Below are 72089 nucleotides of genomic sequence, written 5' to 3'. Positions count from 1 at the left end.
CAAGCGTATGCTGGAATTATGAAAATACTATTTTAAGCCACCTAAGAATTGGATTTGGAAATTACACACCATGGAAATGTAAGGATTAAGCTAAATCAAAAATGAAAAACCAGCAGTTACTGTAAAGGTCCAAGCTAATGAGGTAACTTATGGCTGCTAATACTTTTCGGTGTGGAAACTAACGACCCATGTGATCGAAAAATGTATTTACAAGGTCACAAACAGGAAGTCTCATCTCTCTTCTACACGTTACCTTTTCTCCAAACACATATGTGCACATAAAACGGCCCACATTCTTGCTGTTTTTCTCTTTGTGTGAAAACCATAACTCTCTCTCCATCCCATGTACTGTGGAAAGCTGAAACAGAAATTCAATTTAGTAGCCTGATTGGCTAAGTTGCCTTCGGGAAAAAGACAGACAGGGAGGAACAGGAAGAGAACACAAGACAGGGAAGGGGGAGAGGGGGGGAGATAAAAGGATGAGAGAAGGGAGAAAGACAACAAAGTTAGCAAAGCAAAAATAGAGAAGGGGGAATCTAGAGTGGAGGGTGGGGTGGGGGGGTAGAAAACACGAAAGAAAAAGGACTCAACTGATGAAGCAGTGAGGGAAGGGATAGAAGAAATGATGCAGAGAAGGAGTGACAGGCAGAGGGAGCGAGGGATGGCGGGATTAAGGGACTGAGGGAGTGTAAAGAGAGTGAAGGAAGGAGAGAGAGAAAGAAAGAAAGAGAGGCATTGTACTATGTGGCAGCCTCCAGTCGCTGTTTGCTTTGGTTGCTACGGTAACCACAAGAGAGCAGGCTGATAAGTTAACCAGATGGTTAGAGACTGAGAGAAGAAGCGTGTGTGTGTGCGCGCGTGTGTTTGTGTGTGTGAGTCAGTGCAAAGTTACTGCAGTGTCATCTAGGCCTTTTTGGATGTCTGATGACGATGGGTGACAAGTGACAGCTGTTTGAACTTCTTATTAGTCTTTTAATTTTTTCATGTTGTTCCAGAAGGCCAGAGAACATGGGAGGAAGTAGGACACATGTCCTCTTTCTCTATTTCAAGTTCGTCTGCTTATCTGCCTCTCTCACACAAACACACTAATTTCATTCCACCTCAGTATTTGTTTATATTCTGTAACATCTTTTTTTTGTTAATAAGCATATCTTATGTATGACTTTCAGATTACATCCAGCCTTTTTCACACTTTATTACTTCACGTTCCTCCCTCCTACTCCTACGCAGTCCTCTGGGGCCCCAAAGATTGGCATAAATTGCAATATTTCACATGAGAGTTTGAAAAGAAATACCATAAATAAACACAGAATCTCATTTGGGAAAATACATATATTTATGTATATATATATGTATGAATACATATGGAATAGAGAATCAGTGTCTTGATACACTTAGCGCGGTTTTGTTTTGCATCTTTTTCCCTCAGTTTTCACCTTTACTTTCAGCTGCTTCTTTACATTTAGGAGAGCATTGTGGTTGAGGTTAAAATATTCTGAAGGATACCCAGTGTAATTAAATCTAACAACAGGGGGTCCTAAACTAATGTCAGTGTGTAATGAGCCCAGTATCACTGTTGCCATGACACAGTCCATGCGTGCACAGACATACACTCGACAAACACTTTATTAGGTTCACCTTGCTAGTCTTGTGATGGACCCCCGGTACGCCTTCAGAACTACTTTAATCCCTCATGGCACAGCAGAGGTTTTGGTCCATATTGGCACAATAGCCTCACAGAGACTGATCAACTCCATATCCATGACATGAATCTGTTGTTGCACCACATCTATAGGCTGCTTTATTGGATTGGGATCTGGTGACTGTGGAGGCCATTTAAATACACTGAACCCAATGTCATGTTCAAGAAACCAGTTTGAAATTATTTGAATTTTGATATTGTTTGTTGTCCTGTTAGAAGCAGCCATCAGAAGATGGGTACACTGCAGCCACAAATGGATGGACACGGCATGGCAACAATACTTAGGTAGTCTGTGGTGTTTAAACAATGCTCATTTGGTACTGAAGGACTCAAAGTGTGCCAAGAAAATATCCCTCTAACCATTAGACCAGCAGCCAAAACTGTTGACGCATGGCAGGATGGATACATACATTTATGTTGTTTAGACCTAATTCTGACCCCACTGTGTCATTTTTTCATCCAGTTTTGGTGAGCCCATGTGAATTGTAGTGTCAGTTTCCACTTCTTAGCTGACAGCAGCACCCTGTGTGGTATACTGTTGCTGTAGCCTATTTCCTTTAAATTTTAATGTATTGCACAGTCAGACATGCTCTTCTGTATACTTTGTTATTAGTGAATGGTTATTAAAGTTACCGTTGACTTCTTATGAGTTCAAAACAGTCAGGCCATCCTCTGCTGACCTCTGGCATCAGCAAGGCCTTTTCTCCCAGAGAACTGCAGTTCACTGGATGTTCTCTCTTTTTTCTCTAAAACCCCGTGGGTAGATCAGACCATACCGTCTGGCACCAACAGCCACACCTCACCTTTCTTTCCCATTTCAATACTTAGTTTAAACTTCTGCAAGTCTTCTTTACTATATCTGCGTGTGTGTGCACGTGACTGTCTGATTTGACAGTTGCGTTAAAGAGCAATTGAACAGGAGTACCTAATAAATCAGTGAGTGTATATCTGCAGCGATGCCATGATTAAGACACTATCCTCAAAAAAAGTAAGTGTGTGTGTGTGTGTGTGTGTGTGTGTGTGTGTGTGTGTGTTTACTTGTTTAAACAGCTTCGTGAGGACCAGAAATTGCTATCAAAGTATACTTGTAGGAACCAACAGTCACTTGTGGGGACCAAATGCCAGTCCTTACAAATTTGAAGGGATTTTTTTTAAGGGACAAAATCTGGTTTTAGGGTTGGGGTTACAGTTAGGTTATGGTTAGGTTTAGGGTAAGAGTTAGCATTAGCGTTATGCATTCACCATCAGATATGCATATCTGATGGTTAGGGTAAGGGGCCAGCGAAAGCATTATGTCAATTTCATGTCTTCACTAAGTTGTGAAAATGTGTGTGTGTGTGTGTGTGTGTGTGTGTGTGTGCGTGTGTGTGTGCATGCGTGTGTGTTACTGTTACTGTATTGCAATAGTTGCATCTCAGTTTTTGTAGCTGAAATCCTGACAGCACTCCCTCCAGCCAACACTGGAGAAGAGTCCATCTCTCTGTCAATATCGAGGCCTAGTATTTGCATGCAATCCCTGTCTTTTGGGGAAGGCACTCTAACAACACCATTGCTAGGACAAGCTTCTATTTGTTTCCCACATATGTGAACGAAGGCCTCCAAAAATCTGTACCAAGAATTGGTCCAAGCATTGACAAGACCAAACCATATGGTCTGAAGGGGCTGGGATTTTGAACATTCTGAACTGTTTGCTAAACTATATTTCAGTAGAGCAGAACTCGCAAAAGTGTATGTCTAATCCAAAATTAAGGTCAATTAATGAATTCAACCCTGTATTGCCATTAAAGATCTATGCCTAGATCCCATTTCAGGTTTGGTTGGCACTGATCCATCAAACTTTTCTGATGTTTCATAATCATTCACAGATCACAGAAGAGCTCACCTTCCAGTACAGTCTAGTACAGATGTCATCTACTGGCTTTCGGCTGGAGGGACCGGGAATAGCGTGCATCTTTTTTAAATTCCCACCACCATTGCTTATTTATGTGAGATGTGTGGCCAGAGCCAAGGTGTGGGTTTGGGAATGTGTGTGTACTGGAGAGTGCAGGTCGTTGTCAAGGCCAACTAGAAAGAGAATTTTATCAGTTTAATTTAAAACTGAGAGAAAATGTGCATGTGCGTGCAAGTGTGTGTGTGCATGTGTGTGTCTTTGTGAAGGAAGACCAAGAGAGATGAAAGAAGAAACTTTTTTCCTTTTATGAAGATTAATTTTTACAACCTGAAGGCCTGAAGCAGAGAGAGAGAGGAGGGGAGAACAGAGAGAGCTGAGGTGAAGGGGAGGGATGGACGAGGTAAAGAGTAAAAGCTGCAGGAAGAGAAAAGTTTGCGAAACAAGAAGTGAAGAGAGAAAGAAGAATAAAAGACAGACATGGAGGCAGGCTTAAAAAAATATATCAGCTTAAAAATCAACATCAATCTGTGACTATATGGTAAATGGCCTGTATTTGTATAGCGCTTTACTAGTCCCTAAGGACCCCAAAGCGCTTTACACATCCAGTCATCCACGCACACATTCACACACTGGTGATGGCAAGCTACGTTGTAGCCACAGCCACCCTGGGGCGCACTGACAGAGGCGAGGCTGCCGGACACTGGTGCCACCGGGCCCTCTGACCACCACCAGTAGGCAACGGGTGAAGTGTCTTGCCCAAGGACACAACGACCGAGACTGTTCAAGCCAGGGCTCGAACCGGCAATCTTCCGATTGCAAGGCGAGCTCCCAACTCTTGAGCCACGATCGTCCGACATTTGCCAGGATCTTTTCTCAACCTATTGTCCCTACAAATAACCAAATCATGGTGCTCACAGATAACTGCAGTCTTTCACAGGATAAATCCTAAATGGACTGGTTGTTATATAGTGATTTTCAACTGTATTTGAGCACTCAAAGCACTTTATACAACTTGCCTCATTCATCCATTCATACAAGCACTTAAGTGTTTTCTATCTAACATTCATATACGTTCATACTCCGAAGGATGCATCGGAGTGCAACTTGGGGTTAGTATTTTGCTGAAGGACCACCCCCAAGGGCAGGAGCACATATTTCCATCCAGCAGGTAGTTCAGGAAGCTGTGCATCGATCGCAGGATTAAGCAGCCCAGATGTTCTGATGGTTTGGAGGACTTGTAGAACACTAGTCCATTCAACACTGAAATTATTTGCTAGGTCTAGTTCAGTCATGCCTGAAAAATAAGACAGCTGTCATTGGGGACAATATCGATGAGTGAGCATGTGAGCAGGCTCATATCTCCATGTTTTCGCTGTCTACATATTTTTGACACTGCCACTTGGGAGCAGTGCCATTTTCTTTCAATAATCCATTTAGGGTCACGGGGGGCTGGAGTCTATCCCAGGTGATCCAAGGCAACACATATTGCCCTTTTCCACTAGTACCTACTCAGCTTGACCTGATTCGGTTTTTAGGTTTTTCCGTTAGGTGGAAGTTTAGCAACAGGTATAGCATTGCCTCGATGTCCTCCATTGTCGCATATAAATGGTGTCATTGGACTTCCTCCAGCATTGCTATAATGACCTCAAGCACATGAGATGGTTCTCAGTTGTAATGGCAAATGACTGAAACCAAGTAGAGTCAAGTCAAGCCGAGCAAGTACTCATGGAAAAGAGGCTATAAAGACAGACAACCATTCACACTTTTGGTCAGTTTAGATCACTAGTTAGCCTAACCCCATGCAAGTCTTTGGCCTGTGGAAGGAAACTGGAGTAACCAGAGAGAACCCAAACAGGGAGAACGTGCCATGGCAGAGGTAGAGTTGAACCCAGGATCTTTTTGGTGTGAGGCAGCAGTGCTAACCACCATTCCGCCTATAAAGAACATGTCTGCAAAACAAAACAAAATAAAAATATTAAAATGTCAACAGCTTCCACTCACCCAGATTGTGGGGAACTCTGATTACGTCTTTTTCTTTCCTCTTCAAGACAGTTTTTCAACACATCAGCATTTGACCTTCGCATACAAAGCACAAGAAATGCATTATTGGTATGTTGGCTTCCACCAAGGCTACTGTGTAACCAGAGAACTATGAAAACCAGAGCATAATCATAAGACAAGCTTTGGGCAATTGTATGAAACAGAAATACCTGATAAACATCACAGAAAAATAAACAAACTTATGTTATAACACTAGGTAGCACAAAATAATCCCTTAACAGAAAACTTGTTTGGAGAGTGGCAGATATCAAGTCTGCTAAAAAATAAAGCTTAAAATATCCAAAAGAATTTCTAATAATTCTTATATGACCATGAAATCTTTACAAAATACATACCAATTATAGTGTCTATTGTAAATATCAACACTTCACCGAGTTCTTTTGATTCCTCAGAGGCATCCGATGGAAGACAAAACACTGCCCAGTAGACCATTTAACACTTTATTACTTCTAGAAGGGAGATGTGTCCTGCATGACACACTGCCACGGATCTCATATGTAAAAAATGGTAAATAACAGGCACACTATATCATGCTTGATTATATTTTTCTTTTTATTAAATTTCATTGACACTGGCGATGGCATCAGAATCACTCACGGGTGATGTGACAAACACTGATCATGTTGTTACATTAAAAGCAGGGCTTGTGCCCCCAGCCACATCCCACAAACTGCTCAGGAACAGGTTGAGAAACATGACAAAGAGTGCAAGGCACTGAGCTGGCCTTCAAACTGCTCTAGTCACAACAGAATAGAGCATCCTTGGGAGGTGCTGGCAGATGAACCAAAAAATCATCTGCTAATGTCCCACTGCCAGACACCACAGGACACTATTCAGAGGTCCCGTGTTCAGGTCAGAGTGTTTTGGCAGCACAACGGGGACGTGCACAATATTAGACTGGGAGATTTAATGTTATGGGTGATTGGTAATATTCCATAGGAACATGCTTTTAGTAAGAGCATACAGATGGAACCACAGTAACACTTTCCCCAAAAGATGGTTAAGAAATATGAATATGTATTATTAGCTTTAAGAGATGAACAAATAAAGGCAATAAATAGAAAACAGGTCACCAGTGTTTATCCGGAATGCTTGTGTGTGTGTGTGTGTGTGTGTGTGTGTGTGTGTGTGTGCTTCTAATTCAGCCTGTCTCCAGTTTTTGAGGCGTGTCACCCTGATGCCAGTCTGGCTCGCAGTACCATCCATGGAAACAAACATACAAACACACACACATACACACACATTCTCACACACTACCCTAACAAAGTAGTAGCCACCAGTTATCAAATGCAGTAAAAGCACATGAATTTGCAAAACTATTAATATAAATGTACCACATGCACACCGAGAACCATATACACACTGGAGTATGCTGGTCTTTTGCCAGCAGACCTCCAGTGAACGACAACTTTCACTGCAGGAATTGAAATAAGGAGGGAAAAGGGGGGTAAAAGAGAGAGAAATGACAGAAGAAAGAAGAGACAGGGAGCCAGGCAAAACAATAAGGGGGGAGAGAGAAGGGGAAGTAGAAGTGAGGGTGACCTAAGATAAATTGTGAACTACTGTTCTTCAGAAAGCAAGAAACAAAGGAGGAGTGAGGTAAAGCGATGCAGGCTGAGAACCAAGAGGTGTGCAGCCAGCCACAGACAGACAGACAGATACATGGCATATGTGTACAGATAAAGAGGGAGAGAGAAAATCAAATGAGTTGAGAGATGAGGGGGGGAGCGAAAAAGGTGGTGGTGGTGGGGCTGCATTGAAACAGAGAGAGCGTGTTAAAAGTATGGCAGCAGTAGCAGTTACATTCCTGGCTGAACAGATCAGCTGGCCTGAGGAGAAAGACAAACACGGGAGAGGAAACCATGTCTAGACTACTGCGAGACGCACACACACACACAGAAACACACACACACAATCTTGGGCACCCACGTAGACACTGAAAAGAGACGCAGGGAACGCACTCACACACATTCACAGACGCACATCAACCTGCTAGGTAGAAAGAGTGGGCGACTGCCAAGCACTACCAAGAACCTGGTGGGGGAGAAGAAAAGAGGAGGAGGGGTGGAAAATGGGTAGATTAGAGATAGGAGGAAAAGAAGCCGGCAGAACGAGGAATATTGGAGAGGAGGGAGAAATGGGAAGAGGGTGTTACTGTCAATGGGACACCTGATAGCCTCAAGTATCGGGAGGATACTAAATGTGGTATTTCATATGATTTCTCTGTACTTGAAGCCCCATTCTGCTATCGTTCAGCTATAGTGTCAATAATTAGCAATCAAGTCACTTTATCACTGAAAATATCTGTTCTTTTCTTCTTGTTGTGACTTTTCACTGAGAGTCGGCACTGAATGTGCTTTTTCTCACCTTTTAACTCGAGCAAATAATGATTTGCCCGTTATTATAGGCTTCAGTAATCAGTAGAGAATCACTGGTGCATAATAGTTTATATCAACTTCAACACTGTAGCACAAGATTAGACTGCAGTCGAAGTGTGCTGGAAAAAGAGGGTTACTTAATGACACAGACCAAAACAAAACAAGAGAAGCGAATAAAGCTACATAAAGGATCAGAGGTACAACTGAAAGGTCTGAAAGCTAGAAAGGAGACCTTTTAGCTTAGATTCTCTTTACATGATGTTTTATTCCCAGAGGTCAAGAATAAACACCCGTGCTTAAAGGCAAACAGAGTAATGTTCTGTTTCTTACCATAGCAGATGTTGTAAGTGAGGCTGAGGGGATAATTAATGGGTAAACACTTTGAGACAACAGTTATGAAAAGCTCAGAATGAATGTATAACATTTACTGTGTAATTTTCTTCATATCCATCCCAGTCTCATAGCGATTCATTAAAAAGAGACAAAATGTCATTATTTTATGGCAGTCAGCACATCTTTAAAACTGTGTTTTTCAGTATGTTCAGTGCTCTTCACCTAAATATTTTTTCAGTCTGTCCTCTTGAGACTTTTTCAGGCAACATAGAAATTGGAGCATTTCATTATTTGCAATGCTGTTTTAAAGCTAAACAAGTAGTCTGAATATCTAAACTGAAGTAAAAAAAAACCCAAACAGAATGGGAATGTTAAATTAACCCTAAAGACTGTGTCCCATGTGGGATAAGAATTTGAGTCTCTCTGGTGAGTCTTGCCACTGTCGTTGGCCACTTTATGAGGTACACCTGTTCCAACTGCTCTTTAAGACAATTATCCAATTAGCCAGTCAAATATCAGCATGATGTCACGTCAATATGAACCAAAAGCTCTCAGGAATGATTCCAGCACCTTGTTGAATCTGTGCCATGAAAAATGAAGGCAGTTCTGAAGGCAAAAGGGGTCCAATATAGTGCTAGGAGTGTATGTCAGAGTGAAAGCTACAATTCTCCACCATGAACACGAATCAACAGATTTTGTTAGTACTTCACACCATTAAATGTCCTTCACCCATTTATTGTGTCCATGGAAAGTTTGTGTTCATGAACAGAATCAATCTATTACATTTATGTTACATAATCTGTCTATGGTGGTCAAAACGGTTACAGCGAGACACCAAAAACCACAGCGTACTTATGGGTTGGATGTCCAGAGAAAACATTGTTTCTTAATCCACTGGCGGTCTACTCAGACACTCACTTGCAAACCATATAAAATTCTGCATTGTATTTCTACAAAAAAAAGTAGGCCCGCATATCATTGTTTAAAAACTGATTGACAGTTTATTAGCCTGTGAAATGTAATGACATGGGTTTACTGGCTCACAGTAAGTTAGTGAGCCACTAAACTCGAATTTGCCTCTACTACTAACTAACTTCTTGACAAAATATGAAAAGCTCAGTGTGTGCAGGGCTGTTGTAACCATGCAATAAGAAGCCAAGACTCGCAGCATGACATTTGAACAAAAAGCAGGATTTACTTAGATATCTCTGGGGTGGTGATAAGAAGAAGGTCTAAGTGAAATTTCACTGGGGAACTTCTCTGTCAACTATAAACTCAAGAAACATCATACAACCTTTAAAAGATATAGACAAGAAAAAGAGAGGGCAGGCCCCGAGTCTTATGAGGTCAGTAACTGGAGCAAGGGCCTTCTCTGGAGGTTAGATAGTAATTTGGTTATGTTTAAAGTCACTGAAAACGGCCGTTTCTCATCTATGAACTAACATTGTGGGGAAGAGATATGAGCAATGTTGGATGTTACAAAATCACACATCGCTGTCATTATATTTGCAGTAATGCAATGCATTAATCTTCCAAACACGGAGCATAGCAAGAAATCAAAGCATGACTTTCTCCGGTAGCAAAAGCAAATGTAACATATGAGTAATATAAAAAGTAGGGTATTATTTTTTTATGTTTTCAAAGTGAAACTCGTTAAAGACTCAGTCCCATGGTCCTAGAGACTGATCAGTGAACCCTTGGCAACCTATAGTGGCTAGGGAGAAGCAGTTGCAGGAGAATTGGTTGTTGTAGTTGCCAATAACTTGGATGAAAGATATTGGCTGGTTAAAACTTTATTCACACAGGCTTAGCAACCAGTCAATGACCCCCCCGTTACTAGGAAAAAGGATACCTAGGGAATCCGCTGTGCCATAGTTGTCTTACTTCCAGTGGCCTTGGTTTGAATCCACAGCTTCATGCTTCGTGTTCCTGCCTCTCTTAAACTCTAACAAAGACAAATAACCCTCAAAATGTAAGTTCAATAGGTTATTTAAACAAAATCATCCCAACACTGGACATGAGGTTTTGGCCAGTCTATCTTTCTCAAAGATTTACAGGTCTTTGGAAGAGTGGAAGGTCAGACAGTCTGTGCACATATTGTTAATTGGTAACACGTAAGTCTAACTCCAAATCAGTTACACTACCTGGAGTGGAAAATAGACTTCCTGTGACACTTCAGCAAGTTTCCCCAACCAATATCCTCAGAGCTGACCTCTCTTCTCACCTTCCATCTGCTACTGGATTTTGTCACATTTTTGGATGTCAGTGGATGAGTGTGCAACACACAATTACCACTCTCTGGAAATGTTTTAAAACAGCAAGAGTGGAAATGATAAAAACCCTTTAAATATGACATGACTGTGCTACATTGCATTTTCAAATGTAACTACATTCACAGCAAAGGGGTGAATACATTTACAAGGGAAAGGAAAAGTGCAAAGGCAAAGTTAAACTGTTTTTAAATCTTATAAAAGGGTTTTTTTTATAAGAGAGAGGCAAGATTTTTCTTTTCTTTTCAAGCAAACTCATTCTGATTTACCTCCACAGAATGTTTTAAAGTGCAGGTGATACAACAACATACACAGGAGCTTGAGACCATATTAATTAATCTACCTTCAAAGAGCTTTTATCATGTCCGGGTACATAAGCCTACGGTACATAGTGCAAATCAATGAGCCAGATTGTTTTATGATACAATTTGATTTTATAGTGTGATAAATTACATTAATTTGTCAAGTATGTGATTTGCTGGATCAGCCGGAAAACAAATAACCTCTGGGTGATTATTTTATCTGTTTACTCCCAATAGATTTTTTTTCACATTCACTTATTAATTAATATGAAGCACAAAGAATTTACTTTGTTACAGAGACTTTCTGTTATTCCAGAAAGTCAAATCAACCCATGGCTTATAATTACCTATAAGCAGTTGGCTCACCTTGATGACAGATTAGTATGCAGCCCACTGAAAATGTAGTTTTCAGGTGTTTACACACATCTCTACATCACAGCATGCTGAAATAAAGCAGTTGTCCACACTGATGTAATATATGCCAATATCAGTGCAGCTGTCAGTGGAAGATTAACTAAACCACCAGCATTTAACACAGCTTAATTGCGTTACCAGAGAATGAAAGAACCTGAATATGCAAGTCATCTGCTATGCAAACTCTGCTTTCCTGTGTATTGTTACCTAATGATGGAGTGGCACAGGATGGTTATTCATCGTCCACAGCAGCTCAGTGAGATTGTGTCTCCAGGGACAAGCAGCTGCAGATGGATAGCTTATTGAAAAATGTAGCCTTTCTTGTGTTTTGATGTGCAAGGTTTATGAAAATCCATTCACATGTCACTTTAGGACACCTGATAATCTATTAAGAGAAGGCTAAAGAGTCTCCTCACCAGCATAGGAGGAGGAAAGTGTCATGTTTTGCTGCAAACTGGACTCTAAGTTCAGGCTATGCATACCAAGTTTAAAAGATTTATTTACAAACTGAGAATTACTGAGAGCAAACAGGAGACTGGTGTGGAAAAACTGCAGGAAGTCTGCAAGATAGGAGTGTTAGGTGGGGCCAAGGAGAGGAGATTTTGTTTTCTTATTTGAAGGATTCTAGAAAAGCAGCTTTGGTGGGTAGGCAGTACGATGGTGGAGAGTGGGCAGGCTGGTGAGTTGAATATAGGAGTTTTTCCAGAGATGAGCAGCTGGTGGGGCAGATAAGTGGGTCCAGAAGAGATTATGTGTGGGCAAAAGGGTTCCTTGGGAACCTCACAGACTGAGAACTAAACGGTTAACAAAAACCCTGAGTTAGCATACTGAAAACATTCACATACAGGGCACAACCCAAGAGAGCTTAATGATCACAATGGTGATTAACAATCAGACAAGCCACTGCTGCACCATCCAGCCCTTAAATATCCACATGAAGATGAGTCAATAAGGAATAGGTGTGAGAAGGAGGATTCAAGAGGGATGTCTCCACCTGGAGGCAGAACCAACAGGGAAGCACACCCAGCAGTCCAGCTGTGCAACCCAATATCACTGCAAAGTGTCTTGTAGACACTCTAATGCACCGTGTAATGGACACGCATACAAAAGTTGCAGTACCAGCCAGGGGGCGACACTATATTTAAAGCCAAGAACTTGCTAGTTAGCAAGGAAGGCATGAAGTATATTCCGGAGGCGTAGTACAATCACCAGAAACGATTAAGCTAGGCGGCTAATATGTATGTACATGTAAATGTGCTCGTAATGTCTGCTTGAACACTTTCCCGTGATTATTTTTTTAAGTTGGCTTTAACTAAAATATCTCCCTCTGATGGTACTGAGGCTTACTGCAGCTTCTGCATGTGTGTCCATTTTACGCTCTGGGGAGGCAAAGCGTAAAATAGACACGGCAGAGCAGCATATGTATTTGTTTTCTGTTACACATTTTGCCACGATACTGGGAAAGCCTGTGACTCCGAGAGAAAAAAGTTTTTAAAAAATATATGAAAACCCAAAACCTGCCATGGATCATGACAGAAATGGTCATGGCCCACGGAGGAAAGTGTACATAGTATTTACTAAAAACTTACAGACATACTTCTCAGTCATTGTTGCCTGGGGTGAGACCACACTGGAACTTCTAATTGAAGGTTAAAGTATATCAGTGCACTGCACAAGTTAAAATTATTATCCAGCAATACCCTTTGATTTGTGCTACTACTACTTCCTAATGTGGAGAATGCCTTGGTGATGCCTGAGCCAAAAAAGGTTTGTTTTCATATTGTTTGACTCACTACACATGTGCACATTTGCATTTGTGCTTCCTTCACTGCCCCCCTCACATGTTCTCACTTAGTCCAGCTTAGTCCACTTGAACATGCTTGGCACAAATATACTCGACTGCATGCTGTCATAAAAGAAGAATAGTAAGACTTGAAATTCATGTACATTTTCAAAGATTCAGCTTTTAACTTATAAATTATGGTGTTGTTGTTTGTGAATAGTAAACTGTTTAAAGTAGAAACCAAAGCAGGGTAGACTTGTCTTTTACTCATGACTTTAAGACATTTTGCAGCTCTGTTTGGTAAAGAAACCATGTAATAGTGAAACTAATATGCCCGAATGAACAGAGGTACTTTTTTTAACCAATCCATATTATTTCTATAATTAAAAAAAAACTGTATGCCTTTGTATCTGAAATGAAACCATGTGGATATATCATTTAATTCTGTGTTCATACAATCCTGTAAATTGGCACCTAGAGCAGCTATTAAATCTTTGGTACTTTCCAATTTCCTCTATGCAGATTTGCTCAAATGCTTCTGAATCGAATGACAAGCACCTTAATGGTTATCGAGTCATTCCACAGATTTTGAAGTCAGTCTATACTCGCCTCGGCCACTCAGGGGCATTCACAATTCTCTTCTGAGCTCATTTCAGCTTTAATTTTGCTCTATGCTTAAAATCAATGTCATCATATAAAGAACGATATCACCCCAATCCATGATATTTGCCAATCTTAGGCTGGTTCAGCTGAATGATTTACCTGCAACTGATTCAGTCCTTTCTCGGATGTCTTATATGTGCTGCCGCTGATATGTCACCAGAAGCGTGATACTACCACAACTGTGCTATGAGGTGGGGATGGTTGTTACATGGGCAATGACCCATGGTATCTGCCAAATCTAACAGCCCTCAAACCAGCGTGAGGACATTTTAGCTTCATCACGAAACTGATTTTTTTTTTTTTAGCCTGTGCTCTCTAACAATGCCTTGTACTTTTAGGGAAAATTGAACAGTGTGCGTTTCCTTTCCCACAGTACAGTGAAGAAAAAAAGGAAGAAAAACTCCTCCGCCTGCAGTAGAACCTAACTTATTAAATGAATTTAAATGAACATTAACACATTAACATGGGTCGATACAAGTAGTTCCACAATGAAATTAAGATTTAGGCTGTGAAACATCAAGTGACTCTAAAATTACGAAACCTATTCTGCCGTTTCTTGTATGTAGGGATTGCTGTGTTGCCTACAGTCTCCACATTCGGTTCCTTTTAAGCCTAATTTGTTTTCATTTTGCTGTAAGTGAAGTACAGTCATTGTGATTTGAATATCTCCTTTGTGACATGAAACACTCAATTATGGTTCATATAAGCATTATCTTCTCTTGTATTTAGTATTCCTCTCAGGTGTGTTTTCTTGTTTTATTCCTTCCAAAGGATCCCTATAAATTATACATGTCAACTGAATCCACAGTTACAATTAACTTCAATCTGCCAGTGACCAGAATATAAAGAAAACATCAGTATCTGTCCCTTTGAAACCCACCGAGGTGATCCTAATTATGAGAACAAGAGAAAATTCAATACAAAAAGTCATGCACTATACACTACTTTACACTAAGAACTAAAGGATGATTGGTAACAAAATCATGATCTTTCAAACGGACCATGCAGTAGTATCAGTAATCATAACAATGACAATAGAGGTCAATGCCCTTTATTTTGCGTACATGCAGAACGAAATTCTAAAGGGAAATGTTTTTAAGAAGAAGTTTAGCTGAGAGACAAAGTCAGTGACCTCTATCAGTCTGGAAAGGGTTACAAAGGTATTTGTGATTTGAATTGAATTGCTCTCAGTTAAAGTCAGTTTTTATGATGACATGATAAGAGACTGATAAGAAAGACACTGGTCAAAAACGGCATCCATGGGAGAGTCCCAAGGCAAAAATGACAGCTGACCAAAAAGAACAGGTTTGTCTCACATTTGCTAAAAAGGCATCTTGAAGATTCCCAAGACTTCTAGAAAAAATATTTTGTAAACTGACGAGACATAAGCGGAACTTTTTGGCAAAAAACTAACACAGCTTCAGCATTAAACCAACAGTCCAACATGATGGCGGTAGTGTGATGGTCTGGGGCTGTGTTGAGGTTTCGGGACATCTTGCTGTAATTGATGGAACCATGAATTCTGCTCTGTACCAGAAAATCCTGAAGGAGCCATTAGTTCATATCCTGAAGCTGAAACACCCACGGGTATGAAGCAGGACAATAATCAAGTCAACACCAGAAGTCCACCCCTGCCTAAACAAAAAAAAAAAGATTTAAAGTGATCTAGTCAAAGTCTGGACTCAAATCTAAATGAGATGCTTTGGTATTACCTTAAGCCGATCATGCTTGAAAACCTTCAGATGTGGCTGAATTATGACACTTCTGCAGAGAAGAGTGGAACAAAATTCGTCCACAGCGATGTGAAAGACTCATTGCCAGTTATCACAAACACTATGTGTGTGTTGTATTTCCACAAATGCTGGTGCAGGTCTAAATCTATGACGATAATACTTTATTTAATTCCAGGGTAAATTGCTTCGTTACAGGTTCTCACTTCAACTCTAAATCTGAAAAAGTGTCATAAAACTGTGAAATATATAAAAATATGAAATACGCATTTTAAAAATATTAATTTGTATGTTAAAATAAATGGCCCAAAGTTAAACATTAAACAACATTAGATACAACATGCACAAATAATGCAAAGTGAAAATAATTTAGTTGTCATGTTGTAGAGAGAAGATGTAGAGTTTGGCGGCCTCAGGTAGGAGTGTGTCCGGTTTTCTGTGATGTCCTGCGATTCCTCATGGTCGAATTAGTCTTTTACGGAACGTGCTCTTGTTACTGTCCAGCACGTCATGGAGAGGGTGTGAAGGATTGTCCAATATTGTCCGTGACTTGGACAGCATCCTTCTTTTTGACAACACCATCAGAGTCAAGCTCGCCACCCACAACGTTGCTGGCCCCAGCGCATCACAGCACAGAGACAAGCTGCCTGAAATTTGAAACCTTCCGTGATCTAACTACCCATCAGCAACGCTTCGACCCTAAACATCACACTGGATCCCAGTAAGTTTGTGAAAAAACTGACAAAACACATTTGTTTAAACAGCCCTGTCTCTCTCTCTCTGTCTGTAACAATGAAATAGAGTATACAACAATGATTTAACTGATAGAAAAGCAGTCTGGACTCATATTAAATATGAATTTACTCACAAGTAAATCGCTCCAGTGTGTTCCCCATTCACGATGCCAACCAGCACTGCCAAAGCTCATTTTCTGAAGGCTAAACAGGCCTGCCACCCACTCCCCGGACACTCGGGTGAGACATGAAGAGGGACAGTGTGGTCCAGAGGAAATATCTATGTGTTGACATACTGAAACACACGTTGCCTTCCTCCCTTTCAATCCTCTACTTCTCTCTGCCATCTGCCCATCTTTCTGCTGTACTGCTCTACCAGAAGAAACCGTGAAACCTGCTGAAATAGGTGCACACACTTTGTTTGTGTGTGTGTCTACAACTCTCTGCTGGTTGTGTGCAAATTATATGACTTCATTTGTTCAGCAGCAACCCAGAAATCATAGGAATTGTCTGAGTTTAATTTCGAATGGCCCAGATTCAGCACCTGAGTGTTAAATTGAGAAAATCAGGATGGGCTCCCTGAATGCAGATTTTCTCATGGTGATGAAATGTTAAACACTGGTGACCTAGTTTGACTAATCTAGATGGCACCACGGGGAGTGGCACACCTTTAATTTCACCTTAAATTTGTCTTCTTTTTTTCTCTTCTCAGGTAAACTGATCTGTGTGAAGGAAGTGAGCACAGAGAGCATGACAAATGCTGTATTTTTTAGGCCTTGTCGTTAGTAAGGTTTTGCACTGGGCTACAGTACAAGGAGTTGGAAGGAAAGTAGTCTGACTCCTGAAGAGACTGCTGATTTGGATCTCGGCATGAAAAGCTAAAGAATCCCTGACTTGCAGTACTCCAGATGGTCAAACAGCGGGGGCTGTGACTGTTATTGTTGAAATATTAAAACCTGAGGAGGAAAAAAAAAGTTTTTGATTGGGTTTAGATATTTTATAAGTTTTACTTAATAAATATAGCACAATCAAAAGAAAAAAGTGGAAAAACATGAATTAATGTATGGATGCATTAGACATCAGAAGGGTGGGATCATGTTTTGGTTTTTTACATTTTGACCTAAAAAAGAAATTTAGGGTGAAATAAAAGGAAAATGTCACAGACTGTGATTCATTTCCTCTTAAAAAGTGCAGTCAAATAGAAATATAAAGAAATAAGTACTTATATGTGTGTATAAGCGTATTTTATTGCTGGTGTTGTCTAATCACATGAGTTGATATGTTTATTCGCTCAGACACCATTCCTTTGGGAAGACATATGGTGTAACAGGATATACGGCAATCAGGTACACTTCCTGAGGGAGCACTATCAGCAACAGTAGTATTGGCTACTGTCAGAGCGCGGAGCCAACGAGCAGCCTTTTTCAAATCAGATGTGATGGCTCAGTTTTCAGCCATCAGCATCTATGACCAAGCTCTGCAGCCGTTTTGTGTCCTGTTAAGTAAGCAGTCAGTCAGACTGTCCTTACTCGCTTCTTCACTTAAACCGGCAAAATGCTGTCTGGTTGATTTGGAAAGTTTTCTTGAGCGTGCTCACGAGTTTGTAATTTACTGTTTGCTTTTATTGAACCGATGCAAGTTTCTTGGCAAACATCACAGTGTTGTAACTGTCAGCAGCACAAAAGAGCAAATTTGTTTTGCTGTTCTGTTTCGGGAAGGGGGGGGGGAGCTGGCACTCCTTCGGTGCACTGATGATGAACAAAGGTCAAACTCGAAGGTTTCTTGATTAATAGTGAGCTGTCTGCAAAACTGCAAAATGTTTTGCTGATTTAAATTTGACACTGTCATTGGTGTGTCCTCCCCAGCTGTGTGAGCTTAGTTTATGGTTTATTAGCACCTGACTAAAACTAATTAAGTGTAATGCAGCAATCCTGCAATAAATCCCACCCTCCCTAAAGTTATTTATACATATACTTTTCTCTCTTTTAGATTGGTGATCATTTCACTCGTTTTTGGCTACACTTTATTAATTAAATTCATTATATTGCAATGTGTTTCTAATACTTAGTCTACCCTCACAGTTATGGCTGGATCTTGTGAACGATTACTTAGTTATGCTGCTGTATCTCCATCTTTGCCCAGTGCTTACTGATAGGTGATCAACTAAGTGTAAGGGTTCTTGCTGTATTATACAATTTTGACCCAAGAATGTAAAATAACTTGAGACTACAGTTATATTTTAACCAGCACTAAATATATAAATTAAATCAAACAAATAAAAAGGTAAGAAACGTTATCATTTGCATTAGTTTTAATTAGGTGTACATAACTTGAGATGTATTTTAGTTTTATGTACCCAGCAACTTTGTTAATGACTCATTGCTAGTACTGGGTTGCACATCCCAAAAGTGCTGTATTGATGAGATCTTGTGACTGTGGAAGCCATAAGAGTACAGCAAGCTTGTCATGTTGGAGATGATTTGAGCGTTGTGATTGGAGGATGATACGAAGTACACGTTAAAGCATGGGCATAGTCAGCAACAACACTCAGGGAGGCTGTGGCATTTAAATGATGCTCAGTTGGTATTAAGGGGGGCACAGTGTGCCAGGAAAATGGCTCCCACACCATTACACCAGCAGCAGCAGCTTGAATTGTTAATATAAGGCAGGATGGATCCATGCTTTCATGTTATTAATGCCAAATTCTCATCCTACCATCCAAATGTTGCAGCAGATTCGTCAGATCACATTTTTCCATTCTTCTGTTGTCCAGTTTTGGTCTGTGTGAACTATAGCCTCAGTTTCCTACTGCTGACAGTAGCAGCATCCACTGTAGCATTCTGCTGCTGTAGCCCATCTGCTTTTGGTCAATGTGTTGTGCTTTCAGAGACGCTCTTCTGCAGTCCTTGGTTGGAAGGAGTGGTTATTTGAGTTATTGTTGTCTCTCTATCACTTCAAAGCACCTAAAAAGGTATTTTCACCTAGAGACCTGCTACTCAATGGATAGCTTCTCTTTTTCAGACCATTCTCTGTAAACTCTAGAGAAAGTTGTTTGGGGAAATCCCAGTAGATCAGCAGTTTCTGAAATACTCAGTCCAGCTTTTCTGGCACCTACAACAATGCTACTTTCAAAGTCACTTAAATCACCTTTCTTCCCCGATTCTTATGCTCAGTTTGAACTGAGACCATGTCTACATGCCAAAATGCAGTTGAACAGCCTTATCAAATGATGTGAACAGTGAGTGTGAATATTGTAGTACACAGAAAACACGTGATGTTTTCATTTTCCACAGTTCATTTTCTAACAGACACACCTGCCCATAGATTCCCTTTTTATGCTTAAATTTTGTAAAGACAGTCAGCTGGAGACAGAGACAAAATCCCACCTAAGAGCCTTTGCTGGTGATGTCATCCTCGCTCACCCTTTCCATCTCCTCTCTCTCTTTGACTGCTCCTACGTTATTCTGTCAACATTTTTGGCAGGGCCTTCTTGATATTACATTTAGAGTACCATCAATCAAGGGGGAAAAAAGAAGTCAAACTTCATAATTTAGAAGATGAAACCAGTGATTTACTGGCAGACTTTTTTCTTGTATGTGTTATTATGTAATTCTAATTGTTGTTACATCACATGAGTGATGTACTGTGTTTGTGGCAAGACCCCCTCTAACAATATCACACATTCAGTTGGTCATCACTGACCAACTGATTGCTTCTAGACGCTCACATCCACCCACCAACCATATAGGTTTTGACACCACAACATCATATTTGCCTCTCAGAGGGGGGTGAAGTCATTTGTGGTACCACCACAAGAGGCCATTTGACAGTGAAGTGTAAACACAGCTCATTTAAAGCATGTGAACAAACAGCCAGCGCTGTCATTTTTCTGGTGAGGGCAGATTTTAGCTGGTGCAGTATTTGTATATTCCCTTTGTGTGAGACTGATTTGGTAACCAAGTACAGAGATGATCATTATTTCTTGGTGTTAACTGAGTTTGAGTCATGGTTCAAGCTCTCATCACTCTTATCTCCCTCTCTGACACACACTTCACTGAGACTGGGTGAAGTGCGTTCTGTGACACAGTGAGGGCGACAGCAAATTCACACAAACTGTGCATATCTGATTGGGCGTCCTTCGACAGCAGCCTCTTCAAAGGCGGAGAAGTGATTTGGTGACCAGACAGGCAACACTTTAAATCCCCACAGGCAGAATACACTGTGTGAGTAGTGACTGAGAGGTAATTCACTTTCCTGAAGTGCTCTTCAGCAAAGCACTTCATAACAAAAATAAATAAATAAATAATAATAATCCAGAGAAGCTGACAGTAGACTGCAGTTGCATGCATGTTATCTGAAAGTGTGAGCAAGTGCACCTGATACACGGATGACTCTGAAGCAGAGCTATGAAGGCTGCCAGATGACGTGATGACACGCTACACCATGTCACAATTTCATGGACTGCACAAGAGTGCATGCCTACTGTAGGCTACAGTAACAGTGGCTCATGTCTTATGGGGTATCTGCTTTTGTAATAACGGCACATTACACTGGATGAATAGACAGAGGTAATGAGTGTGTGAAAGAAGGAGGGAGAAAACAGCCAAAGGAAAAAGAAAATGTATGTATGTGTGTCAAACAGAAAGAGAGAAAGAGAGAGAGCGGCAGAAAACGTCTTTCCTTCTCTTGAGCCTTCGGTTGCATTGTGTTTGCCAATCTCTGTCTATTTGTGCGTGTGTGCCTGTGTGTGTTTTTGTGTGTAAAGTAAGATATGGCAACAGTGCCATCTAGTGCGTGCGCCGATGTTGCTTATTAATGCAAAGCAGCGTTCGCTGTGTTCAGTGGTGGAGAAACACACAGAATCGCATGTGATAAACATCACGAGCTGCATTCAGACCCCGTGTGGGTGTTATTCTTTCAGACGTTGTGCCTGTAACTAAGAAAAGCAAGCATTCATTTCAATGCGCTATGCAGATCAATCTGCAAATACTTGAAACCTGCTTAAGACGGGTGATCCATCACAACGACATTTAATCAGCCCCATTTTTTCCTTTCCTTTTCTTTTCTTTTTTTTAACCAAAGTTACATTGTCATTGCATGGTACTGCAGCAGTGAGCAGAGCCTAGACTGTATAAAAAAGTCGGACGTGGGTGCTATGACATCACCCACATGTTTGGTGAGCTCATGTTTTAAATCCTTGAGCTGCGACTTTTTGAAACTTGTCAGTTACAACGTAGCCACATCCTGAACCGAAGCCTTGCTTTATCTTCAATTCTAATCCGATGGGACAATAATTTGCAACATTAACATCAAGGTGTATTAAATAAGACCTCTAAAGAAGTGTCATATACAGTCTACTGAGCTTAGACTGTTTATGCTATATTAATTTGTGCATTCAATAGTGCACACTTTATCAGGATCCTTTTTATTGCAGTTAAATATCATTTTTGTGTGATTTTCCAACATCACAGATTTGCTAAATAGATTAGTCAGCTGTCTATGATGAATCATTGATTTTGCCTACGGATCATTCATCCATCTGTTTTCCTTCTTATCCAATTCTGGGACGATCCAAACCTAGGGCAAGAGGTAGGGACAGGACACCTGTCTGTCGTAGGGCAAACAAATAGACACAGCCAACCATTTCCTCTAGAGATCATGAAGGGCAAATGCTTTTTTACCTTTTACCTTTGGCCTCATTGGACATCCATTAGATTAAAATATTTCCTGTGCAGCTGTGTGCCCAGATTTGAGAGCGGTCATTTGGAGTGAGATTGAGTTATTTGTCAATATAGGAAGTAAAGAGGTGGCTATGCCAGTGGAAAAACATAATAAGGTCAAAAAATAAATAGCATAAATACATTAGAGAGATATGAAAGGCAGATGGGTTGTCAAAATCAGTAGTTGAGTTCATTCCAAGAAAGCATCCGTGTGCTGGCACATGCGCTGGCTCCTGTGGATGAGCGGAAAATCATTTGCATGGTGAAGAAAAGCCGTTTAAGTCAGGAACGTTCTCCGGGATGTAAGCGTACATATTTCCAGACTTCACAGCCGTAACTTCAGAGGATCACCACAAGACCCAAAAAGACTGAAAAACACAAACCAGTTTGCAGTCCGCAAAAACACCCAAAACAAACCAGTAGAGTTTTGGAAGAAAGTTCAGTGGACTTATAAATAAAAGTCAGCCTCGGGGATTAAAGAAAAAAAAAGAAAGAAAGAAAAAGAAAATGTTCATGACCCAAAATACAACCTCATCTGTCAAGTGTGGTGGTGTTGTTATGACTCGAGCGTTTATGGTCACCAATGGTGCAAACATGGGCTCAGATTCAGGAAAAAAGGCATCAAACTCAGTGGACTTGGGAGAAGAGGTGGAATATTCAAAAGCTGCATATTGCGCTCCATTTGTTAACAACAGACTAAAGGGAGAAGGAGGTGTGTGTAGTGAAGGTCTAGGAGAGCATCACCAGGGACTAAAAAAAGCACTTGAAGCACCGACTCCATGATATGCACTTCATAATAAATAGTTATGGTAATTTTGAAAGCTGTGAAAATTTCTCATTAAAATGCCCATGATCTGCACTTGTTTTATCTGACTAGCAGTCCCGATATTCCCTTTGCCATTAGGCATTCATATGATGATCAGTCTTGATGCCTCAGCTTAGGCTATGTCGTGATACTAAGTATTAATGTGATACTCCTCTTCTATCATTCCTAAGCTTCATATCAGTGATGTATTGTTTTTATAACACGAGGTCTTTGGAGTGACACTAAAAAAGACAAAAGTGGTCAATGAAACACTGGATTTCATAATTACACTGATGAGGAAACAGTATATCATGTAGATCATACTCAGATCCATTTTGACTCCAGTGGAGCAGAGCATATCTATTTACTATTATTAAAAACCACAAACACAAAATCCTGCCTTTTGAGAAGCTGGAGCCAGAGGAAAACGCCACTTTTAGGTTTCAAATTACCCGAATCACTGACCACTTGTCGGTGATTCATTCCTCTTTGACAATAAAAAAGCTGTGTAAAGAATGAAGATGTAAGATGAATGAGTAAGAAAAGGATGTTTTAAAATAACCAAAGATAGGAAGGTTAGGCAGGGACGAACAGGCTCTGCAAGGCAGAATGCTGAGATTTTTAACAACAGTATAGCAGCAAGTACCTATTTCCTATATAAAATATAGGAACATTAGTGTCTTTAAGAAAGCATGTTAGTCCCTCATATTAAAACGCAGGCATTTAGCCAAGGTAGACAAATAAGAATATCCTTTTTAAAAACATAAGACTTTTAAATTATTTTATTTACTTAACTTAATTGTGTTGAAGTATCTTGGGATCTTGATCATGAGTGATTGTAAAATGGATTGGAGATGAGCAGGTGGGGAGGCAACATCAGCACTAAATGTGCTGTAGCTGATTATTTCGGTGAGGAAACTGGAGGCTTTCAATTTACCAGTCAATACGCTCTACCTGAGGAAATGAGTTTCCTCAGGTAGAGCGTATTCCTCAGGTTCGCTCGGCTCAGCCTGAAAGATCGGAGTTCTGAAATCCAGAGGGAGCTTGGAGCAGAACTGCATTTAGTGGTTCCTAGATAACTTCCTTTGGACATTTTCCGGGCGTGTAGCACTAGAAGGAGATCTGAGGCTAGACCCAGAACTCACTGGTGAGAATGTACTTTGTATCTCAGACAGCTTGGGAGCCCGTTAAATTCCCATAAGACGAAATGGAAAACACTGGGGAGAAGAACGTGCAGAACACAACCGCAACGGAGTCCATGCATGGATGGATGGATGCATGAATGGATGGATGGATTATGTACTCTTGTTGAACTTCAGCTCAACTAATTTACTCCCCGTTTCTTTCCTGTTCTCTGTTTCTGGAGGGGGAAACAAGCATGATGAAACAGAGAACAGAGGAGAGAAGCAAAAGACCTGCGTGCAGTTTAGTGAACGCATTTTAAAATGCAAGCGCAACCTAATGTTTGTGGGTGGTGATTTATTTATCTATTTCATTATATTTCATTATCTTTATTCTTATTTTTTATTTTTTGTGCAGCATTCAGCTTAAAAGCATTCAACACTCCCCCTTTTAAAATTAAAAAAAAAACCTGCCCGCTCATTGCTGATGCATTTTAGTGTTTAAAATTTCATCTTCTGATTATTCCTCCCAGTGTCCGGTGCTGCTTAGAGACAGTATTTAATTAGGCTGCTTAAAGCATACATTCCCTAAAAAAAACAAAAAAACAACTGCTGACCCCAAGCCTCGTTTTTCCCAGTGATTGAGCATTTTCGAAGGTTTACTGTGACTTTGGGAACTGCCCAGTCTAGTCATGCTCTTTTAGCCGCTGAGCAACTGGAGCGCTTGAAGGTCGAGTGCTTGGCCCAGAGGCACTTTAGTAGCAGCTGTGAGGGCAAAGAGTGTTGCTCGCTTATTTCTCCACAAATTTTACAAACAAGTCCAAATGTTTAAACCACTGTGGATTTCACTTTCCTGCTCATCAGGCTTCCACAAGCCTAACAAACAAATATTAAACTCCTGAAGGTCTTAAATCTGCATTTAATTACTACTAGGGGTAATAATTCTCTCTTTCCCTCATGTAAATTAAGAGAATTCAAATACCTAATGTAGTGAAATCATCTGGAAAAATGAACTTAAAAAGTGGAAACAATGTACTGACATGATTTTTAAAGCAGACATAAGATAAGTGCTTGTAAAGCAAGATGGTTTCTTAATTTCACTGCATCGTGCTGACATTATTCTGTTATTTACTCATACTTATTGGATCAGTACAGCTTAAATAAGTGAGAATTCTGTGAAACTGAACACACTTCACAAACGATGTAGGATGCACATGATGTGTTGGAAGGCCTGTCATCATCAGTCTTTTCCAGATTATTAAACTTCAGATTGTCTGGTTTATTTATCATTATCTCAGTATTTATCTGCCTATTGTTTTCAGTGATTGTTTCGGGACATTTGGCATCATTTTTCAACTATGACACCAGGAAATGTCACAAGCTTCGGTCTGCATTTTCAATAAATCCAAATGCCCACTTTAGAATTTCTAATAGGATCCCTATTCTGGAAGTTAATCCCAGAAATGTTATTAACTTCAAATGCCAGGGTAATACTTTATTTAACAGTCAAATTAACAATTTGAGTTCATTTTACAGTAAAGTAAGTTTGCACTAAGGAAATACTCCACTGATACCTCATTTTAATAGCTGCTTGCACAGTCCTGTGACAAAACACTAAATATCAACAACAATATGTTTTTACTTCTTAGCTTTTAAGATTTTGTAACACATTTCAAGGACACTTGAACACATATTCACAGCCATTTTTGCACCGTTTTGTGCAGCAGCCATGAACTTTTTTAAATATTACATGACGGAGGTGCATTTAGAATGCAAATATGCTCCAAGGTCAAACACTCCACGATCTTTAGGGCATTGGCTCTTTAGGGTCAGCTCCCTATTAAAAGAGTCTGTGTGATGTCCAACAGCACACATGTGAGAATAAAGATAAGTTCATTAACAGTGAGTGAGTGTGCGTCTTTTGTGCTGCCTCCTGCACATTCTGGACAGGCAGTTTTCTCTCCTAAGCTCCCAGTCACATTATTCAACACTGGTTGTTGTTTACTTTATAACAGTTCTGACAACTTGAAGTTTATTGTTTACCAAAATGGAATACTCTTCTGAGGTTAAACGTGAAAATTCAATGGCATTTATTTAAACAAAAAATAAACAAAAAGCTTTTATCTTTACAACGTTCAGCCTCTTCCATATTTCCCACCACAGACCAATCAGCATATTTTTGTTTGGCACAGTTTTTTACAACAGATGCAACTCTCAGATTTGTCCGAGAGTCGTTGCAGACAAGTCTGTGTCTTTCATGCAAACTATGGACCGCCCACAATCTGCTCTTGACCAAAGTAATTACTAGAATTTGGTGAAGCCCCACATACTTCCTTTTAACTAACTTCATCTAGAAACTGCAAGCAACCGCCCACCAAACAGTCAGGAAATACTCACCAGGAGGTTGCTGACCAGTTTGACTGAGGATTAACCAAACTGTCATGTCTGAAGCAAACTGGAAGCTTTTGAGGGCTGCATGTGAGAAAGAGCAGTCCTGACCTCATTATGGACATTTTGAAAACAGCTCTACTGTCATTGTTTTTATTAGAGACTTGCTAAGGAGCCTGTACAGCCAGGATTTTAGGTTAAACGCTGGGTGTTCAGTTTCCTCAAAATGGATAACTTCTAACAGCTTTTGCCATTTTGACTTATTATACAAGACAACAGCTCAAAATGTGATCTAAAGCCACCTTTGGATTTCCTTAACATAGAGGATCAGAACTGAATTCTCAGCATTTTCCCCACTGGCACAACATTTTAAAGGCTTTTTTATTGTTCCATGAACCTTAATGCAGAGACAAAATCCTAAAAATGATGGCAAGAACCATTGCAGGTCATTGATTGTGACCTTACACTACTGGGGTTACATCTTAAAGAAAATGACCAAACTGAATGCATCTATTTATTAATAGTATCTCATGGATTTAGGGATGCACATTGATATTATTAGACACTATTAACTTATATTAACAGTCTGCGTTTTTGGCGAGCTTTTGTTCTTTGGCTGTTGCATGTTTGTGACTGATCATCAAATGCTAACACCATCTTTTAAAAGCTCTAAATTCATAGTACCCATGTTATTCTTACATCTGCTACTTCTAACTGAGTCTTGGCAGAATCTTAACATCTTAGGGTAGTTTGATTTCTACTGTCAAAAGTCCAAAAAATGTAAATTTATTCTCATCATCTTATTTCTAAGCTACGTGTTTACTTGCTTACACAGAATACATGAAATCTAATTCTGCCAAAGTGGAAAAAAAGCACCAGACCGTGCCATGGACTATAGCCAGTGTCGATCGCATCAATTATCTTTCTTCAAATATTAGTGAAAGGCCAAAATGTATCTTAGCACATTCATCGTGTTGTTGTTAAAAATGTCTTCTTAAGACAGTGTAAGAAAATAAAATATACATCTAAAAAGATGTGCTAACAGCAGACGCAGGATTATGGCTGCCGGTCTCATTGGAGTGTTTGCTTAGCGGGATTGTGGGGGTTTTTTCGGTTTAGAGAATCCAAATTACAAAAAGATATCCTGGTTATTTTGCACTTTCTTCTTAGTACAGACTCCAGCTCAGACTCTTTCACTGAGATCTATTTCAATGCCTTCACTTACAAAAAAATGGTGTTTTGGGTGCTGCAGTTATTGGTGTTTTTGAAATATCAACTTATAAATATGCTGATAGCTTTTTCTCTTCAAAATGGATTTAAATCTTCTGCTGTGCCTGTGCCCGTGTGTGTGTGTGTGTGTGTGTGTGTGTGTGTGTGTGTGTGTGTGTTTCTGAGATGAGAAAAGGGTCATCAGCAGTGCTTATGTTTGCCATCCTCCTCCCCACAGACACACAAACACACACATGCTGACTCTCACATGCACAAACCCATTTTGTCTGCATGGCCTTTTCCCTTCACAACACTGGTTCCCACCAGCAACGTGCCCTGGGCTGATAAACTTTATCAACCGACACACACCTGAGCGTGTAGACAAACACACATCCACACAGGCATGTTTCTTGCTTTGCTCTCTTGACAAGGCAGACACCTGCTACAACTGTGTGTGGGCATACGCTCAAGTGTGTGTGTGTGTGTGTGTGTGTGTGTGTGTGTGTTAGCGTGAAAACCGTATAAATGATATTAGTGGGCCCGAGGTGACAACAATACACTCCTGGCTTGAGTACACGACACACATCATTGCACATTCACAAACACAAAATCGCAAACACTTAAGAAACACACAAAAGCATGAACACACAAATATGGGGAGCACACCTAAAAATAAGAACCCACACGGAGCGAACTCGAATAACATTTACACGCCTCTTTAGAGCTTGTCATTATCACTGCTTTTCCAGAGTGCAAATATGAATTTGTGTGACTGCCTCTATGTGTGCGTCTCTGTCTGACTGTTCTTCATGCTGTGTGCCTGCACGCGTGTGTGTGTGTGTGCATGTGAGTCTGTTTGCACGTGGGCTGTGACACATTAGACCTCTGTACATCTCTTAGGTTAGCTTTGATCAGCTATTTCCTGATCTAAAACAAATGTTCTACCTTTAAAGGGGACCTGTTTTGTTTTTTTTCTCATTTTCCATCAAATGTATTCTGACAATTAAGGATGGTCGTAATTAACATTTCAAATAATAAGGATGTTATATGAGCAGGTAATCCCTGTAAGAAGAATTCTTAGGTGTGAGATTGGCGTTCAATTTGTGGCTCGGACCGCAGGCACAAATAAACAGCGCAAAGCAATCACAGTAAACACTTTCCTTAAATGTTAAAATATACTGAAGTGCAAATGAAAAACCAAACTGCATAAAAATAATCATGTAATTAAGGCACTTTTACAAAAAATCCCTGGGCCAAGGTATACATATGAGGCAAAACCAACATAAAAAACTGCTAGCAAGTCGAGCTGAACAGCTAATGCTCCATCTTCCACTACTTTGCATGAATGAGTGCTCTGCTAACACACGGGAACTTACGTGGCAGATATTTCCAAATAAAACATGAATACAAACTCCTCACACTCTCATCAGACAGTACATGAACTCATAATCTCAATAAATTCATTATCTACATAGTTTGACTGGACAATCACTATTTTACAAAGTATAATACTTCATTTTTTTTAAAAACATGCAGTGGTGGTGCTCACCTTGCAAAGAAATCACCGTAAAAACTAAGCCAAGATGGCGCCCGCGCAAACAAGAAACTACAGTGTCCTGTAGGGGACAATTGCCCCAAATTGTTCAAATTTACAGGGTATACCCAGCTCAACAGCGACACCCGGTGATCTTTTCAAGTCACTACCTTACATAATCTAGCACTCATCTCAAGTCTTTAGCTTTAACTGCAGGTACTGAAGCTCCACCCACCCACTGTTCAAACCTGTTTTCATTCATAGTAAAATGGACATAATTCATTTCTTCCTTTTTTCCATGAATATATTAACAATGAAAGACTGAAACGTCCGATTTGCATACCTATTCAGACCCCTCACTAACCTTTGGCAGAAATGAGAGCCTTGTGTTTTCTTGGGAATGATCCTACAAGCTTGGCACACCTTTCTTTTGGAAGTTTCCCCGTTCTTTTTGGCAGAATCATTCAAGCTCGACCTGGTTGTGTGTGGATTATTGGCGCAGAGCCTTTTTTGGGTATTTCCAGAGATATTGTTTGGGGTTCAGTTCGGACTGGGCTCCTCCAGAACTTTTCCTAAAGCCACTGTGTTTTCTCAACTCTTTGCTTCACACGGCGCACGGTGACCTTTGGCTTGCATAAATCCTCTCTACCATAAAGGCCTCATTGGTGGAGTGCTCCACTAATAATTGTCCCTCTGTAGGACTCTCTTGTTATGGTCTCCCCCTGTCCTCCAGGTGCAGACCTGCCATCTTTCTTTCCTGCCCATTGTACTCTATCTTTCTCTACCAGTCATGCATGTTTGTGTGCGTGGCTGTGCATGGACATTAACTCTGCTTTCCTTCTCCCAGATTAGGTGTGGCTTCCTCGGGCTCCAGCTGGTGCACCTGTGCCACATTAACACTTACCAGCAACATCACCAGATTGCTGCCATAGTAGATTTGCTCAGGAAACTTTGAAACCACTTACTTTTAAACTTCTTTTGCTTGAATAACCTTAAGATGTTAACGTAATTCTTTGGAAGTCTTGTCCTGTACTTACCTGAAGTTGCTGAAGTTCTCAGTGCGTCCTGCCAATGAGTCGTTTCGGCCTAACAAACTCTAATCTCCACAAAGAAACTCATCTCATACACAATAACCATTGGGTTCTTGACCAATGCCCTCACTACCCAATTTGGCCTGGCAACCAGATCCCTCATGGATGGATGATGGATGGATACCTGGTCACTTTCCATGGTGTATCCTTCCCCAGATCTGTCCCTTGAGACAATAACGTCTCAAAGTTCAACAGTCATTTTCCTCAACCTCCAGGCTTGGTTTCCTGGTGCTTTTGTGATCTTAAATAGGCAGATGGGTTCATTTCTTAATAATATCAGATGAAACGGATTAGTCACTGTAATGAAATTGCTGGAGCACCTCAAGAACCACTGACAAATGAGTTGTGAGAGTCATAAAAAAAATCTGAATACTTATGTAGGGAGAAATTGGATGTCTCAGTCCAGTTTGAATCAATGATGACTTTAACCTATTTTTATCAGTGTTGAGTTTCGTGTGCAGATTGATGGGGAACAAAATGAACTAATTCACACTTTAACATGAGCCTAAAAGTGTGGAAAACTTAAAGGGGTCTTAAAACTCTACTGATGTACCGTACATACAACGTGCTATCTGCATCTCCATGACTCAAAGGCGCCCGACTCTGCCGGATGATCCATCTGTCAACCTACCACTGTGTGCGAACGCAGGAGGAAGTCTGAACATGCGGGTTTGAAAATAGCTCAAAGTTTGAACAGAAATATCTTTAGGACTATATTCTATTAATATTTTGTATTCAAAAGAAGGAGTTGTTGTTTTTTGCTACAACATAATAAAGCGGCACATTTATATCTTTTAATGTTCTAAAAGTTTGTTTTAGTTTAGCAGTAACAGAGGAGGCGACGAGGAGACAAGGTGAAGTGTTTTGTGCTTTCCGACTCACAGCACTCATGAAGATTGTTGATTTCAAATATGTCAAGGGACATTCTTTTCTGTAGAGCGACTAAGAAAAATGACAAATCGTTTTTTCCGTAATTGTAAGTGGAACAAATTATGTTTAAAAGAAAATTATCCACTGATTCCTACCACCTCTTTTGTCACTCAGAAACGTTGCCAGTCACTCTGCGTTTGTCACTCTGTCAACCCCTCTGTCAGTCACTCTGTCAATGTCAACTAGCCAGCTAGCTCTGCATGAAGGGAAAACCGACATCAATCAGGCTCTGTCAGCAGTGGAACCCATTACTTTAGAGGGATTATGATATGGGAGATCGTGGGTCTGTGGGCTAACAGAGCAAGTGACAAATAAATGTTGAACTTTTGAAAAGTGCCTCTATTAACAGCTCATGCAGCTCATCTAACTGTGCAAATATTTGCAGTCATAAAGCCTGTTGTTTCTGAATCTAAAGTACTTGCATGCAACGAGAATATTAGGGACCTTGAAGGGTTTTTTTTTCTCTCCACACACATACACAATCACGCACAGAGACAGGGCTGTGGCCTTCAGGAAGGCATTAAAGCAGTGTGAGTGTGCATTATGGATTCAAAGGTAAAAGAATTTTAAAATCAGGAAGGGCTTACCAACAGAACGCCACTTATTCAGCGTGGATGGGTTATTTAAAATCATGTCAGGGGCCAGCATAATACAGGTTATGCAGCATAGCACAGGCACACTGGTACACATGTACGCACAAATACACATACATATGCATGCAATAACCTTGGTTCACACACAAATACATGAACACATATACCTCTACCTCTTCTTGCTCTTCACAGTGCCACAGTGACCCTGACTGGTGGAAAAGTAGAACTGCAGCGACAAGCAGCATCACTGGCATAAACTCTGTGTGTGTGTGTGTGTGTGTGTGTGTGTGTGTGTGTGTGTGTGTGTACTGTAATTACTAGAGAAGATAAATCTTGTTAATGAAACAGACGGAAAGAAGCGCACTCTGGAGAGGAGAGAGCAAGAAGAGGAGAGATGAGGAGAGTAAGAGGAAGGGGGGGGGGGGACACGCAACATGAAAGCAAAAAGGAAAGAAAGAGAAAAAAAGAGGATGAAAGAGGAAGATATACGAAATGAAGGAAGGAAGGGAGACAGGTCTGAGGGGGAATAAAGTTAGAGGAAAAAGTTGACGCTCACGTTTTGTTTCATTGCATCATACATCAGTATTGAAGGAGTGACGCAGAGGAACGGAGTAGGAAGACAAGAATGGCAGGTAGGGAGAAAGATTGAGAGAGAATGAGCGCAGACACAGAGATGAGGAGGAGGAGGAGGAGACGGATGAAGGAAGAAAAACACAACCCGGAGAAGTCGCATTTTCTTTTCTTTTTGTGGTTTTTTTTTTTCAAAATGCGTGAGTGTGTGCCTGCCAAGTTTAAAGTGCTGAAGTGTAACTGGTCATGCATATTAACAGAAAGTGTTAGGCATCTATGGAGAGGACACTGAGCGAGTGTACAAAGCCTTTCCAGATGTATGAGGTATAACAACCTGTGAGGAGCAGACACGTGGATGTGCAAGTCTTTCGGGGTTTGGAGGATGAAGGGGTGTGAGGAGGCAAAAAATGTAAGATATAAAAGTCTAAAATAAGAGAAAAAATTGACTTCTTGATGTGAAAAACTTGAAGGAAACTAACAGGTCAGGCTAGGACAGTCTAAGACATAAAAGCAGCTTTGGAGTTTGAGAAAGAGGACCTTAATTCCACTGGCTCGCACATCCTTGCATCTTAGTGGTTGCAGTAGGTGCAATGCACTGTAAAGCATCACAGTTTTAAATTCAGCAATCACATTAGTAATAATACTAATAATCATGTCGTTACATGTGTTTTGTGACGTTTCAGGTTCATGGTTTCTCTGTGCGCCTCTTTTCTCTCTTGTCTTTCCCCTCATGACTAACTTTCATGGCACTTGGCTTCCCTTGCCTGAACCTGGTTCTGTTGGAGGGGTTCTTCCTGTTATAAGGGAGTTTTTCCTTCCCACTGTTACCATGTGCTCCTCAGAGAGCTTGTCTGACTGTTGGTGTTTTCTTCCCAGTGTTTACCTTGCGATATAAACCACCTGAATTAAAATTAAATGAACTGAAGTTTGTAGCATAGCATTAATATGCACAATTGCCAGGAAAAAATGAGCCTTTTTCTTATGCACTCCTACTATAATCAGCTGATTTCAGTTGGTGTTGAGTGAGGAGAAAAACAACAGAGCATTCAGCAAGTTTTGGGGGCTAGAGATAGGAACAGTGCTTGCAGTTTTAGTGCACAAAAGCACAAGAATGTGATGGCAAAGCATGAACTGCACTCCAAAAACAACCGCTGCTACTGTAACATGTCATCAACTATTGCAAACTTCTGCAAAGACAACAAAAAGTTAGCAGAGTGATGGTAAAGTGGAGTGTATGCCATCCCCAGTCAAGCAAAGTTTGACTTTCACCAGGTGACAAAATCAGTGACAAGCAGTTGGGGCTGTAGCATTGGAGCCTCCATTTTTACCTACACCTGTTTCTCCAGCAGAATCCCTGTGGCCACAACAGTTTTCTGTGAAGTGCTGTTTGGTCACCTTACAGCTTTGGTGTCAGTTTTGTGCTCACAGTTAAGCACTAACAGAAAGACTGTGCGTGTGTCAGTGTGTTTATATTGGTAACTAGCAATTATGTGGCGCAGCAAGTAAAACAGAAGTAATGTAACAAGTCTAACAAAATGTAACAAATAAGTTCTACATTTATGTAAAGAATTTTCTACGTTTCATTTTGTTTTTTTAAGAGTAACAAGTAATGTGCAACTTTTTGAGTAACAAGCCTAACTCTGCTAAGTTTCAACATTACTTTAATTTTACCCCACTATCTGTAAGTTGGCTCAGTGTTATAGTCCTTATCACTGTCACCTCACAGTGAGAGGTTCCTGGGTTTAAATAAATTAGCTTGCTGGAGTTTCCATGTTTTTCCTCTCCCTGTTTGGATTCTGTTGCTCCCATAATCCAGAGACGTGGATGTTAGACTAACTAGTGATTCTACAGGGAGTGCAGAATTATTAGGCAAATGAGTATTTTGTCCACATCATCCTCTTCATGCATGTTGTCTTACTCCAAGCTGTATAGGCTCGAAAGCCTACTACCAATTAAGCATATTAGGTGATGTGCATCTCTGTAATGAGAAGGGGTGTGGTCTAATGACATCAACACCCTATATCAGGTGTGCATAATTTTTAGGCAACTTCCTTTCCTTTGGCAAAATGGGTCAAAAGAAGGACTTGACAGGCTCAGAAAAGTCAAAAATAGTGAGATATCTTGCAGAGGGATGCAGCAGTCTTAAAATTGCAAAGCTTCTGAAGCGTGATCATCGAACAATCAAGCGTTTCATTCAAAATAGTCAACAGGGTCACAAGAAGCGTGTGGAAAAACCAAGGCGCAAAATAACTGCCCATGAACTGAGAAAAGTCAAGCGTGCAGCTGCCAAGATGCCACTTGCCACCAGTTTGGCCATATTTCAGAGCTGCAACATCACTGGAGTGCCCAAAAGCACAAGGTGTGCAATACTCAGAGACATGGCCAAGGTAAGAAAGGCTGAAAGACGACCACCACTGAACAAGACACACAAGCTGACACGTCAAGACTGGGCCAAGAAATATCTCAAGACTGATTTTTCTAAGGTTTTATGGACTGATGAAATGAGAGTGAGTCTTGATGGGCCAGATGGATGGGCCCGTGGCTGGATTGGTAAAGGGCAGAGAGCTCCAGTCCGACTCAGACGCCAGCAAGGTGGAGGTGGAGTACTGGTTTGGGCTGGTATCATCAAAGATGAGCTTGTGGGGCCTTTTCGGGTTGCGGATGGAGTCAAGCTCAACTCCCAATCCTACTGCCAGTTTCTGGAAGACACCTTCTTCAAGCAGTGGTACAGGAAGAAGTCTGCATCCTTCAAGAAAAACATGATTTTCATGCAGGACAATGCTCCATCACACGCGCCCAAGTACTCCACAGCGTGGCTGGCAAGAAAGGGTATAAAAGAAGAAAAACTAATGACATGGCCTCCTTGTTCACCTGATCTGAACCCCATTGAGAACCTGTGGTCCATCATCAAATGTGAGATTTACAAGGAGGGAAAACAGTACACCTCTCTGAACAGTGTCTGGGAGGCTGTGGTTGCTGCTGCACGCAATGTTGATGGTGAACAGATCAAAACACTGACAGAATCCATGGATGGCAGGCTTTTGAGTGTCCTTGCAAAGAAAGGTGGCTATATTGGTCGCTGATTTGTTTTTGTTTTGTTTTTGAATGTCAGAAATGTATATTTGTGAATGTGGAGATGTTATATTGGTTTCACTGGTAAAAATAAATAATTGAAATGGGTATATATTTGTTTTTTGTTAAGTTGCCTAATAATTATGCACAGTAATAGTCACCTGCACACACAGATATCCCCCTAAAATAGCTCAAACTAAAAACAAACTAAAAACTACTTCCAAAAACATTCAGCTTTGATATTAATGAGTTTTTTGGGTTCATTGAGAACATGGTTGTTGTTCAATAATAAGATTATTCCTCAAAAATACAACTTGCCTAATAATTCTGCACTCCCTGTATTCCTATGAGTGTACATTACCTCATCCTTTGACAGCAGGGATAGGCTCTGGCGGTTAAGACACTGGGAGAGATGGATGGCGCATATGCATGTAATTCACATTAAACATGCAAAAAACATTCATAAAACACAATCCTACCCAAAACTGTAACAACTGATGTGTACACAAGAGAGTGAGGAGAGGGACCTCTTATTACCTATTAGCGGGATGAATCTGTAGGGAATCCAGGGCAGACAGATCCACTAAGAAACAAACAAAGGAGCATGTCGTCTGCATCTACGAGCCTGATAGGCAGCCAACTGTGACATTAATTCCTGTTGGTACTGCCTCACAAGCAAAGTTCACCTTTTAAGATTGAAAGCACTCTCTAACTCACACACACATACACACACACACACACACACACAAGTGACAGCATGGCCATGTACTTCCATACCCAAGAATACTGATGAGATAGAAGTAAATATACTTATATTGTATTAACTGTTCAGATGCATTGGCGCTTTTATTTTTTTATTATTATTTTTTTTATCTGTGGGCTTAAGTGTAGCATCATACGAGAAAAAATTGAAATCGGGCCATTTCTGCACCTTCAGATAAGGTGATAAAATACAGAACATGACTAAGTGCAAATGCATCTCCTATCTACCATCTCAAGATAAGAACACTTTGTCTTTTACTGCTAATCTTCTCTATTACTGGGTTTACAATACAGACCAGTAGTAAACAAAGAACACAAAACACTCAATAACTAATTAAGATTCACATCAAATCACTGCATGTATTCCCTTATTTTGGGGACACAGCAGAGCGAGCAGGGAGAGGAAAAAAAGAGCTACAGCACTAGACCTGGGCACGCAACAAATCCCTGCTGGTCTGCTGCATGTGGCTAAGCGTGTGCAGGCGCAGCATGGCGTGCAGAAAAGCATTCAGATAAAAATGTCCGTTACATTTTGCCATCAAGTAAGCTTAGCCATGGAGACAGCAGAGGTAGAAAAGGGGGTGTTTGGACTTTGGTAACATTATTTGAAAATGAGGATGTGTTAGTCTCCCTGGGAAAGTGTTGTACAGTCACGTTAAGTGATTTTCCACTGGACTTGTTCTTCCAGTTCAGAGGACTCCACTGATATTTCAAATTGTCATTTCAATTTTCTTATGTCCATGTAATTGTATCGGAACTGAGACCTAGTTTCAGTGTGCTTACAGCCCTCCAAAGTATTGACTTTCATTTAAAGAAGAACTAGGTGAAGTAAAAAACAAGCCTAGAAGTCCACCATAGATGATATTTATAATTGCTGTAATGTCACCTAACTATCAGTATGATGTGTCTTTGCTGAAAGAATTTGTAGTTTAGAAAGAAAGAAATACTCCATAATATTTCCTCTAAATCTTGAAGATTTGTGGTGTCTGGTGCTGAAGAGATTCACAAAAGCCACACACATTTAGTTTATACAACCTGTCAAATGTATTTATAGTTATATCCCAGGGATACTGGACATACATGGTTTGGGGGACATAAGACAACACAGGGTTTCACAAATGTTGCATTGTTTTTCATGATTTTTCGGTTTTCCATTGTAAACTTTTGTGTGTATTATCAATTTAAAAGCTGCTTTAACTCCTCAGTGTTTTATGTAACTGTCATAAATGTGGCTCAGGCAAACAGACTTAACCATAAATAAGGTTAAGTCTAGGTTTTATGCAAATTTGTGGATGAATCTTGGCTCACTCTTTACAACATTGCTTCAGTCCATTGAGGTTTGTAGGCATTTACTTATGCACAGCTCTTTTGAGGTCCCACCACAGCATTTCAATCAGGTTGAGATCTGGACTCTGACTGGGCCATTGCAGCACCTTGATTTTCTTCTTTTTCAGGCATGCTGTTGTACATTTGCTGTCGTGCATGGGTCTAGAAATAATTATCCCCCCTCTACCATTATGCTTGACAGTTGCTACGAGGAGTTTGTGCTGATGCGCTTTCCATCAAAACATGATGCTATGCATTATGCGTATTCAAAGGACATTTTTCAAGAAGTCTTGTCATTTATTCAGATGCATTTTTATCTGTAATTTTTAGAGAGAAGAAGCTTATGCCTGGCAGCCCTCCCAAACAAGCTGCACTTCAGTCTTTTTCTAACTTTACTTTTACTGTACTGTAATAATGAAGTACAATTGCAGAGCCTGAGATGTACCTCTTTGGGGGGGGTTGCAGTTTTTCTGAGCTTGGGGTGAATTTGCTGAAACATCCACTCCTGGGAAGATTATGGTATTGTGTTAAGATACCTGTTCGCTGCAGACCAGCAGACTGATGAAACTTGCGCTCCTACAGAGATGCTCGCACTTCCTGATGATCAGTTAATCACATCTATGTGATTATGGCTGCTAATTATACTGCTTATGGGAGCTCTAAGGATGTATGTATTTTTACACAGGACTTCATAGATCCCATAGTGAAAACATCCTGTTTCAGCTAATTCATAATCAGTAATATCTCACAAAAGGCTTCAGAATTGAAACTTAGCAGACAGCTGGCCCATGCTAAAATGTTTCGCACAACCATAATAGCATCATCATGTGGCTGGTTACAATGCCAAGTGAAAACATTTAAATTCTGTGAGGCTTTTATGCTCTCTCCCATGCTTTTAGACACAAACACACACATTTCAATTGCTCTGCAGGTGATGATGGCCACATTCATTGTCCCAGTCAGCATTGACAGTCCGCCAGCAGGCGCAAAAGCAAGACCTCCCCTAAGTGTGATGCAACCATCATGAATACACTTGTGTTTTCCCTCTTTGCAAACTTTATTTATACATCACCTTTCACGCAGGTTAGTCCAGTTCCAAGTGCTTTTCAGATGGCAAACAAAATGATAAACAGACAGAATTAATGTAAAAATTTAAAAAAATAAAAACAAATCTAAAATAAATGTAAAAACATCATATGAAAAATCAAGAACACAGTAATATAAAACAAAATTAAAATGTAAAAAAGTATAATGAAACATTGTAAGCATACTCCATAAAAACCCAGGCTGAAAAGGTATCAGCAAGTCAAACAGTTTCTATTTATTGCTGTTTAATTACTTTGTAAGCGGTGCCAACCTGGCTTCACAAAGGATGATCTAACTAGGATCAGATTTTTCACCAGCCTGACACTGACAGCAACAAATATTATATGACACTAAATTGTATATAACAAAGAAGTCGGTGTCCATTAGCTGACTTTGTCAGCAAGATTTTCATTTACTTTGGGGCTTAAAGGTAAATGGATTAGCTTGCCGATAAGCAGTAATTGCTAAAAGGCACAGAATGAAGTGTTATTCTGGTTTACTGTAACTTGTTTGATGCACCTTGAAGTGGATTACATGATTCAAGACAACCAATTAGGCTATAAAAGTTGTGAGACTGGTTGTCATTAAACACTGCTTCACCAGCTATACTGTTTCTACATTTCTCTTGGCTGTCTGGGCTTTGCTGATTACCTGAGATTTGCTCCAGGTGAATAGTTTTTGACTCTAAGAATGCATTCACTGGTCAAAGTGTCAGGCCCAGCCAAGCTACAGTAGCTGCTGAAAAAAGAGGATTAAGGCACCAACTTCGTGGTCATTTTATAAAGTTTTTACCGACATTTTGACTATACAATTTTTTTTGAGGTAACAAAAGGTCAGAGTCAAAGTCTGCCTTTTATAGGAACAATCATAAGGGAAGGATTTGTAACTTGACTTATCCAACTTGTTCAAGCAGAAGCATACAAAATTGGCAAGTCCGTCATTTAGGCATGTATAGGTTGGCTAACCGCATGTACACCCTTAGAAAAGCGCTTGCAGGTGTGTGTGCGTGTGTGTGTGTGTGTGTAGGTGTGTGTGTGTGTATGTGCGTGTGCGAGCGCGCACACATACCCTGGTAAAATTGAACTGTCATGGCCAGAATGGGCACTTTGATCATTTTATGTTCACAGAAGAGGAGAGCCGAAGAATGTAGACAAGGTGAGTTGGAAAGAAAAGGAAAGGAGATAAGAGAGGAGAGGAAATAGGAAATGAAGGGCAGAGACAGAAAAACGAAAGAAAAAAGCAAAGACGAGACGAGATGAGACAAAATGACAAGAATTGTCAGGAAAAGAAAGAAATCAAAAGAGGGAAAAATGCAATCATTCAATGATAAATGACCAAAAAGGAAAGGAAAGGAAACAAGAGGTAGAAGAGCAATGAACTTTAAGGAAAGCAAAAGAGAAGGACTAAGGGAAATGAAGAAAGGAAGATCAGAGCAAACCCAAAAAAGCAAAAGGAGCCCAATAAAATGAACAGAAACAAATCAAATAGGCATTCAAATAAGAGAAAATGGGGGAAAAAAGAAGAAGAGGAAAGAAAAGAAAAGAAAAAACACCAGAAGACAAAAAAGAGCCAACTGAAGATGTGGGAGGAAAGAATTAAATGGGGCCGAGCACGAGGAGGGTCGACAGAAAAAGGGGATACTGATAGAGAGAACTGATAAGGGATGAAAGCCTTCTTTCACTGGGTGATGAGGATGTACTCACATCACACGCTAGTTACCCAGGATTCATAGCGTGAGATGAGTTCCCAGCATCCCTTTCATCTCTTCAACACCCAGTAGTGGTCTATCAGAAAGGAGCCTGGGGAAACAGCCACAGACAGTTACATGCGGACACACCAGAAACACCAACGTGTGCACACTCACACACTAACAGAAGATGGAATAAAGACACACTTGAGCACATGTCCTTTACTCCTTCATTCTACGCGCACACAAGGAAACACTTTAGTCACACACACTTAAACATTTTCCCCAGATTCCTCCTGCTAAATGAAACTGTGGACTATGATCATACTGACACATACATAAAGTACATGCAAGCAGGCACTACAAAGTGGTCGGCTGTCTCACCGTATCCGTGGTGATCACAGAAGCCACTCATTGGCATGGTGTTTGATCTCTCGGTTGGCATGGAAGTCTGAAAAGTCTGTCAGAGTTAGACAAGAGTGGGACTGAAAAGCTCATTTTTAAAAGTTCCAGAACTTGCAATTGCCCAAATGACCACTTGAGGCTGGTTCCAAAAAGTCAGTCAGTCAGACTCTCCTATGAGAATGTCCAACATCTATATTCACTAATACATGCCGATGATATTGTATTGCTTGGTCTTTACTCCATCATTATATGATTGCTAGGCAACATGTCATAATATATCATGCATAATGAAAGTCTGGAAATAAATAACATTTTACTATCATGAAATTAAAATGATACAGTGTTTTTATATTGTGTTGTAGCTGCATAAATGTTATTTTAGCCTGTTTATAGGGGGTTGCCAAGCATTTGAGATTAGGTGAGGGCATTTTAGGGAACTGTTAGAACAACCTGATAACAATGTATCAGAGCTAGACTTGTAGTCAAGACCGCCTAAACCAAGACCAAGACAATACCAAGACCAGAGGGTATCGAGACCAAGACAAGAACAAGACCAAGACCAGGAAAGACCGAGTCAAGACCAAGACAAAGTCGAGACGAGACCGAGACCAGGACAAAAAAGTCTTTAAACTGCAGCCAGATGCTGCTTCGTTTATGGGTGTCAGGCATATTTATGTGTTTTTGCGATGCACTCGCACAGCCCTCCTCACTGCTGTCTACTGTCTCACTCACTTACTGAGAGGACAGACGCACGCTCCACTTGACTGTCGCGTCTCTCACCCTCTCTGTTTTTCACATAATGATATTATCCTATATCCTCGCATGTGATTGGCCACAATATGGAGGGACTGGAGTATAGCTGAGCCACTGTGTGAGAGCTGAGCAGCGACAGGAAATTAAGTGAGGAGCCGGCTCTCGCTCAATGGGAGTTGACTCTTCTGATTCACTACAAAGCACTCTCTAAGCACGGCTCTTAGAGCTGATGCTTTTGCGCATGACACATTATCGAATGTTACGTTGTGTGTCATGGATACTGTTGACTCCAAATCTCCCAACCACTATGTCAATCTGAGACAGCAAGACCGAGACAGCGAGACCAAGACAAGAGACCAAGACCAAGCATCTATTTCTAATAATACTGCCTAAGGGAAGCACAGAGTTCCACAGTGCTGGGATCCTAACTTTTGTTCGTGAAAAAGATTCCACATTTAAATTGGAATCTCTCAGAAAGATATGATTAAACTCTCCGCACTGTCCTAAAATATTGTGGCTATCAGTAACAAACGTTGCACTGAGGTCAAACAGGATAGATGCAAAGATGAGCCCACTGCCACAGCACATATGAAGGTCATTTATAATCTTCACTGTTTCCGTGGTGAATTCCGAATCCTGACTTTTCAAATAGAGCATTCGTCGCCAAATGACCAATTAGATTTTTACAACTATTTCAAGGACTTTTGAAAAAGGAAGAAACAGTGTCTTCCAGTCTTTGTTCTAAGCAAAGCTGCTAAAGACTAGAAAGCAAATAGGAGCACTTCCCAAACTGTGGGGATATTACTGTAAGAATTAAAGTTTCTCCACTTGTTTCTCATTCTTTCATGTCTTGTTTATTCTCTGTCTTAACCACCATCCCTTCATCTTTCTTTGTAGCTAACTATATTGCACATATCATTTATATAACATTTGTCATGGGATACACTGTCACATTTGCACGGAAAGCAGAAACCAATTTCCTGTTGTGTTAATTTTCTCTGTCTGAGAGGGTACAGATTTCCCCTGTGTTCATGTCCCAAGTGTGTGTGTGTGTGTGTGAGAGTGTGTTTTTACAGACTGTAACGACACTCATGGCTGCCCCAGCGAGAGAACATCAGATGTCGCTCCATCTCTTCTCTTCTATCTCTCTCTCCGTGCATCTGTCCCTTCCGCTCGCCATCGTGCCTCCTCTCCATCATCCACCCTTGGTGGTATTGCCATGGCGACCAGTGCCATCGCCTCTAAAGTGCCACACTTGTTGAGATTAACAGTAGACGGAGAAGTAGGGTGAGGTGAGACGAAGACAAACAAGGTGATGAGAATAAGAGTAAAAATACGAAAGAAGAAGCTAGAGGATGAAAGAGGTGGAAATGAAGGTGGAAAAGAGGACAAGAAAAATAATCAAACAGTATGCAGGCCAGCGTTCTGTGGTGTCACATCTGAGTGATTGCTTAGTTGAGCTGAGCCTCTGAATCACTTAGAGCAGCATCACTGAAAAACAAAAAAAGAGACAGAGAGCTCAACAGAAAGAAAAAGAAGGAATCTGTGAGTTTATATCCACCTGTTTGTTGTCAGTGCACTTTTGCCGGGCCATACACATGTATATTTTAAAACAGCTGCTTTTTGATGTAAAAGTGAACAGAAAGGATGACGTGTGTGATGGAAAGCTTTTCAGTGGAACCTGCCTGTGTTTCTTTTTCTTTTATTTCTGACAGGTGCACCGTTGATGCCTCACTGCCATATACTGTTTCATGCCCTCGCTCTACATTAAAGGAGACCTTTTATGCTTATTATAGAGATAAGCCAAGGTGCTCATCGCATCAGCTCCATTAAGAACTAGAAAGAACTCGCACATCTTAAAGGAAACATATTATGCTCACTTTCAAAACCATACTTGTATTCTTGGACTCCACAAGGTTAGCTTTGCATGAGTCACATTTCAAAATAATCCCTAACTTCTTTATACCCCTCTCTTCATCCACTGCACAAAGCAAAAAAAATGTTGTTTCTCTTCCGCTGAAAGCATGCTCTCTTTTCTGATTGGTTGACTCTCACAAACAGAGGGTTTGATGAGAAGGTGAGTGTGGCTGCTGTGCTTGATTTTTAATTTTCAGTTAAAAAATACTCAAATATATGCCCCTACAGCCAATGTTAAAGTTACAAAACTGCAGCTTGTGTTTACACACTCTTCCTGTATATTAAATTGTAATTGTTGCTAACACTTTTTGCTTTCAAATAATATATAGGCTATCAAGTTTGACTTATACTGAACCGTGGAGATTTAAAACAGCAGGTCTAGTTCAAAAACAAAATTATTTGAGAGCGGCTTAAATAAGCAAATATGCCCTACTATAGACCATAATTTCATCTCTTTGTGAAGGTGTCTTGTAGTTTTTTGTAACCAAATAATCAAAGGCAACTGGACTGGACTCACAATTCAAATGCTCTCTGCAGAAGAGGGCAGAGCAGGCTGTGCCTGCTGCAGAGGCTCAGGTCTTTTGGACTGAAGGGCCCACTCCTGAAGACCTTCTATGACTCTGTGGTAGCCTCAACCATCTTGTACGGTGTGGTCTGCTGGGGCAGCAGCATCTCTCCTGGGGATAAGAAGAGACTGAACAGGCTGATCCGGAGGGCCAGTGCTGTTCTAGGATGCCCTGTGGACCCAGTGGAGGTGTTGAGTGACAGGAGAATGGTGGCTAAGCTGTCATCCCTGTTGGACAACATTTCCCACCCCATGCAGGAGACTCTGACAGCACTGAGCAGCTCCTTCAATGGCAGGCTGCGGCACCCACGGCGTGGGACGGAGAGATTTCGGAGGTCTTTCCTTCCAACTGCTGTCAGACTCCACAACAAAGACTTTGCAGATGACCACACGCGCGCGAACAGACACACACACGCACAACTAATACACCATGGTAGCCTTCGCCTAGTCTCCGTGATGTGCAATATTACCAAGTGCAATTCTGATGCAACATAGTATTTTATTCTATTGTGTATAATATGTTATTCTGTTTTATCTTATTCTATTCTATTCTATCTATCTGCTTTTAACTTTGTACTGTCCACTTTCTGCTGTGACCAAACAAATTTCCCACGTGTGGGACTAATAAGGGTTTATCTTATCTCTCTTATCTTACTTGGTCTACATTCTTGTGTGTGCGGGGTTAAATTTCAAACCAATATAGAAAGTCAGTTGACCTGGTACAGTTGGACATTCTGACATTTTTTAATGTTAGTCAAGAAAGTTGGCAGCAGACAACGTGGTGATGTTGATTTGGATATAATGATTAATTCATTACTCAACTTTTGCCAAGATATTACACTAGATTGAATAAATATTAGCTTCTAAGTATAATTCTTTTATTACTGTCTGACATTTCAACTTTTCAGAAGACTGGTGTACAGAGATGCTACGATATACAGTCATGTAAAAAGTACATCCTTATTGCAGAATTACATTTGGGGAAAGCCACACAGCATATGCGCACAAACACCTCACACCAACTGCCAACCACAGTGGTGGAGGTAAGAGGTGATGGTTTGGGCTTGTTTTGCAGCCACGGGACCTAGGCACCTTGCAATCATTGAATTGATCATTTACTCCTCTAGAGTCAAATGTAAGGCCATCTGTCTGACAGATAAAGCTTGGCCCAATTTAGGTAATGCAACAGGACAATGATCCCAAACACAGCAACAGATCTACTGCAGAATGGCTGAAAAAGAAAAGAATCAAGGTGCTGCACTGGCCTTAATTGCAAAGAAGAGTGAACTAAAATTGTGATGCAACAGTGATGCAACAACGCTTAATAATGATTACTTCAAGTTACTGCTGCTAAAGGTGATTCTACAAGCTACTGAGTCATGACATGTACAGTAAATGGCCCCATGAAAACAGTCTCAGGTTTTGACTGCATATACATGTTTAAGACAGAAACCAAAAGTACTGGATCAAGGCTTGTATATATTAATCTCATGTCAAGTGGATTGATTAGTTTAAAATATATTTATAAAACTTAACAGCCATATCGCTCATATTCTCTGCACTTCCAGAGAATATAAAACACTCTTCTTAACCTGGGACAACTTGTTGACAAAATAAAAGAAGAGTGTTAGAAAGACAGTTGACTGAGGCTTTGAAGAGCTCCTGCTGTTGCGCCTGAAGGTGACTTTGCTCCGTGTGTGTGTGTGTGTGTGTGTGTGTGTGTGTGTGTGTGTGTGTAGTTTATCCGCTTGGATCACTACTGGGATAGAAAGCTGACAAGTCAAATGAGGCTATGTCCATCTTCACTGGTCCTCTCTCTCTCTCTCGCCCTCTCTCTCTCTCTCTCGCTTGTTCTCTCAGCTGTGTGACAGTTAATTGACATATTATCAGCCAATGACCTTGTGTCGCATGCGAATCCCCACCAATTAAAAACTAGGCCATTTCCTTGTCAACTCTGCGTAATGGAAATTCATACGGTATCCAATCTAATTGAGCAAGCACACACACACCCGTGTGCACATACACACACACACACACACACGCAAACATGCAAACACAGACCAGCACTCCCGCACACAAAAGGCAATTGTGTGAAAGTAGATGTTCACCATATATTAAGCCGAGCACGGCAAGCGTGTATACATCATTTCATTGCCTCGAAGAGCCAAAGAAATCATATAGAGGTCAGTGCATGTGTGTGTGTGTGTCTGTGTATGTGTGATTAACCTTGGAGGACAGTAGAAGGGCATCCAACTAACTTCTCAAGTCACTCAATCACAAAGAGGTGGCTGCAGACCGACAAAAAGAATGAGAAGAATGGAGCGGGAGAGACTGGGAGTGACAGAGATAAAGGGTGATACAGAGAGACAGATTGAAAGAGGTTAAAGATTCAGATAGACGGCGAGGGAGCGGGGCGAAGAGGCAGAGATGGCAGAAATTAAAGAGAAAAAGTGTGGGGGACTGTGGGGGAGTGGCAGGGTTAGAGAACAAGAGAGAAATTTTCAAAGAGCATCTGTGTGTTGCTTGGTTACTGGGAAACAATACAGTAGCGAAAGAGAGACGCAATGAAAAAAGGGAGGAATAATAAAAGACTGGAGACTGGTCCAGAACGAGAAGGATGGGATAAAAAGAAATGACTGAAATCAGGAGAAAATCAAACATAAAAGAAGGTAGTATTTAAAGAGCGGAATTATCTGTTTTTGTTGTAGTGGGGGTTTTTTCTAAAGTATCCATTTCTATCACTTTTTGAGGTCAAGTTGCAGTGGCGAGGTAGCTCTGATATCTCTGTCCACAGCAAGGTTTTCTTGCTCTTCCTGGGGGATCGGGAAGCAATCAAAGGCCAGATGAGATACATAATCTCTCCCGCGTGTTCCGGGTCAAGCTTGAGGTCTCCCACCAGTTGCATGGGTCCAAAAAGACACCTCAAATGCACAGTGCCCAGGAGACATCCCGATCAGATGACTGAGCCACCTCAACTGACAGTCTTATTTTTTCAGTCACTGCCCAAAGTACACAGGCATAGCTGAGGGCTGGAACGGAGATCGAGTGGTAAATTGAAAGCTTTGCCTTCCAGCTCAGCTCCTGCTTCGCCGTCACGGTTTGGTACAACGTCCGCATCACTGCTTACACGGTGCCAATCTGCCTGTCCATCTCGGGCTTCGTTTTACCGTCACCTATGAACAAGACCCCAAGATACTTAAACTTGTTTACCTGGGGCAGCAGCTCACTCTTAAACTGCAGGGAGCAATCTACCATTTCAGACGCACTATGAGAGGTTCCTCAAGCTTAAAGGTGCTGACTTTCATCCCAGATGCCTTAAGACCTGACCGCAAAACACCCCCGGGTATTCTCAAAGTTGAGGTCTGCAAAGAGCAAAAAAGACAATCCACAAGTCTTCTATTTGTTCATGAAGATGAGCTTACAAATCAAATTTTTGACAAGGGAGACTGGCACCAGCTAAAAATGACTTTTGTGCAAAGAATAAAGGTATTCACTCCATTTTTATAGGGACTGGATGGTGTGAATATAAATAGACCATTTCTATGAATGAGTACAAGGAGTGCTTTATTGTTCTGGGCATTTGAACAGGTCACTGTGCAGCTAAGTGGATCAGCGCTCTCCCAAAAGAAGTTGCGGGTTTAATTTACTTTTTCTTTTTTCCTTTTTTAAACTGCTACAACCTGTGATTTTAAGGCACCAATTGAAATCAAAGCCAATTTAAATCTGGGTTTTTACCAAAAAGTGCTGCTGAGGGTGTTAATGTATCACCATCCACCAGCAATACCACATACAGAGTGGCACACTTAGAAGAACTGAGCTGATTCATACTTTACAGACGCAGCTGCTGGTGTGCAGAGAGAGGTGGAGCAGTGAACGATTAAGCCTACTGTAATTGGTAAACATCTGAGGATGGATAACAGCTGAATAAGTGAGGACAAATAGTGTTAAGTCATAGGATTTCCCTGTGTTTATGTTTTTCTTTTTTCATAGATGCTTGTCTAAGCAAAAAAATAATATATATTTTTTGTGTTTATGGCCATGGAGGTAAATTTAGGCCTGGCAGAAACCCTGAAAGTATCATACACAGGAGGCACACAACTTCAATTTCATGTTGGATGTTGGGGGTCATAGAGGGTCAAATGTATATAGCAGTGATGTCAACTCATTTTACATCGCAGGTCACATACAGCCCATCTTGATCTTATATGTACAGGCCAGTAAAACTGAAGTTTAACTACATTTTTACTATATGAGATATCTTAATATAAGCCAACGAAGCACAATTTCAACAGTATGTCTCAGTTTTTCTACACGATAAAGAAATACAGCTGTAGTAAATGAATGAAATCTGTCAACATGAGTCCTTAGGCTTAAATTGTAAGAAGAAAATATGTAAAATTACAGAAATCTATCATTTAATTACTTTGGTGCATTGTGAATGACCATGAGGGAGATCTTTATCAGCAGGAAAAGCTGTAAATCTCAAGAAAATATAGTTAAAAGTCCAAAATTTATATCCTCCTTCACATTTTCCAAAGCCATCCAGTGAGTCAGATTGGAGTTTTCACCAGGACGATTCTGGGCCCTGGGGCCTTATGTTTGACACATCTGGTTTATAGGATGTGAGCACCAAACACAAGCTGTCAAACCCCTCACATGGCCAGACACAATCTGAAGTATACTCAAAGTTTTCCACTTCCCAGAGTTTATGTTAAAGCATGTATGATTTGCTACAGTGCTGCCCACCAGCAGTAGCGAGGGGGAGGGGTGGGTCACTATTTCAAGAAGACTGTCACCACTGGCAGAGAGAATGTGATTGAGAACAGAAGCATCGCTAATGATTTTCAGTCACTGCAGCAGTGCAGATCACTGGTTCATGTGTATTTATGCAGCGCTGCTGAGCCACAAAAGATGCATGAAGAAATAAAAGATTTTAATGGGGGGAACGCGGTTGGAAAACTGTCTTTGTGTCTGATCTATGAGCACTCGCACAATATTTCCCATATTCTGCCAACCTGTAGCCATTGTGCAGAATCTTCAGCTGAAGACAAATTAGCATTTAAATGAGGCAAGTTATTTTCCTTTTACGCCCGCTCTAAATTACTAACGCAATAGCTTTGATTGAGACGAGAGGAGGGAGACTGGTGGCTTTTTTAGTGTTATTGACCCAGAAAAGGTTGAGTGAGCATGCTCGCTCATTTTCAGCAACACCACTGCATCAAAAAAAACTCACATGGCCACACTCGCTCACAGCTGAGAGCTGCAGCTCAACGGCCTACGACCACAGCCACCAGTGTTTGGCACTGAACAGCTTGACTGATGCTCGCTGTCTTGCCTAAAGGAGCACTCCAATGATTTTCAACCTTATCTCTTACAATGTACATGTCACAGGGAGATACGTTAATGCACCTGCGCACTCGGCAGGACCCGCTGTGTCTTGTAGGAAGTGCTCTGTTCACCTCCCCAAATCGTGCACAGGATGATGCAGTTCTGGGCTAATAAGCAGCAAGAATACATCATTCTTCTCAAAGTTCAACTTTCAACAATGTGGACGCGTTGAGAAGAGTGTATTTTTCAAGAAATACTCTATAATTAACTTCTCCTTCAAAGCTGTTTATTGGGGAATTCTTTGAGGCCATTATTTGAGGTTTCAACACGAACAGAGGTTGTTATTATGTGTCAATAATGCAGGCTGTATGAGAAGATTCTACAGCTATGACACGGTGCATACTTGAGAGTCCTGCCATATCTGAATGAAGCCATAGCAAACAAATATACACCGTAAGTCATGGACACTTATGTCGGAATGGCATAAAGTCATCACAATAAGAGAGAAGAGACCAGAAATCCAATACATTCAATTTCTTAGATCACCGATTAAATAAAAATGCATCTGTTTCTGAGCTTTCCTTTTAGCGCTGCTATGAATCCCTTAGAACAGGACATGCATTCAAATGCAGCTACACTTACTAACATGCTTTGCACAATACAACAAGGCTATCTCTGTCATCATGTTAGACAGCAGTGATATTATCAATGCATACCTTCTTTTGCTTGTGCAGTGTTGCGCTGCATATAAAGTCTTTGTTGCGCCGTGACACATACAGGTATGCTTAAAGCAGAGCGATGCTGATTCCCACTTGTCTCTGAAGCACCTAGATTGCTGTTCTCAGAGTCGGTACACACCTGCCTCTTCATGTATTTGGAGACAACGCGAAGTTCCTCTTTTGTGTTGAAATGACCAAATGTTATGCAAATGCTTGGTTCAAGAAAGGAAAGTAAATTTGCTCTCTTTCTGGAGTTTTGCATTTGTTAAAAGTCAGTTTACTCGAATACCAGGGAGTGGGTCTGGGCAGGGGTGGGGGTGGGAGGGAAGCTCTCCTGACTGGAGAGCAAAAGGGATCTCGTTAATATCCCCCGTGCCCGGCAATTGAAAACGTGTGGACAGGGACACATTCTTTCTATCTGGGAGGTCACTTGGAAATAGACTGCTGAGTAACCTTCTCTCTGCCCCTGACTGGAAGGCTGTCTTTTTCTCTCTCTAGATTTCTACTGCTCTGAGCCCCGACTGCGAAACTCCATAAAGAATGATGGATGCTGATGGAGACACATGGAGTGGTGATTATGGATCATACCAGAGTATCGAGGAAGGACAGAGAGACAGCCATACGTACGGAAAGAAACCGAGAAAGAGGGGGGATTGTGGGCTCAGAATGGTTAATAACACAACTGAATCCTTCTATTTTTTATTTATTTATTTATTTTTGTATGTGATGCAGTTGCGCCACTGAGTGGTGGAATATGAAACTACTGCCACTGAGGTCGTTACAAACATGTATGAGAATGTTGAAAGTAAATCTGAAAATCGTACAAAAAGTAAGTCCGTACCTTAAAAATAATGTTACAGTGCAATTTTTAAATAAATTGTCCATTTGTCAGATACTCAGAATTTGGAGTTTTGATACTATTTAAATGGTCTGACTTTAAATGCTTTTGCCTGTTGCTATAATGGAATAATACTCAGCTTCAAACAATATAAAGTTCTGAACAAAGTGCACAATCGCTGTATTCAGGAAAACGAATTACACACAAGTGTTGAGGCAACGTGTGGCATTAACACAAGGCTTTATATTCATGAACGAAACTTAGAGGAAAAGTGATTTAAAAGCCTCGAAGCCTGCGGGTTTAAAACTTCCAGACAGAGTACTTCGCAGTTTGGAGGCCCTGAGAGCAAAAAGTCTGTGTGACCGTTAGTCTCAAAGTGAGGCGCAGGAACAGTAAGAAGAACCTGCCACTGCCTGCTCTCTGACTTACAGCGGACAAGAAATTTAGCAATTTAGATAATGTAACTCAGACTTCCTGAGGGAAGAGAACAAGTAGATCACCGGTAGGGGATAGGCTGAAGCCTTTTAATCACATCTGACAAGTAAATGGGTGTGGAATGCATCAGGGGAAAAGTTCTGCCCTCTCGGTCATATATTTTAAATGGCGCCTGACATACTGTTCCACCCAGAGGCTCAGAAACACACACTAAGTATTTCATTACTTTGGGAAACTTGTTGTAATACAGATCGCTTCTGTTCAAGCATGCTTTTTTACAGAGCACCAGTCAGAAAATAAAATGGTGAGTCTCCAAAATAAAACTAAATGATGAAACACCAAATATTACATTCCATCACAGGCCTGCACAGGTGTAAGCATTTAGATACTTTATTTTATATTTTCTCTAAGACTGCAATAATATTCCGTCAAGTAGAAGACTTGTATTAAAGAGACAAATTAAATAAAAGTGAAATATTATTTTGAGTCCCGTGCGATGAGGTGGCATCCTCTCTTTATGACGGGTGTATGCTCCAAACACGCTGTGAAGCAGATAGGCAGTTAAGAAAAGTAGATTAAAGTATTATCAGTTAGATTATTAATAACTTAGCAATTCACCAAGTGCACAGTAAAGGGTTGAACTAGTAACAATACCTGTTACTAATTCAACCCAAGTCTTGTGCAACGGAGTCTGTGATGTAACACATCATCTTTTATAACTTTTCCTCGTCTTCAAATGTAACCCATGTGGCAGGCCGCAAGCAAGAGGCGCAGTCATTGGTGTACAGAGAGTTCAGCTGAGGAGAGATGCACCGCAGATGAGGTGAGGGTCATACTGGATACAGGAAGTCTAATTATATCCAGCTGAAGATTTATGAAGTGATGTTCAGCTGGGAAATTTGCCCACAGAGCACTTCCAGAATTCATATATTCCACATACAATATCCTGATGAGGTTAGAGGGCCTCTCAGACAAATTGTAATCCTCTATTGACACAGCAGATACTTCAGGCTAACTGCAAAGGGCCAAGGACTGAGACTGTGGTGCATGCAATGAAGGAAATTTCCAAGAGGGCCAAGGACTTCATAAGACCCCGATTTTATGAAGTCTGAAGTTACATTCAGGAGAGCTTGATCATAAGGGAGCCTGACCCATTTATTATTACAGTATAGGGGTCATGAACTCATTCAGAGACAAACAGGGTAGATGTCACAGTGGCCTTTGTAGATTTAGTCAAAGAAAAGGCAAAAAACAAATGGCTACATCAGAGCACTAAGACTATTTCAGAGGTACACCGAAGGCATGAAGGAAAAAATAAAATCACTTATCGCTTTTGTATTTTGCCTGCCTGAGGTTATGTGAGATAAATTGGTGCTAGCTTTCGAATCGTTTCACCCTCAGGCAACCCTCCATGAGCCTGCACTGACAAGGGTACCATTCTCGCTCTGACTGTTTAACACACAACCTCTGTGAAATTCTCACATGTGGAAAATGTAATTAAAGCAAATGGTGCATGCATGAACTCTGTTTTAATGAACAGAAATCCAGGAAAAGATTTCCTAGACTTTTGGGCAGTTAATCAGTTAGTTCTGCATGATAATGAGAAGACAATCTCACGATAAACAGGCCCTAGCTCAGTTTTATATCTGTTTTAATTGGGCCAGTTGGGTCAGGGATGTTTGGGATCCTGGTGGGCAACAACTGTGAGGAAGAATGTATGGTGCGTGTCCCTACATTGTCTGCGGAGATGAGGCACAGCCGTGGCACGGATATTTGACTAAACCTAAATAAATTCTTTGTGTCCTAGCTCTGTTGTTTAAATCAGTCCCTTCATTGTCAGAAATATTACCACGCTCCGCATGCATAGATCTCAGTTTCACCAACACAAGCTATAAAATAAATTCTATTGCTTTTACACAAAGATGCAAAATTGCTCACAGTTGTTCTTTTGAGGTCTTGAAACCAAAATAAGCCTGCTCAGAGTGCAAAGGCGACACAGCTGAGTTGAAGTTCAATATCCAAATGGATGAAAACAATCCGAGTTGCACAGGAGGAAGAGTGCTGGTAAGATGCAGCGGATGAGGAGAGAGGAGGAGGACAAGAAGATCAAGACAAAGAAAAGTAATTTCATATGCAATTCAAGCAACTTTGATAAACCCAATCTTTTTTGTAGAACGGTAACAAGGGAAGCAGGAGAATGAGTACAGCCCAGTCACTGCAGACTCTCTATGGAAAAGGAAACTCATATCTTCTTTAACAGCAAGAGGCTCACACAAAACAATGCCAGCGACTGAGAGATGCTGAAGATTATGTCATTTTGAAGCCATTTCCCCACTGAACACGTCCTCTAACAGGGTGGACATGAAGCATCAGGTCAAAGACTGCACAAAAAAAGTAATACAGGTGCAGAACTAATCTGTGTTTTTTTAAAGTCTTATTTGGAGTGAAAATTTGTTTTCGGAGGACAAATATGTCATGCCGCGTTTTTTCTCCGTGACAGTCAAATAAGCCGTGATCGTATAGTGGTTAGTACTCTGCGTTGTGGCCGCAGCAACCCCGGTTCGAATCCGGGTCACGGCAAATTTTCTCTCACTTCCCAAGAAAACATAAAGAGTGCGCACTGCTGAAAGCAGGGGGTGTTTGTATACTTTCTACTACTGCAGAGCACAATAAAAAATGTGATCCAAATGTTCGAAATGCACCAGTGAGCAGTGCAAAAGGACGATCTTTGCTGACAGCAGCGTTTTTTAATTCTAAATGCTTTTTAATACCCGCTCGGTTCTGCTTGGGTTCGAGAGATGTAAATTTCATCAGCAGGCAGTGAGGGCAAGGATCTCACTAGAATCTGATGTAAGAGAATTTATACCGAAAAGCACCAACTACGCATGCGCCCCAGGCAGTGGAAAGGACTTCAAAGAAGTAAAACAGGAATGACCTCTCTGCAGTGCCTGCGTCCGCAACAGACTATATAAAGGCTTAAGCAGTATAAAAAAAATCTAGATTGGCCTTTTCTCTAGATTAAAAAAATAGTACGAGATTTAGACTTTAACTTACATTTTCTCGCTTATTCTTGTAGATGAAGAAACACTATATGGACACTCAAATATTTGATAGTGTTTAGCGCTATATAAGGAGCTAAACGTGAGAAAGAGGTTTTATGAAAGCAATTTTTGGTTCAGTTGATTTTATTATTATGGAAACGTTACGTTCATTGGAAAGGACGAACAGACTGATGCAGACACAACGGCATCATTTTTTTTCTTGTAACCTTAATTATTGGTGCACGTTAACATCCGTGAGCATTGTAATGTGCTTACTGCAAGTATTGAAAGATTCTTATTAGTTTATGTGTTGAAACCCATATAGTGATTGTATTGTTAGTGGATGATAAGGTTCCTCATAGCAACTCGGACGGTGGCAAGCCGTGATCGTATAGTGGTTAGTACTCTGCGTTGTGGCCGCAGCAACCCCGGTTCGAATCCGGGTCACGGCAATTCCGAAACCTGTGTTATGTTTACGTTACAAATCTCGCGTCTCCAATGTCCGTTTCAACTTTTAGTCGCTTCCGCTATTTTGTATTACTTCAGCTTTATTGTCTGTGAGAAAGTTTTTTAGTTGTATTAAAACATCCAAGGGAGTTAACATTAGTACATCAGAAATAGTGTGAAATATTAATACTAGAAGATTTTTAAAAAAAAACAAACAAACAAACAAAAAAAAACACCAACTTGGTGTTAAAAGACCTTTAAAACACATTACTAGACAACTTAAAAGAATAAAAGGTCGACACAGAGACAGTGATACCCTTGAGCCAATTTCACAAAAAAGTACACAGCTAGGGATAAATATTTAACTAATTTCAGTGGACTATTTACTCTACATGAACACTACTTGTGTTAAAAGGCACATCAGTTAGTGTAACTGTGGCCTTTTGAGCAGATGCTTTTAAAACACATTCTGTAGTAATAGTTTGCAGAGAACGATTCAACATAGCCAAGAACTGAGTGAAAAACTTAAATTATCACCAGTTACTTGTGCCATTGTATCATAGAAATGTTGTTCAGGAAATGATACTTTCATACCACTGTTCTCTAAAATCCTTAACATCATCAACAGGAGTATTTTGTCAATGCCATATTTCTTTGCATCTTGGTTATGAAACAAAGAAATGAGATGGATGTTCATCAATAAGGAATTCAGACTAGGTGGTAAATTCTGCAATGTAAAACAAAGACATCCAAACTTATTAATGTCTTTTTTTAATTTAATCTTAAATTTGCAGTGCACTTTTAGATTTTGAGAATAATAGTTAACATTTGCAATATCTGCCTTCAGAAAAAGCTTTATACACATTTCCGAGAGTAGCTGGTTTATTCATGGGACGTGAAACTTCTCCATCTTAAAGGAAAACTTTTCATTTTCAAATGAACTTTCATAAATGAAAGTGTCATTTACTGGGACTTGCTCATATCAACTGGATGATTTGTTTCTCTTTGAATCATATCTCACTCCCAGATGAATTTCAACTGGTTCAACAAAACCCCATTTCTCACTAAAATACTATGTTACTATGAGAACTATCTAAATGGTTTCTAAAACCTGCAAAACTCTTAAACTGCAGTGAACATTCATCTTGGGCACAAATGGAAACGAATTATTTTTTGCGTGGGTATAACTCATGAAAAAAATTAAGATGTTGGATTAATGCACAAGGTATATTGTGCAAGGATCTACAAATGTAACATCTGTACAAGTACGTGTCTTTCAGCTTGCTTTTAAGAATGCAGTTCTTTACCATTGGGCTCCCTACTGTTGTGGAACCAAAATTGCTGAGTGCAAGGATTCTTTAGCCATAAATAACTCATAACAGAAGACAAAACTACATAAGGTGCACCATGCAATGACCTCAAAGAACAGTAACACTGTATATTAACTTGGCAATAAGCTGCTGTTCATGGACTTTGCTCTTAGCTCTTTCTATAGCTTTGGAGCCACCAAAACGTAAAACAAAAAACACATTGTTCTAACATTTAAACAAAAACAGTGATAACAAAAAAGTCAAAAAATAAAGGTCCTAGTCAGAAATTCCTCTTTTTGGGCTCCAAGTGAGTACAAGAAAATGGGGTTGTTTAATAGACTTTTATGGGCTCAAAGTACAAAATATTTATGACCACATTTTGAGCCCATAGACTTTACTCTACGAATTCGAACTCTCATGAGTATAACATAGCAGTGCATGGAGCCAAAAACATTTTTCTTTCTTCAAAACATTTCTCAGACACCTGCATTTTCATATTTGACCACGGAGTAGTGAACTGTGGTTAGGGTTTTGTAACTAGAAAAGCACAATAAATAACTACCTGTGTTATAAAATGACAACTTTCTATGAAAGATCAAGATTATGATCTATTACAAATTATGCAATTACATCAAATAAAATGATGATTTCTTGCTTTTTTCCTTTAAATAAGTAGATAAATAATTTCAAATGAAATATTGATATTTATTCCCGCTCCAAGTGCGCCAGTGACGTCAAATCTCGCGGCACCTCTTCCCAAATCTCGCCGGAGAAGCTAACAAGGAAGCGAATGGCGGAAATGTAGAGCCACCTCACGCTTTCAGTTAGTAATTTCTGGATATAGCTCTTTCTTTTCTTCTTAAAAGCAGAACCGAGCCCAGAGTCCAGCAGATGTCTTCAGGCGAAAGCACTACGCGGTTCTGAAGAAGCGATGCGGTCGCTCTGAGTCGCCTGACAGGGTTTGTAAAGTGGATGGACGGATGGGCAGTCAGTGAGCCAGCTGAGAGCGTCCTGTCACCGACAGCCTGCCAGTTTAAACACCGGTAATGTGTAACGTTAATATGGGAGGTTTGCTTATTTTATGTGCCTTAAAAGCAAAGGGAATACAGCATTCGTTCAGGATTAGCGTCACTAAAGCTGTGGGTTGAAGGTAGCACATCATCCCCACACAGAAAAAGCAAATGCAGATCCGACCATATGGAACAACTGACAGCTAGTGTATCATAGTTTGAGTTGGTTAAAGAGCTTCAGAGTGCCTATCAGGAGACAGTTTGATGCTTTTACCATCAGTATAAAAACAGGTGTGCGGGTGTTTACTGCAACATAACGCAGAATTAAGCCAAACAATCTGTGGGAGACCTGAGTCTCCAGTGTGCTAACAATGATTCTGTTATTTAGATGTAGCAGCTTAAAAATGTGTACTACTATATATTTTTCCAGACAGTATCAGATCTGTAGTTCACTACATCACCTGCCATTTAATTTCTTTAAATATGAGGGCCTTCTTTCATCCTGCTAATGACTTGTTTGTGTGGTATAACCGTGGTAAAACTGGAAGAGCAAGTTTTGCCAAATGTTCCTGACCAGCTGTATCCCATATTCATTAAAATGATTGGCAAATAAACTCTTTATCTTAATTTATTTTTTCTTTCTAAGACCAATCTGAGACAAGTGACAAGTCAGGTGATTGAGACAATTGTCTGATCCCTAATTGGTGTTTAAAATTAATCAAGTTTGAAGCTTCATACTTAAATCGAATCCTCGCCGTGTAACGCCTCATTTGCAGACATATGGCCCTGCCGCTCAGTTAGCCGAGGGAGACGAGGAAACAACGCGAGCATCATGTTTCTGAAAACATCGTTCACCACCCTGATCGTGGGGGTGTTTGTGGTCTACGTGCTCCACACCTGCTGGGTGATGTACGGGATCGTGTACACCAAACCCTGCAGCAACCCCAAAGGTGCCAACTGCATCACACCCTTCCTGGCTGGGAACCCCAAACTGCAGGTCAGTTGTGTGCAAGGATGGTCGTGCGGGTCATGCGTGAGTCTGGTTTCTCTCTTTGGTGTGGGTGCTTGACATGTTCCTCTTTGTTCGTTAGCTGAGCATCTACACCGCACTGCGGTCGAATGCAGAAGGAGGCCATACTCTGATCCACAAAGAGGAGAACTTTGATGTCAACAGCAAGTTTGAAAGGTTGGTTGTTTTGGGGGGGGAGTTAAGAGATTCACATTTATTATCTTAACTGAAGTAAAACCTATGAGATAAAAACAGACACTGAATTGAAAGCGCAGCCTCTTGTGGTATGAAACGGTGTTACAAGGAGATTTGATTGAAGCATTCTGAAAACCGGATTTCTTTTTTAAAGTTCTGTTTTAAATTTCATTCATTTCTTTTCCATGTTTCCCACAGGACAATCAATGTCTCCCTACCTAAGAAAACTCGTAATAATGGAACTCTATACGCACTAATATTTGTCCATCAAGCTGCTCACGATCCGTGGCACGATCCACGACAAGTCCACTCGGTTGCTCAGCTCACCACGTACATGGTCCCTAAACCGCCTGAAATCTCTCTGATATCTGGAGAAGATAAAACACAGGTACCATACTGTCTGTGCTACTGCTGCAAGTCACCACACAGAAAGTACTGTTTTCCTTCCTTTCAGTTAACAGTTATGTGGTTTATTTGAAAAGGATCCACACCGCTCAGACATGAAGAGGAACTGTGCCGCTTTTATCAAGCTTTAATCAGATCACTAAACTCCTCTCATGCAGGGTCAGAAAGAAGGCCAGCAGAAGAAGCCGCATGACGCAGTGCCAGGGGGCGGAGCCAGAGCTGGAGCCACCTCTGTGTCAGACCATCCAGTTTCACACTGGCGCTCCCGCCTCACTGTCAACATTGTCGGCGACCACTTCCTCTTTGACAGAGAATACCTCCCAAATGATGTCCACAGATACCTCAGAGTGTAAGATGGCGGCTACACAAACACACATGGCACTATGAGAGGAAATGGATATCCAAGGGACGTGTGTGTGTGTGTGTTGTTTTTTTTGTTTTTGTTTTTTTTTTAAAGAAGAGGTTTAAAAGATGGGTCCACAGTTTGGGAGCTCTAACCTAAGGCCCAGCCACTTTAATTTTTTAGCCAAGACCTAGAAATAGCCAAAAGGGCGTGGCATGTAAAGGGTTAAAAAGTGCCAATTCTAATCCAGGCAGCAGCTTTCTGATTCAGCCGCAGCCGGTGAAGCGAGCCATGACCGATGCCGACATAAAGAGCATTTCAATAGTGGAGGCGAGAAAAAGAAATGATGCTTTGAGTAGAGCCTTCATACTGCTGTACTAGCTGTACTTTTAACGGATTACAGGCTTGTCGTGAAGATCAAAGAGTTCCATAAAATGTTTTATCTGTATGTGTTCCAGATTTCAGAATGGGAAGAAGGTGGTGTATCTACCTCTGCTGTTTGTTGATGAGCTCAGCAACCGGGTCAAGGACCTCGTGGTAAGTTTTCAATTTTAAATAAATATTATGCAACAGACTGCAACTCCCTGTCAGGTAGTCCCAGTGGCAGATTTTCAAATGCAATGCTTTTTTTCTATTATTCATCTTATTAGCTCACGGAACTGGTTAGAGGACAATGAGTTTATGAGGCCACAATAATGATGTGTTAATTAATGCATGGCTGAGAAGCTTGTTATATTTTTTTTTTTATGTTTTTGTGTGTAGGAGATCAACAGTACCACTACAGAACTTCCTCTGACCATCTCCTACGACTCAATCTCTCTGGGCAGACTTCGATTCTGGATCCACATGCAAGACGCCGTTTACTCTCTGCAGCAGTTCGGTATGCTAATCTTCCTTCTTGCTTAATTTCACACATTCACTGCAGCCCTGAACTTTTCTAGACATTACCTGATCGAGCATCCTGTGCGAACGCAAAGTTTGAAGTTCACCTCCTACTATAAGTGATGTATGATTGCACAGTGCGGTGCATTTAGCACATCCATGGTGTTTAAATAGTGCTCAGTTGGTAATAAGGGGCCCAAAGCATGCCAAGAAAATATCCCACAGCCCTAAACCGTTGATACGAGGCAGAAAGGATCCATGCTTTCATGCTGTTTACACCAGATTGTGAGCCTTTAAAGTCACATATCGCAGCGGAAATCAAGACTCATTAGACCAGGCAACATTTTCCCGATCTTTTGCTGTCCAATTTTTGTTAAGTCGGTGCAAATTGTAGCGTTAATGTGTGTAGCATGAGGTGTGGTCTTCTGCTGTTGCAGCCCATCTGCTTCAATAGTCTACGTGTTGTTTTGTTTTGTTTTTTCTCTTCTGCATCCTTCAGATAGAGCTTCAGCCAGGTTTCCTGATCATGTCTACACACCTAAATGCAGTGTGGTTTTCTGTATCTGTTTTTACAGGGTTCACAGAGAAGGATGCCGATGAGATTAAAGGGATCTTCGTGGATACCAACCTGTATTTCTTGGCCCTGACTTTCTTTGTAGCGGCTTTCCACGTGAGTGTGGCTGCAGACTTTTAGAGTGTACTTTGAATCCTTAAGTGAGCTGTTCATTTCAGTTCACAGTAGGAAACATTTTTATCATTACAAAATATCACATATAAGTAAAGCTTGGGGTAATAAGTCACCTAACTGGGTCATTTTAAGGTCAAATAAAGATGCCAGTCTTAACTCTGAATGCTCTTTCAGCTCCTCTTTGACTTCCTGGCCTTCAAAAATGACATCAGCTTCTGGAAGCAGAAGAAAAGTATGGTGGGAATGTCCAGCAAAGCAGGTTTGTTAGCTTCACGGCACTGTTTCACCTTCTCACCAAACCCCTTCAAAATCCAGTTTATACAGTTTATATGGGCACAAAGAATCACCATGAATACATTTGTGGTTAGTGGCTAAATAAACTACTCCTAGTAGAGTGTGTGAATGTCACCCTGTAATAAGGCTTTGACAAATGTGCAGAACAGGTGAATCTACAATATTTTTTCATATTCTGAATCTGCTGGTTGGCCAGCAATATTTCACCCACAAGGATTATAAGAGACAGCGCTTGTACCTTAATAGTTTTTGAATCATTTTGGCTTTGCAGTGACAGATCCACAGAACCGGCACTGTGGGACCTCTGATTTATGGGTTTTTAGAGAAGTGGCAGCTGAGGAAAAAAAGAGCAAAAAACACAGGAATAAATGTTAAGTGTAATTATATAACCCTACAAATGTTTCCCAGTGTTGTAAGATAACACAAAAGGCTTTTAAAACATGTGGGATAAAGTGTTATCAAGAGACTCGAGCTGAACCAAATGATTGGTCATCAGTGTCAGTTTGGGAGAGCCATTTGCTATCTCACATTTTCTGTTATTTGCTTCTATTTCAGTGCTGTGGCGATGTTTCAGTACCATAGTGATTTTCCTCTATTTGCTTGACGAGCAGACCAGTCTGCTTGTCCTCATACCTGCAGGGATCGGCTCTATGATTGAAGTAAACGCACACACGCAATTAAAAATGAATTTAAACACACACAAAATGACCATTTATTCTCACTTCAGATTTGATTAAAATGTGATTACGTGATCTGTAATCTATAATAATGTGTGTGGTTTTTTTTGTTTGTTTGTTTGTTGTTTTTTTTAAGGTCTGGAAAGTGAAGAAAGCCTTTAAGATTCAAGTTTTCTGGAAAGGAGGCAAACCCACATTCCTGGTATGTGTGCATGTGCCTTTATCTGTAATCTCTTTTTTTCTGTTATCAGCCATGTATCTACCTCTTTGTTGGTTTAGACCGGGCCTTTGGGAGGTGGCTACACAATTTATACACACAAAATTGAGCATAACTGGTTTAAAATGCTGTGCAGTACACAGTGTTGTATAAAAGTCATTCAACTCTGTGTTGCTTTTTATATTTTGTTTCCAAGAAGCTGCACTTGGATTTTTTTAAAGCCTTGAGCAACAGTTCTCCAGGCTTTTTGGAGCTCTTTGAAAGTTTTTCTTTGGACATTGGCTACTTTTTCACTAATTTTCAGTCCAGCCCTAACCTGAACCTGAACATTTCAGAAGGGGAAAAAAAAACATTTTCAGATGAATCTTATTTTGTTTTTAACACTGAGCTCAGCGCTCATTCAAGCCTGAAAAGGTACCTCAGAGGATGAACCAGTGTTGTGGATGCGTAACAGACAACTTGGCAAAGAAGCAATTTAAATTTTTATCTTTAGGTACTTTCTTACTAGCAGCATGTTGCAAAAACATGACTTTGTTGTCATGTCTTTAGCCGAATATACAAAACACCACAAGCACAGTTTAACATAAACTCAAATAAATTTGTATTTTTGCACCAACAAGGTGATTCCCAAAGTGCTATAAGCCAGAAGCTTGGCATATCTCAGCATGGTGTGCAGTGTGTCCTTTAAAAAACTTGAGGAAACTGACCAAATGAAGGGCAAAAGAAGGTGTGGCAGGCCTAAAATATATGTACCTACAGTTGCTGTCAAGAAGCCAGTTTTAAGGGAACTTGGGAGAAAAGGTTTTGTGGCGTGATGAATCCAAATGGGAAATTTCTGGTTATTTGCTGAGGATGTCAGGAGATGAGTACAACAGTGAGTGTCAGTTAAGAGCTTTAAATGTCTTTCCAGAAGCTTGGATCTGAAAACTACTTAAAGAAATGATGAGAAATCTTGCCTGAGAGTTCAGGCTGTGTTAAAGAATAAAGGTGGTCATACCTGTACATTCTGTTTTTTGCCTTATACACTGTAATTCCATATATGTTTAAATATCTATTTAAATCAAAGTACAACATATACACATCCAGTTATTTCCTATGCCAGGAAGGCTCTGGGTTAAGGAGCAGAGAGCAGTCTTACACAGCCTGTGCTAGAACATCCAACTCGCTCTTAAATTATCTGACATGTTGACTCAAAGTACCATTTTTTTCTAAGTGCTGCACGCTGCTTTTTTTATCTGCTGGTTTTATTCTCTTATGGTGCTTTCTGCTGTAATAATATTTGTATTAAATTAAATTACTGTCCTTTGACAAAGCACAGAGCAGATAATGGAACTTTAGCCATGTTAATAAATAAAAAAGATAAATGTTCATGCAGCATTGTAGGCAGGATAATACATGCTTAATAGAAAACGCGACAATCCTTTCTTATAAATGTAAAACGCTACATCGAGGCGCTTGAGTTTATAATTATCCTTGTCTGCATTTTTCCTTAATTTCTGCAGCACTGACTGCAGCTGTAGAGATTTTTAAAATGTGAGCGAAAACATGGGTCAAGTGTGCTAATGAGTGTTTCTGTTCTGTTACAGTTTGGAAAGTTAGATGAATCTGAGAGGAGAACGGAAGAATACGATACCCTGGTAGGACACGAGACAATTAATTATCAGTTGTTTCTTTGCGATATGAGCACTTACGCTGATTGCCTCTTTCTTTATGTTTCTGTAGGCCATGAAGTATCTCTCATACCTCCTTTACCCACTGTGTATCGGAGGGGCAGTGTATGCACTAATATTTTTACGATACAAGAGGTAGGAGTCTGCGTATGTGTAAGGAACAATCACGGGATACTGATCGACTCAGTCTGACGGGTCATCACTCATTTTGATTGTGTATCTTTCTGTTGTAGTTGGTACTCGTGGCTGATTAACAGCTTGGTGAACGGTAAGATGCTCTATACTCTTAGCACACACAGAAAATACCTCTGTCCATATCAGTCATAATAAATCCTCATGTGTTTTTCTTCCCTTTATAGGTGTTTATGCATTTGGGTTCCTCTTCATGCTTCCTCAGCTATTTGTCAACTATAAGGTCAGTTTTACTTTGAAGTTACTGATTCACAAAAATCAGTAACCTATGCAATCTGTGTAATAAATGCACACATTAAAACACAGAAATCTAACAATAAAATGCCACAGTGTGCAAACTGCAGTTTATTGACATAACATAACTAAACAGCACAGTATTCATGGCTGCATGACTGATTATTCAGCTCTGTTCTTTATTTAACAGCTGAAGTCTGTTGCCCACTTGCCCTGGAAAGCCTTCATGTATAAGGTAAAAATACATTTCCTGTTGTTTTCTGAGTGGTTTAGCAAATGGATGGTAAGTCCTCAGTAACACAGGCTGAGAGACTGATTGGTAACCATAGGGTGCTAAGGAAAAATGCGTGTTCTGTGAGTGGTTGCTGGCAGTCACTAGATAAATCGGCCGCAAAGAGGGTGCTGCAAAAAAACACTTTTTAATGGTTTTGATCTCAAGACGCTTGGTACAGTCACCTGTAGTTTGAGCAGAAGACGTCCACTTGTCTGCAAACACTTGCCAACTTCTCTCCGAAGGGTAGCGAAACTGACATAAATAGAAACCGAGGCAATTTGGGGGGGGGTGCAGCAACCTCTTTCACTTAGAGCAACCACTTGTCAACCAATCCGAGAATGCACACATTTCCCTAGCAACCAGATTCCCGGAGAGTGAATGACTGGTCTCTAACCTGGTGTGACTGAGGCCTACATCTTTCATACTGTTTTTATAGCTTTTAACTTTGCATATAATAATGCTGATCAGTGATTTAATTACTAAAGCACTCTCACTTCTAAATGAAGAATGAAAGTGTATCTATTATTATTTTCAAATGTTCAAGAGCCGATTTGTCAGAATAACTGATCATCCCTACAAACAATGACTACATTTTTTTTTTTTTTTATCCATCTTTTGAGAATGTTCATGGACTTCTTTCATGTTAACAGGCATTCAATACCTTCATCGATGACGTGTTTGCCTTCATCATCACCATGCCAACGTCTCACAGACTGGCCTGTTTCAGAGATGATGTGGTGTTTCTCATCTACCTTTACCAGAGATGGTATATACACACGACATTACACGTAGCACATTTGTTAAAAACATGCACATTTTTTCAGAGTTAAAACTCTCCGTTTCCTTCACCAGGCTCTACCCAGTGGACAAAACAAGAGTAAATGAATATGGAGTGTCGTACGATGAAAACCCCAAAGAGAAGAGTCACTAGACTCGGAGGAATTTGCTTTCATGATCTGGAATCTGTGGGTATTTGTCTTATTTCCACTGGTGTCCACTCATCTTTATCAACTGGACTGAGTTTAATGGTCAGGGGGAAATGTTTGTTGTATATGTTCCAGGTGCATAAATGTGCTCACGGTTCTGACTTTTTCCACCCTGTTAAAAGAGCAACATCATCTTCTGCTTCGTCTGACAGTCTGACGAAGCCTTCTTGTTTTGTTTTTTTTTTGGGGGGGGGGGGGGGGGGGGGATTTTTTTTTTTTTTTACAGTGTGTGTGATGGGACACAGTGACGAGCTACATCTCTGGCCCTTTCAGACTGACATAACAGCCTGCAAATATACACTTACAATGTAATTGGTGTGAACTGCTTGCAATCGTTTTTTTTATTTTTCATGTTTTTTCCAGAGATTTAAATGCACAAAGGAATCTTTATAATTCTTAACAATGCTACGCTCGTGTTTTGAAAAAGTTGATTCAGCCTGCTCTGACAGCTGGCAGATGTAGTTTATCTACGAGCTGCAGAGAAAGAGCTGCTTTGCTCATCTGAGAGCTTTATTCACTAAGAAGACCTTATCCAGTGGCTTGTTGTATACCTACCAGATAAGACAGCCTTCAAGTAAAATCAAGATAGCTGTGTGACGGCAGGGATACAAAGACTGTGCTGTGACAAAAAAGGGGGGAGTGTGGCAAAGGTGAAGCATTCTAACTGATGTTTCAGGCAGCTCAATAATATTGTTCCAGACAGTCTCAGAAAAATCAGGCTGTAGTCATAATTGCAGCTTTTGTGCTTAAGTGGCCACTATTTCTAAATTGGTAGCTGGTGTTTATGGTAATTGGAATAAAATATGAAAGCTGCAATAAGCAAAGGTAAGCCATACAGAAACTAAAAAGGATGTATTGTTAGCTCTTTTGAATATGTAAATTATCAGAAATTATGTTCATTCTTTTTAAGCATTTCTCAATAACTTGGCAATCTGGCTCTTAAAAAAAAAAAAAATTGTACAAAATTATATCCAAAATGATCACGTGCATACAGTTGACATTTGTTAGTTCTGTGACAAAGAACGGTCATGTTTAACGCTACAGTCACACTAGGGAAAACAGTAGTTGGAGGCCACGGCACGACCAAAACCATTCTGCCTGTGTGCTATAAACTTGTAAGTCAAAGTGACTTTAGTGCAAGACGGCGATGAAATGGCAGTAAGGACAATAAGTCAGTCTGCTATCAGTTTGCAACTGAATAGGATCCAGTTGGCAATTACATGCAATCTGCTTGTGAGGAGATGTGGGCAAAAACTACAAATCTGTTGACATGTGTTATAAATCTGTTGCTGTCTACACAAACACAAATTCACATTAAACCCTAGCCGAGTCCGGCAAGTGTTTCCATAGATTTAAAATAGGAATTCCTCCACGAATAGTGATGTAGTTGATGTAAAGTATTTACATTTTTGTTGTCTTTTTTTTCCTCCTAGTTACAAGGAAGTCACTGTCCTGCTTTTGCTCTAGTGTGACTGAGTTGTAAAGAGAACCTGTTATGCTCGTTTTTTATTACGCACTCTGTTATGATGTAAATGTTCATAATAAGAGATAATTAGACAAACACATTTGAATGTAATCTCTAAATGGGAGAAACGAAACACCAAAAGCAAAACAAAACGGTTTACAGTACTTTGTTCTACTTCCTTATTAATATGATGATATCAGCTTATCAAGGAGATATGCAGACCTATATACATAAATTGACGGTGATTAAGTTTGCTTCCAGTAGCTTACTTTTGCTTCCGCAAAGCAAACAAAGTTGCCAAAAAAATAAAAAAATAAAATAAAACGGTATGCATGACAGAGAGGCCAGCCTTAAAGAGAGAGCAGCTTAAATAGCTTATTTCGCACAATGTAAAATTTCATATCGACATAATGAGTATGCTTTTAAAGTGAGAATAAACTGTAACATTTGGGGGCAAAATCAAAGAAAATGGGATTTAAAACGTAAACGTTTAGAAATCCAAATTTGAAAAGTGATGCACTTGAATGCATCACTTTTCAGTTCTGCTAAGAAGCACGGATTGTTACACAATTCTGTTTATTTGCCAGTAGATGGCAGGAGAATTTCACTAGAGGCAGAGGAGAAAGTTGTGATCTGTTGCCATGGAGAGAAGATTAATTGCCCGAGACATTCCAGAATCTTAAGCTTGAAAGTTCCAGAATCTGTGAAGTTGCATTCTGTCTGTTTTGTGTCTCTATAAAATGGTACTGACAGTTTCATTGTACCACACTCTGTATCACTGACAGTCCTACTGTCTTTTCCATCCATTTTTTTTCTTCTTCCTTTTTTTTTCTTCTTTTTTTTACATAACTGGGCCAAGAAAATCTGCTAGTGCCAAATGTGAGAATGAATAATGTTACCATTGTACGTTCACAATAGATGGTACATCGGATCTTTTGAATAAACACTGACATTGTGAGAGAGATGATGACGGAAATGTTTAAACAAAGTATTATTACACTGGGTTTATGCAGTCAAAATTTGATTTATTTGCCATAGTTTGGGGGTTTTTTAAGACTTTAATTGAAATAATGTACTTAATTTTCAGATATCATGATATATTAGGTCTGTATACAAAGGTTCTGCACAGGATTTATGTTCCTTAATAATAGAGTTGGCAGAGATTTGCCTTTAAATTGTTTTAGTTATTGTAATGTTTGTGTTTTTGATTGAGATGAAATTAAAAAATAACTGACAAAATGTTACGTGTATTTGGCATGTTACTATTGCTGGGGTCAACTGTTCAGTGGAAATCTTAGAAATGTTGCTCAGAGATAACCTGAGTAATGCAGAGATGATTTCATTTGTTAAGGGAAAAAGCTAGCGAAACCTACATGGCGCGATGTGAAAAAGTAATTCCCCACACACACACACACACACACACACACACACACACACACACACACACACACACACACACACACACACACACACACTTGTTAAATCGTGCAATGACTTTGGTTAGATAACCGAGGCCTAATTACTACCAGATCTGTTGGATCAAGAAATGACTTGAACAGAATCTGTCTGACAGTGACGTAGGCATTAAATCATGTCACGATCTAAAGAAACTCAAGAACAGCAGAGAACAAAAGTTGGACATCAGTCTTACTAAGCCATTTCTAAAGCTTTGGGACTCCAGTGTACCACACTGAGAGCTTTTATCCACAAATGGAGGAAACTTGGAACAGTGGTGAACCCTCCCAGCAGTGGCCGTCCTACCAAAATGACTTAAAGATCACATCCAGAGAGAAAAAAAACCTAATGAACTGCTGGCCTCACTTGCACAATTAAGGTCAGAGTTCATAATTCAACAGTAACAAAAGAGACTTGGCAAAAATGGCATCCATGAGGGGGTTCCAAGGTACAAACCACTGTTGATGAAAAAAGAACAGAGTATCATTCACATTTGGCAAAAAAACATCTTGATGATTCTAAGATCTTGGGGAAAATATTCTGTAGACTGATATGAGAAGTCTTTGTGGAAGCTTTCAGAACCACTACACCTGTCATAAAACTAACACAGCTTTTCTGAAAAATGGCATACCAGTCGTGAAACATGTTAGTGGTAGTATGATGATCTGGGGCTGCTTTGTTGCTTCAGGACCAGGACAACTTGCTGTAATTGATGCAAAATGTCCAGCCATTGATTCATGGCCTAAAGCTCACTCACACACACACACACACACCAAGATGATTATCCAAAACACAACAGCAAGTTCACTTCTGAAAAAACAAGCAGTCTAGTCAAACGTCCAGACATAAATACAACAAGGGGGATGCTTTGGCATGACCTTAAACAGGCCATTCATGCTTGAAAAACATGTCATATTCAAAACTAGGGTGGCACTGGGGGATGACAGGAGATTATTTTAGAGTGGCACATGCCACCCCATGCCCCCCCCCCCCCGTGGATCTCCCCCTGCTTAAATCAGTCATATGACTTGGATGTGCCATCGACCCCAGAGGTTTAATAACACTCACCTTCATTCCAGACTCTCACAATCAACCACCTGTGATGAAATCTGAAATACCCATGGTGTTGATTCAACATGTGCTCTGGCACAACTATAGGGTGGCACTAGAGGTTGCAGGAGATTATTTTAGGGTGGCACATGCCACCCCATGCCACCCATGATCTAACAATCCCAGATCATGGGTGGCATTGAATATTTGTCACCCATGCATGTGACAAATATTCCAAAAACTAAATCACTCACACACTGATGTTTCATCTTATGTAGACTGGTAGGAATATACCAGGACTAGATACAAGATATTTTTTGAACTGTTTTATGTATAATATTTACCAGCGATGTATTACCATTCTAAAAAGAAAATAAACTCCTCTGAGCATAAAGCTATCGTACGTTTTGTGCGTCGTGACGTCAGAACCACGCTCCCTGACGCAGAGTATATCTACTAAACTCCCGCCTTCGTCCCTCCCTTTTCTGCTATAGAAATTTAACGTGCCTGAGGTGTTTGGTTCTTCACGAGAAGCTAAGGCCCGCAATCCGGCGACTAGCACCGTCAATTTTAGGCATCTGACCCTACGAACATTAAATCTAACATCTACAATGGCCTCCGTATCCGAGCTCGCCTGTATTTACTCCGCTCTGATCCTCCACGACGATGAAGTTACCGTCACCGTAAGTGTACTAGGTCCTAGGTTACCCCGGATATTTCAGCCAATATGTCTGAGTTGGGCGTTCTTGAACATTTTTTTGTTGGGCTAAAAAGCCTAAAATACTAAAAACGTGACATTAAAAGCTACAGATAGATAAACCAGTATGTTAATATATCAGGTAAACGCCAGTTATGTCCGTGTACCGGCTAAAATGGCGTCATGCTAGTTGCTATTCCTAGGCCACGTTTTTCTAGCTGGACAGCTCAGTCTTGTGTTCTTACTCTGAATGCTGATGTTTGACCTGTACAGCACGTGTGTGTTTGTTTTAACCGTCAGTGTAGCCTTAAACATCTCTGCTGACAGGTCTGGATGTGGTGTTCACTGACAGACTGTGTGGTCAGACTCAACAAGAGCACAACATACCTTTATTTTTTTTAGTGTTGGCATCACCGATCAAAGTTGTTTTTGTTAGAGCTTGTTGCATTGAAACACCTAAAGGATAGCAAACCTGATTCGGCATCCCTTCTTGTTACTTGCCACTTGTTATACTTACTGTTAGTCTGTTAACTGGTAATCCATGTTGAAGTGTTGCGTGGTGTCCTCAAATATATTTAGTTCCCTAAGATTTTGATTATTTCACGCACATTGTCTTTACCTGAGAAAGTGGAATGAGGACATGTGTCACAGATAATTTTTAATTATATTTTTTCTCACTGAAAGTGTTTGCTTCAACACATTGTAGACCATCAGTTTCCGTGTCATCGCTCATATTTTAGCAAAAAGTGTTCCCAAAAGTGGTCAGTATGTGAAGTAGAGTTAAATAACGGTGGCTGTTATGTTATTTATTTGTTTGTCCACAGGAGGACAAGCTGAATGCCCTGATCAAGGCTGCTGGAGTCACTGTGGAGCCTTTCTGGCCAAGTCTGTTCGCCAAGGTGAGAGAACACACTTCTGAAATCATATCACCGAATAGATCTGAAGATCTGACAGTTTTTATGTATCCCAATAACTCTTATAAACAATACAAATGTAAGTGGCTGTAAAGGAGACTTACTGATTGTGTGTGCTGTAGTGAAACAGACCTGTTCATTGCTTTCTGTGTGATTTAATGGTCTGTATTTACATTCAAATTTCTTTTTAAAAAAGTTATGTCAGGCTGAAAGCATTAATATTGTTCCTGTTGTTGCCAGTATGAGCAAACACATGAATTTGGAATAAATGTCTTGATGCAACAGTGCTGCCACTTAGAGAAAGTGGAATGAATGAGCAGGACACAAATTACTAAAATTTAAAAAAAAGAAAAAACATACTACACTTGCTGTAAAGAGTCTTTAGGCATGGTAGGTAGGAGTTATGCTTGATGTCTTGCCTTTTTAAATACATCGATCTCTGTAACACCCGCTGGACATGTGAATAAAGTGACGTAACCTGTGAATTTTCTTTGCGTAGGCTCTGTCCAGCATCGACATCGGCAGTCTGATCTGCAATGTTGGAGCCGGCGGTGGAGCCCCCGCTGGAGTCGCTGCTGCTGCTGGTGGTACTACCGCTGCTGGTGACGCCCCAGGTAACTAAACAAAGCATTTCCCAGCGCTACATTTGTAGTTACATAACAGTAATATGAATGCATTCTCGGGCTATACCACTTTAGTTTCTCCTTCAAGTTCAGATTTCATGTACCTCAGAAATCAAATTGACTTTTTTCTTTTCTTCTGAATTTAGTTTGTGTAGTCATCTTTGACTTATAACTACGTCTTGTTTTCCCTCTACAGCCAAGGAGGAGGAGAAGAAGGAGGAGAAGAAGGAAGAGTCCGAGGAGTCAGACGACGACATGGGCTTTGGTCTCTTTGACTAAAACAGCTGTTTTTTATATAAAAACACAATAAAAGTATAAAAAATGACTCGTCTTTTGTTTTTGTTTGTTTTTTATGTACAGTAATTCTGCACTTACAATTTAAATCTGCATCATTTGTCAGCACATTAACCTAAATTGACATTTTAGGCAGTAGATTTGTAGTGACTTCACTTCCCTGGACATGAGAGAAATTATATTTTAGCACATTCAGCTTAGGCGTTGAACCTAATGCCATGGCAAGCTGTGTGCTGATAATTCACAAAAAACTGCAACTACCGAACTCTTGTTCAGAGTTTGGTAAAAGCTGAATACAATGATCATCCAAATTATACTCAAGATTCGACTTTTCTCAATTACTTTCAATTCTCATTTTGAAAGTAGACACTCATTTGAAAGTACAGCCATGTGATAAAATATGTTTCTGCATAGTGCGATGATCTGGAGTAAACTTTTAGGACATGGGCAGCAGCTTGTCTTGAAAATACAGTTTGATAACTTGGGTTAATGTAGATTTATTACTGATCAATGGTCACCTTAAGTCAGAACTTTAGACTGTGGAGATGGCTTTTAATACAATTTAGAAGATGATGTCAATACCCTGAATAAACAATGACCTC

The 72089-nt window shown here is 40.4% G+C and overlaps 2 protein-coding genes, 1 long non-coding RNA gene and 2 other non-coding genes across 6 annotated transcripts; 4 read left to right on the top strand and 1 right to left on the bottom strand.

The window, feature by feature from the left end:
- Positions 1-14843: 14843 nt before the first annotated feature.
- Positions 14844-29123, bottom strand: LOC112843610 (uncharacterized). Of its 2 annotated transcripts, none has more exons than XR_003216075.1 (3): positions 29054-29123; positions 15510-15561; positions 14844-15432 (listed from the first exon to the last, which is right to left on the bottom strand). It is a non-coding gene; the product is annotated as an uncharacterized LOC112843610 (long non-coding RNA). The 2 variants fall into 2 exon arrangements; XR_003216074.1 differs by lacking the exon at positions 29054-29123 and adding an exon at positions 16396-17282.
- Positions 29124-53623: 24500 nt separating this feature from the next.
- trnah-gug (transfer RNA histidin (anticodon GUG)) lies at positions 53624-53695 on the top strand. The gene has a single exon. It is a non-coding gene; the product is annotated as a tRNA-His (tRNA).
- Positions 53696-54536: 841 nt separating this feature from the next.
- Positions 54537-54608, top strand: trnah-gug (transfer RNA histidin (anticodon GUG)). Its single transcript has one exon. It is a non-coding gene; the product is annotated as a tRNA-His (tRNA).
- Positions 54609-56663: 2055 nt separating this feature from the next.
- On the top strand, positions 56664-67453 carry clptm1l (CLPTM1 like). Its single transcript, XM_013270669.3, has 18 exons — positions 56664-56956; positions 57700-57920; positions 58015-58109; positions 58326-58515; positions 58691-58881; positions 59334-59412; positions 59638-59755; positions 60333-60427; positions 60620-60704; positions 61295-61398; positions 61553-61618; positions 63220-63270; positions 63356-63438; positions 63537-63571; positions 63663-63718; positions 63920-63964; positions 64654-64769; positions 64856-67453. The coding sequence occupies exons 2-18, from the start codon at positions 57756-57758 to the stop codon at positions 64932-64934; spliced, it is 1653 nt and encodes a 550-aa protein (XP_013126123.1). The 5' UTR covers positions 56664-56956; positions 57700-57755; the 3' UTR covers positions 64935-67453.
- Positions 67454-69422: 1969 nt separating this feature from the next.
- On the top strand, positions 69423-71518 carry rplp1 (ribosomal protein lateral stalk subunit P1). The gene is made up of 4 exons (XM_003444111.3): positions 69423-69642; positions 70481-70555; positions 71070-71184; positions 71390-71518. Exons 1-4 carry the CDS (start codon positions 69571-69573, stop codon positions 71470-71472), a joined length of 345 nt encoding a protein of 114 aa, XP_003444159.1. The 5' UTR covers positions 69423-69570; the 3' UTR covers positions 71473-71518.
- The last annotated feature ends 571 nt before the right edge of the window (positions 71519-72089 follow it).

The sequence above is a fragment of the Oreochromis niloticus genome, linkage group LG22 (assembly GCF_001858045.2).
Source record: "Oreochromis niloticus isolate F11D_XX linkage group LG22, O_niloticus_UMD_NMBU, whole genome shotgun sequence".
Classification (NCBI taxonomy): Eukaryota; Metazoa; Chordata; class Actinopteri; order Cichliformes; family Cichlidae; genus Oreochromis; species Oreochromis niloticus.
This window is presented reverse-complemented; position numbering and strand designations above follow the sequence as displayed.

Bases quoted from the DNA above. Each gene is read 5' to 3' on its own strand.
- rplp1 (XM_003444111.3), top strand. From the start codon at position 69,571: ATGGCCTCCGTATCCGAGCTCGCCTGTATTTACTCCGCTCTGATCCTC. The intron at 70,556-71,069 runs GTGAGAGAACAC...TTCTTTGCGTAG, and splicing joins GGCCAAGTCTGTTCGCCAAG to GCTCTGTCCAGCATCGACAT. The intron at 71,185-71,389 runs GTAACTAAACAA...TTCCCTCTACAG, and splicing joins CGCTGCTGGTGACGCCCCAG to CCAAGGAGGAGGAGAAGAAG.
- clptm1l (XM_013270669.3), top strand. From the start codon at position 57,756: ATGTTTCTGAAAACATCGTTCACCACCCTGATCGTGGGGGTGTTTGTG. The intron at 60,705-61,294 runs GTTTGTTAGCTT...CTTCTATTTCAG, and splicing joins GGGAATGTCCAGCAAAGCAG to TGCTGTGGCGATGTTTCAGT. The intron at 64,770-64,855 runs GTATATACACAC...TTCCTTCACCAG, and splicing joins ATCTACCTTTACCAGAGATG to GCTCTACCCAGTGGACAAAA.